General features: G+C 46.8%; 2 protein-coding genes across 3 annotated transcripts; one reads left to right on the forward strand and one right to left on the reverse strand.

Annotated features, from left to right (window-relative positions):
* The first annotated feature begins 8,329 nt into the window (after positions 1–8,329).
* On the forward strand, positions 8,330–50,948 carry CCDC63 (coiled-coil domain containing 63). Of its 2 annotated transcripts, none has more exons than XM_047698172.1 (12): positions 8,330–8,444; positions 11,721–11,815; positions 12,213–12,382; positions 15,153–15,342; positions 19,043–19,162; positions 22,798–22,979; positions 24,022–24,203; positions 25,867–26,087; positions 31,425–31,499; positions 34,943–35,135; positions 38,152–38,355; positions 50,724–50,948. In XM_047698172.1, the coding sequence occupies exons 2-12, from the start codon at positions 11,807–11,809 to the stop codon at positions 50,936–50,938; spliced, it is 1,761 nt and encodes a 586-aa protein (XP_047554128.1). In that variant the 5' UTR covers positions 8,330–8,444; positions 11,721–11,806; the 3' UTR covers positions 50,939–50,948. The 2 variants fall into 2 exon arrangements, with proteins under 2 accessions (XP_047554128.1, XP_047554129.1); XM_047698173.1 differs by lacking the exon at positions 50,724–50,948 and adding an exon at positions 40,494–40,697.
* On the reverse strand, positions 41,278–49,492 carry MYL2 (myosin light chain 2). The gene is made up of 7 exons (XM_047698174.1): positions 49,422–49,492; positions 47,875–47,964; positions 45,684–45,759; positions 44,484–44,588; positions 43,782–43,860; positions 43,645–43,693; positions 41,278–41,613 (listed from the first exon to the last, which is right to left on the reverse strand). Exons 1-7 carry the CDS (start codon positions 49,422–49,424, stop codon positions 41,515–41,517), a joined length of 501 nt encoding a protein of 166 aa, XP_047554130.1. The 5' UTR covers positions 49,425–49,492; the 3' UTR covers positions 41,278–41,514.
* Positions 50,949–70,953: the final 20,005 nt, after the last annotated feature.

Here is a 70,953-nt window from a genome sequence, read left to right on the forward strand (position 1 = left end):
TTCGGGGTGGGCAGCTGAGGGGCTGGGCATGAGGGGTAAAGAGATGCGTGTTTAACTACAGCCCTACATCAAGTGGCCTCTGTGTTCAAGCCATAGACGTTCCCAGAAGGCAAAAAACACACCCTCCCCAAACTCCCTGCTGTTATCAATCAGCCAACAGCTCAGGAGCAGGTGTGCCTGAGTGAATTTTGGGGTCATGGCAGGTAATCCAGTCTGGCTAGGCTGAAGCAGGTGACCTGACTGTCGGCCTGATCCTGAGCCACCAAATAAGGGGATTAATCTAAACCTCTCAGAGCAGAGGACGATTTTCGAGAAATCCTGGGACCCAGAAAACGGAAGTTGGACATAGTGGCCTGAGGCTTGCTTACTGGGGTCATTTAGGAAAACTGCCATTGTGGTTGAGACACTTCAGGGTGTGGGGGGGCGCAGGAAAAAAGCTCGGAGGGGTCTGGGAGGAACAGAAATAGAAAATTGCTGGGGGGGCTGCTGCTGGAGTGAGCTGGGAGTTCATGCATTTCTCAAGGGGTCAGTTATGACCAATGCTAGCTGATTGTCACTGAATAGAGCCAGATAGGCTGGATTTGGGTCCTGCCTCCACTTCTTCTTCGCTGTGTGACCTTGGGCAGGCCACTTACCCTCCCTGGACCCCAGTTTCCTCATCTGTAAAACTGAATAATAATGGTACCCACCTCATAGAGGTGTTTGAATGAATGTTTGCAAATGCCCAGCACAGTGTCAGGCTTGTAGAGAAAAGCACTACATATCAATGTAAATATGTCAATTCCAAAGGCTTTAGGAACTGTGTTAGGATTTCAAAGACCAAAAGATGCTTCTGGTACTCTTGTCACTTAGGAAATTCCAAGGGTTTTAGGAGTTCTGTGTCAGAAACTGGGGCCAGAGACCAATACAGTTGACTGCACTGCCCCCCCCACACAGTCAAAAATCCCCGTATAACTTTTAACTTCCCCAAAACTTAACTCCTAATTGTCTACTGTAGGGCAGAAGCCTTGCTGATAATATAGTTGATTAATACAATTTCATATATTATATATATTAGATGCTATAGTCTTATAATAAAGTAAGCTAGAGGGAAAAATGTTAAAAATCATAAGGAAGTAAAAGTACATTTATAGCACTGTACTGTGATTTATTGAAAAAAACCCACATATATGTGGACCCATGCAGCTCGCACTCGTGTGGTCCAAGGGTCCACTGTGTGTTGTGTATATTTTCTATGATTTCACAGGGGGCCACATAGGGAAGCCACCAGGGTCAGGCAGGAGGTAGAGAGAGTGTGGGGAAAACACAGGCAAGAGCCGTTATTGTGATTTCTGCAGGAAGGATTGGGCAAGCCAGGGTCAGCAAGCTGGGAAGGATGAAGACTGGATCAGTTGAATAATTACAGCAGGCCCAGGGGTGCAGGCTCTGTCCCTCCCTGGCCCTGGGGTAATTAGGGCAGGGGGATAACAGCTGTTAGCTAAGAGCTTGATAAGCCAGGCTTTGCGACTGGCTGGTTTGCATGTGAAAGGTGCGCTGGCGGGTGGGTTGTTGGCTCTCTCTGGAAGGAGCTAACCTTGGGAGAGGCAGTCCTTTCCTCTTGGAGCGCCTACAAGCATCAGTTCACTCCATCTCTGTAACCGATCTGCTGTACCAGTTGGAGTGACTTCGGCCATTAGCACCAGAAGAACTGATTGAGAGAGGCTCAAGAAATAAGATGCTTAATTCAGTGCGACATAACAAGAGGGCTTGAGGTGGAAGATTCCAGCTTTAGCTTGTCAACTCAACAGTATCATCCAGGACACACACCGTTTCTCTCCTTTGCCTTTTTTCCTGCCCAGCATGTTGGTGATGTCTCTCTCCCTGTAGTCCCAAGAAGGAAAGAGGTTTCAGGGACGGTTGCCATGGAACCATGCCAGAACTTCGCAGTGGAAAACAATGCAATTATTTCTTGCACTCAGCGGGTGGAGGTGACTACAGCGGGACAGTGTTTCTGTCCCACGTGGTGTAGGGACAGGATGGCAGTGGGGCCATCCACTGAACTGTCTTCAGCTGGCAGCTGGGCTAGGCTGGAAGGACCAAGGAGGCTTTGTTCACGTGTCTAGGGCTTGGATGCTCCTCGGGGTGGTTTCGTGTCCCATGGCTAGCTTGGGCTTCCGCATAACATGGTGGTCTTGGAGTGATCAGATGCCCCTCCCAGTGGCTGGCTTCCAGGGCAAAAGGGTGTGTGTGTGTGGGGGGGGGGGGTTGTGTGTGCCAGGGCTTTCTTAAGGCCTCACTTCTAGTGCATTCTTTAGGTCAAAGCCAGTCACAAGGCCAGCTCCAATTCCAGGGGAGTTTTTGGAGTTGGTCACCTGCCACTCCCAGTAAAAGTAGGAAAAAGAAAGGAAAGTAGAGAGGGGATTTGGTGAGACAACTGGTGGTATTGGCCTCACGCAAGCTTCAGTGTCCCATGAAGAAGAGGCCGGACAGAGCTGGTCTTTTGTTAGAGCAACGGGGTGGCATGGCGAATATTCATACTTCTTGGAGCACCAGGCTAACATAAGGCACCCAGAGTCTTCTCTTTCCCTCTCTCTCTTTCCCTAGCTCAGCGTGCTCTACCTGTCCCTAATCTCCCCTGGGTGGGGGAGCAGGGCCATGAGGGGGAAGAGGATGGTTACACATATGGGGATGGGGGAGGGCTCAGTTATTTAAAAAAGATGGAAGGATTTGGCACCGCTCCTGGTGCCAAATTGAAATCAATGCTGGCTTCACTCCCAGGCTGGTTCCCATCCCCTCCAGAGGGCAGACTCTCTGCAGCACTGAGTCTGGGAAGGTCACTTGCTTGTCACAGGAGGTGGGGGGGGAGGGGCCATGACCCTCAGAGCCCCAGTAGAGAACTAACTCCCACTCAAGTGGATCAAGGGACTTTAAAGAAGAGACTTCTTTCAGAGTGTGGACAGGGTTAGGGGCAAGGGAAGGGAGGTCGATGCACAGAGAGTGGCGACACAGGGAAGTCATTACTACCCTTAATAAAGGCTTAAGAAATATGACTGATGCTTAATTCAGTCTGACCTAACAGAAGTCTTGAGGTGGAAGCCCCAGCTTTGGTGTATCAACTCAACAGTTGACAGGAGGACAGGAAGGGACCAGAGTGATGGAAGCCCAGAGAGGGCTGGGGCTGTGGGGATAGCCATCCAGACAGCAGCAGAGACATGGTGCTCAAACAAAGGAGTCTGAAAGAGATGCCCCACCTCCCTCTCCCGCAGCCTGCTGATCTCCTGTGGGTCCCTCCCATTGGCTACACCCTCCTGAAAGGAAGACAAGGGAGCCCGTGGGTGATGTGGACTCAGGGCAGGCAGAGAAGGGTAGAGAAAGAACGGGTAGGGTGGGCAAATGATACAGGGGTGTCATGCGCATGCCCAAGAGAGGTGGTTATATTTGCAATTATTTTTCAATATTCCAGAATGTCCCATTAATAGATGTGCCACAATGTAAAAAATTAAAAAAAAAAAAACCCTCTCTCGTTCATCTCTGAAAGAAAACTTTTTGATTGAAGTACAATATATGTATAGAAGAGATACCTATCAGAAATGCAGGTTGAGGGGCGCCTGGGTGGCTCAGTGGGTTAAGGCCTCTGCTTTCAGCTCAGGTCATGATCCCAGTGTCCTGGGATTGAGCATTGGGCTCTCTGCTCAGCAGGGAGCCTGCTTCCTCCTGTCTCTCTGCCTGCCTCCTGCCTACCTCTGATCTCTGTCTGTCAAATAAATAAAATCTTAAAAAAAAAAAATGCAGTTTGATGAGTTATCACCAGTGAGCTTATTCATGTAACCAGGTCAAGAAATAGAACATTTGGGGATACCCAGGTGGCTCAGTGGGTTAAGCCACTGCCTTCGGCTCAGGTCATGATCCCAGGGTCCTGGGATTGAGTCCCACATCGGGTTCCTTGCTCAGCAGGGAACCTGCTTCTCTCTCTGCCTGCCACTTTGCCAGCTTGTGTTCTCTCTCTATCTGACAAATAAATAAAATCTTAGAAAAAAAAAAAAAGAAATAGAACATTTGAAGTCCCCCGACTGCCTGTCAGTATGTCTGCTTTAACTCCCTTCCAGTAGATAACCTGTTTTCTGACTTCTAATTGTACAGGTGCACTCCCCAATTTTGTATTTTATATAAAGGACATCCTTCAGCATGAGCTCCTTGGAGTCTGGCTTCTTTCACTCTACATATTTTTTTGTTGTTGTTGCTTTTAACTTATTTCCACTTGTCCCTGCAGAGATATTATTACAAGGGGCATCTTTGTGTCTATGGTTTGTTTGTTTGTTTGTTTTTTGTCTGTGACTTTTTTTTAAAAGATTTATTTATTTGGGAAAGAGAGAGAGAGAGAACACAAGCAGGGGGAGAGGCAGAGGGGAGGGAGAAAAGAAGACTCCCTGCTGAGCGGGGTACCTATTGCTGGGGTCAGTCCTGGGACCTTGAGATCAGGCCCTGAGCCAAAATTAAGAGCCAGATACTCAAACAACGGAGTCACTGAGGGGCCCCTTTGATTTATTTTCTTAGGAAGAACCCCCAGATTTAGGTTTCCTGGGTTGAAAGGTATAAACATTTTTAGAGCTCCTGCTGTGGGAGGCCACATTACTTTCTGAAGGATGTGCGGTTCTCATCACTCCCTATGTTAGAAGCCTACCACTGAGATTACAGTCAATGTTTTGGGCTTTAGTGAAAGGAAGGGCAAGATGGAGTCAGTTTTGAATCCTGCTGGGGAGGATTCTGAAGCTGTAAATATGAATTAGGGACACCCAAGCAATATGTACTTTTTCCAAAATTATTTGTTATTTTGTTTAAAAAAAAAAACATTCTGGGGCACCTGAGTGGCTCAGTGGGTTAAGCCTCTGCCTTTGGCTCAGGTCATGGTCCCGGGGTCCTGGGATCGAGCCCCGTATTGGGCTCTCTGCTCAGCAGGGAGCCTGTTTCCTCCTTTCTCACTGCCTGCCTCTCTGCCTACTTGTGATCTCTCTCTGTCAAATAAATAAATAAAATCTTTAAAAAACAAAAAACATTCTGGCAGAAGTCAGAATCCCATCAGACTGCCTGACCCTTATCTTATGGATTACTACTGTTTTTATTTTGAACCCATAGATGGAGTGAAATATTTAGCAATCTTTTTAGGCTTTCAAGTTTGCAGTTCGACCCTGGCAGTCTCAAGAAATTAAGGCTCAGAAAGGTCAACTGACTAAGGGCACACAGCAAATCAGTGGCAGAGCCAGGACTAGAACCTGGATTTCTGAACAATTTGTCCAATGTTCTCTCCCCTATAACACTGTGCCCTCCCTGCCTGTCCTCCCATTTATGAGATTACTTTCATGGTTCTTAGAAAGAGGTTATTGTGTTCTCTCATCATCGTTCCCAGACCCCATGTGATTGGGCCGACAGTGGACATTAAATCTAGACTGGGCCAACTGGATTCTCTTTCCTCAGTTGAGATTAAAACATCAATGTGTTTTTGTTGTTATTTTATTTGGGTTTTTTTTTGTTTGTTTTGTTTTTTAAAGATTTTGTTTTATTTGTTTGACAGAGATCACAAGTAGGCAGAGAAGCAGGCAGAGAGAGAGGGAGAAGCAGTCTCCCTGCTGACCAGAGAGCCCGATGCGGGGCTTGATCCCAGGACCCTGAGATGTGGGACTTGATCCCAGGACCCTGAGATCATGACCTGAGCTGAAGGCAGAGGCTTAACCCTCTTAGCCACCCAGGCGCCTCTGTTTTATTTTGTTTTTAAACTGGGTTCCAAAGTGGGAACTCAAAAGAAGCAAGCTGGCAGGAAAAGAGAGCAAAGAAAATAGTCTTCAAAAATAAGAGATCAGGGACACCTGACTGGCTCAGTCAGCAGAGCATGGAACCCTTGATCCTCAGGGTTGTAAGTTCAAGTACCACATCGGAGATAAAGTTTACTTTAAAAAAATAAAAATAAAAACAAGAGGTCAGGTTGAGAGACCAGATAGTTTGAAAGACAGAGTTGGAGAGGTGGAGAGAAGAACTGATTTGGTTTCTGATAGCTTTCTAGTTCTTAGTTCTTGTTCTTCATAGGAATGTGTTTCCAGTTTACACACGATAACCTTGGTATTCATATAATTTAGCATGATTTTGGCTGCAGTAAGAAAATTTACAGATTCTTGTAACAGGAAGTACAGAGCCACATGGATTTCAGGCATGGTATAATCAGAGTTCCTGCTATATTGCTCTGCAACTCTTTCTAGGCCCTTTTCCTCCATCATGTGTTGGCTTTGATCTCACACTGGCTTATCTCATGGTTACAAGACGGACCATCAACAGCAGGGGCAACACGCCTCCTGTTCCCATCCATGCAGCTAGAAAAAGCATTTCCCCTCCAACCCCAGACTATAAATACTTCCTTTCTGTCTGATTAGGTCACTGTCAGTTATGTACCTATTCTTGATGCTTTGCAGTCTCCAGGAGAATGCTATGCCATGATTGGCTTGCATTTGTGTTCCTGGTCCAATCATTGGCGAGGAGGATGGAAAGGATTGGCTAAGAGTAATTAATTGAGATCTACCCTGGAGATACACATACAAATCAATTTCCGTCGGCTGAATGGGAGAGGGCTGGTTACCTGAACAAATTGGGATCTGCTAGGAAGGAAGAAGGGGGAACAGATGCTGGAGAAGGAAAAAAAAATAATAATTCTGAACTATTTTGAGTGGATGTCTGATCCTTGTAGCCAAAAAGTCATTTGGACAATCAGCTTCCTGGTCTGTGGCCAATTGCCTTTGCCCAGCTCCTCCGTAGCCTGATTCTAATTTCCTCCTCCATTCTGTGGACTCTGTTATCGCCAACATTTCTCACCGCTGGCTCATAGCTTTGGCAAGCTGGCATCTCACTCTGCTCCAAGCCCCGCTGATGGAGCTGAAGATCCTTTAGCAGAATCAGTTCTGGCAGGTTCTAATTTAAAAAGCCTCACACTTCTCTGCATGGGCGCTGCTGAGATCTGCATCCATAAAGGCAGGGAGAGTAAATTCTTCAGAGGAGAGCCTATTTTTAACAAGTCCTGGACCTAATTGAACTTAATCGTTTTTCAGTCACTGACACTTGAAATGTGTGAGTCACTAGGCTATGTATGGAGCTGAGGGCTATGGTGGCCCTTTAAATATCAAAGAGATGGTAGCTATCAGCTTCCAGAAGAGCTGCTAGGGTCTGGGGCTATGGCTTCACTCAGGGTTGCTCCTGAGACAGACAGCCCTGCATTCCCATCCTGGCTTATCCATTTACTGCAACAGTCACTATTTCTTCAAGCCTGCTTCCTCATCTGTAAAATAAGGATGGGAACACTTGCCCCAAAACATTTCATGTGAGTCATCAAGGCCTGACAGGAGGCTGCCCAAAATCATTCTACTTGGCATGAATATTCACATGTTTCCTTGAAGAAACATTAATGTGCCTGGTTATGACATGTTGCCCAAACCCCATACATGATATACCATTACACTAACTTTCCTCATGGTTACAACGTGGCTGCCAGCAACATCAGGGACAACATGTTTCCTTGCGTACCACATTAACTTTCTGAAACCAAAAATACGGTAAGTTCTAAAACACATCTTGTCTCGAGAGTTTAGAGATAAGACAATGGAGATCTTAGTGTGACTGAGCTACAGTTATTCCAGGGCCTAATGGTAAGGTGAAAATCACATTGAATCATGATCACCCTAGAAAACCAGTACCCCCATCATTTGCCTTGAGCAATGTGGCTGCTTCTTGAAGTTAGCCCAGAAAGAAGTGGTCAGTTGGTGTTTTGGGGCCATTTGTATGGAAAATGTTTACCTTTAAACTCCATTTGGCCTGTGAAAAACGCTCATGCCAGGAGTCACGGGTGACCTGGGTCAGACTAGGGTTCCCTGCGTCATACTCACAGAGTGTGGGTGTGGGTCCTCCTGAAGAAAATGATGGGCAATGTCCCCGCTGCTGGTGAAGTTCGTTTTGTCTTAAATTGTTTCTCTCTTGTTTTGCAGAGCAGGAAGAAATGGGTCCGTTTTGATGCGTGTGGAGTGTGTACCCATCGCAGCTGCTACGGTAAGCTGTGGGCTGTGAGAAACGGCATGAGGAGAGTGTGAATGCAAGTGCCAGCGATGAAGGAGCCCCTGAGATGGTGACTGCGTGGCGGTGGGAGTGGCTGTTACTGACTGTCGTGAAGGTAGCTACTCTGGAAAGGGGTCGCTGGGAGGTGTGTCAGTCCTCCACCCTCCACCTTCTCGCCATTCGCTTGGGTTCTCTTCCAGAGCCTTCCAGGGAAGAACGCCTGTCTGTGCGGGTCACAAAGGCGCCAGTTCCAGGGCTCCGAGAACTCCCAGACGCGGGGCTGGGGGTGGGTGCAGCGGAGCCGCGCAGTGAGCATTGGTCTCGGTGCCCTCGGAACTGCCCCCCGCCATCTGACACGCAGCTGGGGCTGGCGGCCCCGGGTAAGTTTCACCGCTTGCTGCCCCACAGCTCCCCCTGCTGGTGGCGGCCCCTAGCCCATTTCCTTTAAGCTTTCCTTTAAGCTTCCCTTTTCCCTAAAGCTGGAAAATATCATAAGCTCCCTCAATTAAACATAAATAAACTACAATGTGTAAAATAACTTCAAGAAAGTTCAACAGACTTCCATTTCACCCTATAAAGATCCCATTTAAAAAAACTGTATTTCTGTACCACTACTTGGCTAATGCCCCAAGTACATCTTTAACTTACCACCAGGTTGGGCAGCCTTGGTTCAGGTTTTATAGGCTCCTCTCTCAGACCTGGCATTTTATGACCCATGTAGTCATGGGTCTGGCTTTTCCTTTAGTGACAGATTGTAAAAATTCAGCAGCAGAGGAGGAGGCTGCCTCCCCTGCCCCAGCTAATTAAATGTTAGTTGGGAAAGGTGATCTCTTCATTCATTCAAACACTATTTGCTAAGAGCTTATCCTGTGCCCCAGACTATAGATGCTGTAGTGGCTGGACTGAGGCCCAGGGAAGCGGAGGGCATGTGCTTGAGGGCAGGCTTTGAGCTTCCTCTCTGGAATGGCAAAGTCAAATTCCTGCTAGCTCCGGGCAGTTTCAGGGAATGTGGGAATCGGAGAGAGGAGTTAGGTAGGCACTAGGGAGCAGTGAAGTCTGCAGCCAGGAGAGTGAGTACACTACCCACATTCACATTTTAAAACACTGATTGCTAAACAGGATGGAAAAAAGGTTGAACCCACCCAGAGGCCTCAAGTTTGAGACCCTGGAATGAGAGAGTGGTGAGCCAGGGGCTGGAATACTGGTGGGGCTCTGAAGGCTCAGCTGTGAGAATGGGGGTGAAGCTCTCTGTAGGGAACACAGTGGGCCCAGCCCAGTGGGCACAGACAGAGAAAGACCTATGTTGGTGTCTGGAAGCTAGGGAGAGCCCAGGGGGAGCCTGGCTCTGGGTGTGTGGAGTGGGTATCAGCAAAAAGGTGGGAAGTTGATGGTGCCTCCAGGTCCCCGGGAAAAACACACAACACAACTAAATAACTCAAGGGCAAGGTAAACTGATACTTGACAGTCCTGATTCACAAACAAGGTACATTCATCAAACACCTGTTATGTGCTAGGCACTGTGCTAAAGAGCTTTATAAACATTAGTTTATGCTGAGAGTTCTGTATGAGTATCCCCATTCAAAAGATGAGGAGACTGAGGCTCGGAGAGGTAGAATCATACTGTCATTGATTGTCATGTTTACTTGAGTCCTGCTTTTAGAAAGGTGTATCACGGATACACTTAGGTCCAGAAGAGCCCTTGAACATAGAAAAGCTCCTGGGCAATATGAAATTAGAACTGCATAAAACTCATAAATAGAAAGAGGTCCCAAAGCGAGTATCTTTTGCCTAAGCCTTATCAGTCAAGTAAATCCTGCTACGTCCTCTACCCCCACCCTAGATCACACACCACTCTCTGAATACTCCTTTCATCCACTTGCTTCTCATCCTTGGCCCAGGCACTTCTTTCTACCCAGAATTCCTTCCCCACTTTTCCTCTCCTCTTGTTGAACTCCTATTCATCCTTCAAAACCCAAATTAAAATTTATTTCCTTTGTGGAGCCCTTTCCACTGTTTTACCCTAGACAAAATTCATACCACCTTGAAGGCCGACTTACCACTGAATTCCCTAAAATGTTTAGCACATGGTAGGGGTTTAGTCTGTGTGCTAAATGGATCTAAGCACTTTGGGCAGGAGAACTCATTTGGTTACAAGCAATAGAAAACTCCTCTCAGATTGTTTCAAGAGAGTATGTTATTTGTGTAACTGGATATGACCCAGAGGCATCTTTCAGGCTTGGTTAAGTCCAGGGGTTTGGATGATGTCCCCAAGTTTCAATCTCTCACCATTTTCGTCTTCTCCATGTTAGCTTTATTTTCAGGCTCCCTGCAGAGGCAAGAAGGTTGCCAGCCACTCTCTACCTCATTCAATAGTTTCGAGAGCAGCAGGAAACAAAATCCTTCTCTTCTGAATGTTCAAGTTTAAACCCCACTATTCGTTCTGCTGGGATGAGTCTGTGTCAAGTTCCCAGCCCTGAAATGATCACCCTGACGGAGTTGGGTGGGTGGGGATTATGCAGATAAGCTAGGGATCTGGCATTCTGATTGGCCCTTCCAGAGTCACATATTCCAATCTGATAGGAAGGGGTGGGGTCAGTCCCAGGTTCAAAAAATGACTGCGAGTGAAGGTGAGGGTGGTTTCCCAGAACAAATCCAGGTGTTGTTACCAGAAGCTAGAGGAATACCGCACACTCCTCAGCCCTCATAAACAGTTACTATACTGGACCTTCACCTGATGAAACAATTCATACAATACCATTATCATTCCAGCCCGTTTGCTGAGCACTTACTATGTGCCAGGCTCAGTGAGGTACCTTAAGGCTGTCTGGTGTCTGGAAGTCTGGTGTCTGGAAGCTAGGGAGAGCCTAGCTCTCTAGTGAGGTGCCTTCTAGAAATTCTCTTATTTTCCAGAGGAGGAAATGAGGTCCAGAGAACGGAAATGACTTGCCCAAGGTTAGTAAGTGGAGGAGGAGGAATTTTTGCCGAGATCTGATGATTGACACAACTAATACTTTAACCCACTGGACTGCAGGACCCCTCAGTGGGTGGTAAAGCTTGAAGTTTCTGCTTTAGAAATCTAGCCCTTCAAGTCTGGGTGTCGGGGTGCCGTGGATCTCACAGCCCTCCGGGTCTTGTAGGGTTAACATTGTCTTCCCCTCCTCTGAATACATGGCCCAGATGAAGTTCAAGTTATAACTTGATAAAAGTGCCTCTTGGTACCTCTGGATCCTGCTTTAAAAGGCAGGTGTCTGTATGTGTGCATTCTATCCTTAGCTGAAGCTGATGCTGGACTAATTGCATGGACTAACTCATCAGAGGTCACATTGCCCTGATGCCATTTGCCCCCTCTTCTTCTGGAACACAGGGAGCAGGAGGGTAACCAATATGCCAGAACCATCTGCCTGGCTCCTAATAATAAATTGTGAGAGGAACGGGTTTCAGGCAAGCATTGCTTATTTAAAAAAAAGAGAGAAGAAGAAGAAGAAGAAGAAGGCTCTTCTCACACCCGGGCAGCCATCTGCCATGTCCTCCACATGTGCCAAAGTAGTGGGAGGAGGAAAGGACTGCAGGGGGTGGGGACGGGATAAGGTGCCACTGGGTCCCACACTGCTAGCCGTGTGGCTCACACATTGTCTTCCTTTTGCCGATGTGGACAGGACATTGCAGAGACAGAGAGAGAGGAGCACTCACTGGCTTTGACCTCCCCGGTGTCTAAGCATAGCGAAAGCACAAGTCCTTCAAAATGCCAATGGTAGGTATCAGCTCCTGTGTATGGAGCGCTTCCTGTGGGTCAGGCACTGTGATAGCCACTAAATACACATATTAGCTCATCTAATCCTGAAAACAAATCTATATGCACCCATTTTATAGACGAGAAACTGGAGGCTCAGAGACGTTAAGTGATTCACCCAAGGTCACACAGCAAGGCCTCCTCTTCAGTATGCAATAATGAGACCCAGCCTCCTCTCTACCCTGGCAACCCAGAGCAGGTTTTCTGTGTAACAGATAAGCAGTTGACATCACCCAAGGGTGATCTTCCACCTCTAGTTCTGCCCCCAGATGCCCTCCTGCCCTCTGCCCTTGAGCTGACATGTAGGCTTCTCTGATCACCTAACCCGTTGCTCAATGCCTCTCCCCATCTCACCCAGCCAAAGAAGCACAGGAGAAAAAGCTCCGAAACCATCCCGGAACCTTCGGAGAAGGTCAAAGAGCAGCTGGCTGAGGCTGAGCTTCGGAAGCTGAAGCAGCAGTTCAGGAAGATGGTGGAAAGTCGGAAGTCCTTTAACTTCCGTTCCCAGCAGAAGATCTCGAACCAGCGGTAAGTGATGTTCAGAGTTTCATACTGAGTGAACTTGGAGAAAACTTTGGATTTGGTTTCATGCAGTTTGCCTTCTCATGTCGCCTCTGGGCGGGGACCCGATTCTGAAGCCCTCCTGGGTACCTAGGTGGGACAGCTTCAGTGGCAGGGGGGATTTATTCTCAGAAGCCAGCCTGGGCTCCCAAGGGGGAGCAGGACGCCCATGTCTCAGGGAAGGACCCAAATGAAAACTTCCGGTTCCTGTTTCTTTCTACATGTGGGTTTTGTTCTTCCCCGTCTTCATCTCAGCGTTGGCTGGTGGGGGATGGCTGCGCCAACTCCTGAGCTACCCAGGACCACACCCAGAGGCCACAGCTGTGGTGACTCAATTCCAGGTGTCTACTCCTGGCCCAATCAGCTGTGGCCAGTGGGCGGGGACTGGGCCTTAGCATACAAAAATGGCTCTTGAGGTTTGCTACCAGGGTTCTAGCAACTGGAGTGGGGGGGATAGCAGAGAGGAGGAAATCACCAGGCTGCGGCTATCCCGAAAGATGTTTCCTGCTGTGCGTCGTTATGGAATCTGCAAGATCAAATATTTGAAATTGGGTTGTCCTAGAAATTATGATGTGGATAGCTTTTTTAGACAATAGAAAAGCGTTCCCTGAGGTTGAATAAACAAATATCCTCAGATTCCCTTCAAAGGAATGTAATTCCTTAGCTACAGCCATAACGTTTATACAGACAGAAACTTCCCATTATTAGAAAGAAAATTATTAGAAACAAATCTTGGATGTTGTGTGAAGTTCAGAGGGTAGGGGAAGTGGGGTGGTTCAGATTTTCAGTAGATTTAATTCACACAGAGCTAGTCCATAGGGGATCTTCATGTGAATTATAAAAAGGCACCCTTTCTTAAGACACTTTACTGCCATCTGTTGGAAACACTGTCATTACGTAGGGATTTTTTTTCAAGTAAGATGAAGCATCCCTCAGGAAAGTATAATAAGTCAAGGAATCAATGATTGTTTTTCAAGCAGATAGAGCTCCCTTTGGATGGTGCAGTCTACAACCTGCACTTCTGTGCCTGGTAGGCCTGATTCACAGCCTACCCCTGGTGAGCATCAGGAAAAGCCTCCTCTCTGGTGGGTCTCTGACAGTTTTTCTTAAATCTTACCCTTAGTTCTACTTTTACCCCAGTCCATTTGATCTGGTTTCACTGTGATGGACCTGAAAGGGAGGGGGTGGAAAAGTAGAGATCTTAGATTCTTCCAGTGCAACACCTGTAAACAGGCCAGGACTCAGAAGAGCTCAGTGAGGTGCCTAGATTGCAGTATTTAAGGAGGTGCTTTTTTCTCAGTGCTCATCCTGCACCTGTACCCCCCAAGAGTGAAGGCTTCCTTAAATTTAGGGGCACCTCACCCCCCAGTCCCAGCCCTGCTGATGAGACAGACAAACTTTCCTTTTGCTTTTATTGTGCCCTCCGAACTCCCAACTCTGGTGGACTCTCCTGCTCTTTTTTTCTCTTCACCTTAACAAAGACCCCCTCCCAAGAAGACCTTAAGACGGGGAGAAAGGTCCCAGCTGGTTTAGAAGACAAGCAGCTCTAGAATTAGGGGTACGTTTCCACATGTGGCTATGTACATTTGTAGTTGATGAAAGAAGATTAAAAATTCAGTTCTTCACTTGCACTAGCCACATTTCAAGTTCACTAGCCACATTTCAAGTGCCCAACAGCACTTGATGGTGCCTGGTGGATGCTGTTGGACAGTAGATAGAGAACATTCCTGTCATTGTAGAAATTCTACTGAACATCAGCACCTGGGTGGCAGTTAAGCGTCTGCCTTTGGCTCAGGTCATGATTTCAGGGGATCCAGCCCAGAATCGGTCTCCCTGTTCAGCGGGGAGCCTGGTTCTCCTTCTTCTGTGCTGGCTCGCTCTCTCTCTCCCTCTTTCTTGCTCTTGCTCTCTCTCAAATACATAAAATCTTTTTTAAAATGTGCATATGCCTGACTTGAGGATCTTGTTACAAAGCAGATTCTGGTTCAATAGGTCCTGGGTTGGGGCCTGAACTTCTGCATTTTTCCAAGCTTCCAAAGGACATCGAGGCAGCTAGGCTGTAGACCACACTGTCTGCTGTGTCAGGTGCCCAGACTTTGCCAGAAACTTGGCCTCAGCGCCATTTCCCATTGTTCATTTGCCATCGCCCGAGCCTTTTTTCATTCAAAAACCCCTGTTTGTCCACAGTCCTACCCCTGTCCTCTCCAGAGGAGGGAGAGGGAGAGGAGGAGACTCGTGTCAGCCAATTTCATAAATCATTAGCACCCTGCATAGAGAAACTGGGGGAGGTTGGAGGTTACCGCGCACCTCTGTGTTGATGCAAAATTGAAAATGCCTGCCTGATGCGCTTGGCTCTTATTACCAGAGATAATTGGTTGTGAAGTCTAGAAAGAAAGTCAGCAAAATCAGACAGATGCCTGTGAGCTGCTGGCAAAAGAGAGAACACCCCCCCCACCCCCGTAGGTAATGGGTTTTGACAGGCACAGCTGCAAATTGTTCCCTAGGAAGAAAAGGCCCCTAGCGAGGGGGCGGAGCTTTGGGGTTGCCGGGCGGCCAGAGCTCTAGACCCGGACCTGAGACCTGCAGTAAGCCCCCTGCCACCCTCCAGGGAGGAAGGTGACTTGTCTACCTCTGCTTGCAGCGCTAAGGAGCCTGGAGCCGCAGAGCGAGGTGAACTCCAGGGCGCAGGGTGTGAACTCTGGGCCGCAGGGTTAATGACGTGCTGCTTTCCCAACAGCAAGGAAATCAAGGCTCTGCAGGAAGAGCAGGATGAGATCACTCTGCTTTTGGGTCTCATCAAGTCTTCAAAGAACTTGGATCTGAATGAGAAAAACTACATGGAGCTGTGTTTCCTGCTGCAGACCAAGGATGACTATGAGGCCCTGATTAAATCAATGAAAGTGTTGTTGGCAGAACTGGATGAGAAGGTGTGGTCTTTCCCTTGGAGGGTTAACTGGAGCCTGGGGAGGAGGGGGGTGGGATGGGGGGGGAGTACCCATGATGCCTTTGGCCAGATCTCACGCCCCATGTTCTAAAAGTGACCGAGCTTCCTCCTCAGCCTTGTGACCTCTACTCTCCCAGTCCATTCCTCCACTATGTTTTCCAGCACCTTCCCTCTCCACTCAGAGTAAATTCCCAACCCTACTGTGCCGATCAGGAGAGGTTAGGTTATGCAGCAATTAACACCCCTACCCTCAACTCAGTGGTTTAAAACAATAGAGGGTTCTTCCCCTTTCATGCTGTGTCTCTCATGGATCGGCTGTGGACTCTTGTATCTTCTCATCTGGGACCAGGTGGATGGGGTATCCACCATCTTGAATATTGCTAAGTGTTGTGACAAAGAGAGTTCTGGAGAGTCTCACACTGGCAATTGAATACAGCATCCTGGGAGTGGCATGTCACTTCTGCCCATGACCCAGAGGCTCAAAATTGTCTATCAAATCGTGTTAATGGTCCTATCCCTTACTATGGCTTGAAAGCTCCTGTGTGTTCTAGCCCCAGCCTGCCCCTCTGTCCTCATCCCATGTCATTCCTTTCTCAACTCATCTCCCTCAGCTGCAGAACACTTGTTTTTTTTTCAAATATGCAAAAACTGTTCTTATCTCAGGGCCTTTGCACATGTTACCCTGATTCCTGCTTCTTGTCCTTTACGGCTCAGCCTAAATGTGACTTTCTCAGGAACGCCTTTTCTGTACCCTTTCTCCTGATTAAAGTGTATCCCCCTTGCATTAGTTAGGTTCCTGGCCAAAAAAAAAAAAAAAAAAAAAAAATAGTATGCTCAGTAAGATACTTTGAGGAGAGTTTTATGAGGCTCTATTTACAAGGGTGTGAGCCCAGAGTAGGGACACTGAAGCCCAGTAGGGTTAGCTGCAGTGGGCAGGGGAGACACTCTGGAACCTGAAGACAGAGAGCAAGCTGGGGCAATAAATACCCCAGCCTCTTTCTTCTCGCCCATGGGCTCCCAGTGCAAGGGAGTCATCATGGGCTCCTTCTGGATCAGCCTCCTGGGGTCCAGAACAGGGTGGGTGGGATAGAGTGGAGAATGAACCTTGTGGGGGCAAACAGAAGATCTCCCCAAACTCCCTTACTACCTCCTCATGACATCCCATGTCACGTCCCTCATAGCCCTTCTCCCAGTGGTAATTAGACTTTAACACAGGAGTCATCTGTCTCTAACCTGTCACCTCCAGGAATGGCAAGGACCATGTCTGTTTTGTTCCTCTCTCTACCCATCCTGCGCCTATCCCATTGCCTGGCACATAGTAGGTCCTCAATAAATATTTACTGACAGAGAATCTGGAACTCTCATTCCATATTTCCTCTGCTTCAAACCCTTCAGTAATTTCCTGTTGTTCTTGAGCTCAGAGCTAAACTCTAATGGTTTGGTTTGTTGGCCCAGCTGCCTTGCATCCCTCCTGCCCCTCCCACCTTCTCTCCTGCCCCACCCTGTGTTCTGTCCACACTGGCCACTTTCATGAGCCCATAGTGCTGTCTCTCATTTGCAGGCCTTTACACCTGCTGTTCCTTCTGCCTGGATTGCCCTTCCCCATCTTCTCTGCTTGGGGAGGTCCTCTTCATCCTTCAGGTCTCAGCCCAAATGCTCTTTCTGCCAGAGGGTTGTCCCTTTGTTTCCTCTCCAGATGCCCCTGCTGTCCGTGTCCAAAATACTTATTTATCTTCCTTTTCCCAGGACTAACTCTGCTTTATAGCTCGTTTCCAGCCCTAGGTTATAAGTTTCTGTGAAGGCAGGAAGCATCATACTGTCTTGATTGCCATCATACCCTTTGTTGTCTGGCAAGCAGGTGTTTAATAATCAGTGATGAATGAAAATATGAATGAAAGAGAGAGGCAATAACAGTGAAGAAAGTGGAAAATTGAAGAAAAGATGGGGATGTGGGTCCTCAGAAACAGTAGGCAAGCTACTTTTTTAAAAGATTATTTATTTGTCAGAGAGAGCGAGCACAAGCAGGGAGAACAGCAGGCAGAGGGAAGCAGGCCTCCTGCTGAGCAAGGAGCCTGAGGCAGGACTTGATCCTAGGACCCTGGGACCAGGACCTGAGCTGAAGACTGATACTTAACTGACTGAGCCACCCAGGCGTCCCAACTATGTTGGGATCCTCAAGAGAATATGGCGCTCACTGACGTGTACAAAAACCCTCTCTGCCGAGTTCCATCTCAGGGTGGGCAGGTCCCAGAACCCCCTGCTGCTGTGCCCACCTCACAATTTCCAGAGCTGCTTCCTTGCTAGCAGTCACTGGAGGCAGGGACCTCCCCGGGCCCTGCCTGGCCTCAAAAAGCGAATAAGCCTGTGCCTTTATGCTGAAGAGAGCACCTCACATAGGTGACATATTCCTGTTGGTGGCCTTGTCTTTGTCTTCCCAAAGACAAATTAGAGGCCTAATTACTCTCAGCGTCACAAAAGCAACATCTGACATAAAGGCACTGAAGGGAATAGGAGGTTGAATTTAATCACAGGAGCCACTGGGACGTGCTGACACACACCTTCCTTTGAAGAGGAGCTGGAGCCTGAGGTCTCTGGGTCATCTCAGGCAGGGGCGGGCATGCCTTCAGGGCAGGCAATGCTGTAGGCCGGGGAGGCTGCCCTCCCATCTATTGAACCTATGACATTGTGTTGAAGGTGCTGGGTGTTGCCTGTGCAGAGCCCAGGAGAGGAGAACCAAGTAGAACAGACTTCCGACTGGCTTGAACCAAAGCCTGGCTGCTAATATCACTCCTAAACAGCCTTTACATGCCTTATGAGATTATGAGTCCCAGTGGTTCCCTTGATGCCTGATCATCTGAGCGGCCATCTTGTTTGATGTACCCGTGAGAACAGATAGGGCTACAAGCAATGTAGTTCTTGACTAGAAGTGGCTGGAAGAATAGAAGTTTGTTTTTCTCACATAATAAGAAGTCTTTCTGGACACAGGTTCATCCCATGGATTTTTTTAGTAGCTCTGTAATGATGGGTTGGTCTTTTTCTCTCTGATCCTCTTGGTCTCAAGATGGCTGCCAAAGCTTAGCTGGTGTGGCTTCTCATATCATCACATTCAGTGATGTGAAGAAGGGGTGAGGGGCAGGTTCTTACACTCTAATGAGGGAAAGAATATTTCGCAAAATCTTTCCAGCTGATTTTCCTTCATTGGCCAGGCCTAGAGTATATATCTACTTCTATGCCAATCACTGGCAAAGGGAAATGAAATTCTTATCGTTGGTTTGGGGTAGACCCAAATTCTTTCCTGCCAGCTATGGCAAGAGTGTATGTCACTTACTTGAAGTCAGAATCAATGATCCTAAGGGCATGGTGTGCGAGGAATGCTTTTGGCCACAGGTGTTATGAAACCCAACCAAAAGAAGCTTGGACCAAAAGGTGAGTGAAATTCATGTGCGCAGGTAAAAGCAAAACCTCTAAATTGCCTCATTTTACCCAAACTGGCTAAGTGTAGTTGAGTTGAACATGCATTCAAGAAAGAAATTAAAATTCTATTTGTAGGAAAAGAAGGAACATTGCAGTTTTTATTTTAGCATGCTTACATTAGTGATCTGTAGAATTTGTACCCATACAGATATTAATTTAACACAGCTGGGGGTTTTCTTTCTCTCTCTCCTTTTTTTTTTTTTTTCCAGATTGTTCAGATGGAAAAAAAAATTGCAAATCAAAAACAAGTCTTCGCAAAGATACAGGAAGCCAATGACCCCCGGAAACTGCAGAAGCAGATCCACATTCTGGAAACCCGTTTGAATCTTGTATGTAAGGTGTTCTCTGCAGCTTTGCAAACAGCTCTGCCTTCCCTTGCTCAGAGTAGAGAATGTCGTCTGTGGAGCCATTAGCAGAACCTACCCATCCTGTTGGTTGAGTCAGGAGAGGGTGAACTAATGGCGTTCATACAAGCCAGAGAGCCTTTTTAGACTCATCACCCACTCTGTTCCACCCACTCTGTTCCACCCACCCTGTTCTACCCACTCGGCCCATTGTTACCCAAGGTGCCTTTCTCCTTCTTGCTCTCCGCGCTTTATGCACCATGCTGTTGCCCCCACGTCCTCTATTCTAATCCCCCACCTCTCCTGGGATGACTATTTTTAGTGCCTTGACTTAAAAACTTGCTCATTTTTAAAAAGCAGCTCAAATATTACCCTTCAGCAAGAGAATTAGTGAGACTTTCTTCCCCCATTGCAATCTGCTCATGCATCTATTAGACCTAGTGCTTTTTGGTTGTTGTTGATATTGTCTCTAGGAAATATTCAGCATAGACATGCATAACTTGGTAAAGAGAAAAGTGATGTTTCCTGATCACTTCAATTTATAGTGACTTTTTGCATTAAGCAGGGTTCTCTGAATTATGAACTGGCTTACACAAAAAAGAAAATGGATTGGCCGTAGAGCAGAAAAATTTAGGGGCAAAAGTGGGGCCTTCAGGCATAGCTGGATCCAGGTGCTCCAAACATGTCTTGAGGATACTTTCTCTGTCCATATCTCCTTTGGGTGGAGATGACTTCATTCTTGGGCAGCCCCCAATGTGAACAAACACCAGCAGAAAAGGACCATCTCTTTCCTAAGAGTTCAATCACAAGTTCCAGGGAGGGTTCGCATTGAGCCATCTTGGATCAAGTGTCCATCCCTCAGCCAATCACTGTGCTCAGAAGAATACATGGACTTGAGTCACATGACTACCCTTGGATCACTCCCCCACCCCCCAAGTCAAGAGAGGATAGCCCTATCCAACAATGTGGACTGAAAGCTGAGAAGAAGTGGTAAAAAAGCAAAAAGAAAGGAAGAAAGAATGCTGAGCACATACAAACACGTTCCAGTCTGACTAGTGAAATAACAGTTCCCACAATATAATCCAGGAGAGAGGGCAAGTGAATTGATTTGGAGGGAAGCTGGTCAGTGCCTCACTATACAAAGCGCTTAGCTTCCCCCAAACTCTGACCACCAGGCTTTAACCAGGGATGGCTGAAGTTAATTGGATCTGATTTCTGTCTCCCAGTTACCTGGAAGTGGACTGAACGCAGGCAGTGTCTTTTTAATATCCATGCCCAGTGATTTGCACCCATGCCTCAGAGGGCCTAGGATGTGTGTTAAAAAGTAGATTCCTGGTTTTGAGTCAGAATCTGTAATTCTCTAGATTCACTGGTTTTGAATCAGAACCTGTAAGGCTTAGACCCAGGCATCTGCACTATTAACAACCTTAGTGAAACTGGAAGGTCCCCTTGGTTAAGAACCATTAATGCCCAGTACAGCGTGAGGCTTAGAGTAGGTACTTAGCAAACATCTATTGATGGAATGAATGAATGAATGAATAAATGCATGCATGATTTTTTTTCTTTTTGCATGCATGATTTAATGATCACTTGTCTACAGAGGTGTGCTTTTTTGTAATAGATCTATTTAGAGTTTCTGTTTCTTCCTGAGTCAATTAAGCAGTTTGTTTCTTTCTAGGAATTTGTCCATTTCATCACAGTTATCCTAATTTGTTGTTTTACAGTTGTTCTTAGTACATTGCCTTATAATTCTTTTTATTTCTGCAAGGTCTATAGTAATGTCCCTTCTTTCATTTCTGAGAGGAGTGCTTCTCCTTTACTTCTCAGACGGGTCCCCTTTACCCCCTTCCCTGACCATGTCTGGCTGTGCCTTTTGGTAGATTAGGTAGCCATCTCTAAAAGTTATTTCAGGGTCCCAGAATACCGCAGGACTTAAAGCCTCCTCCACTTACTCAGTGGAGTCTGAGAGCCCTCCCATTTTTATCCCACAATCAGAGGATAGGTAGCATGTCAACAGTCCCAGAGTAATATTCACACTAAAGTCTGAAGGACTCATGACCAATATCTTCTTAATGATAAGTAGAAGACAGAGAAAGAATAAGAATGATTCTGTTCCTGGATTCCCTTCCATTGTGTGGTGGCCACAGAAACATGCTACAGAGAAACACAGGGCCAGGACTAGGGCTAGGCAAGTAAAGAGCCCAGGATGCAAAATTTGAGGCACTCACTCTTAGGCTCATGGAAATGCAGGGCTGACACTGGGAGAGTGAGTATCTTCTTAAATTTTGCATTCTGGTGGCACACCTCGCCTTCCCCCTTCTTGCAGAAACCCAAAGTTTCTCAGAACATGCTTTGGAAAACTCTGATCGAAGCTACTTTATATCCATTAGGAATATTTTCTGCCGTTGTTTCTTTTCAATGTCTACGTGAGCACTTTGCATAAAAAACTTTTTTTAAGATAAATTTAATAAGATGTACAGAAAAGTGGAGGGAATAAAATAACGAACACCCACATGCCTATCACTTAGATTTAATAATCAGTAACATTTTACTATATTTGTTTCACCCTTCTTTCCCCTGAAGTATTTTAAGGTAAATTATAGACATCATGCTATTTCACCCCTAAATACTTCTGTTTGCATCCCTAAAGATCAAGCATTTTCTTTCATAGCCATGAAACCATATCACACCTTAAAAAATTAATGCTATTTCCTTAATATTGCCCACATTAATCTCCAGCTGGCCCCAAAATGTCTTTTAAAGTTGGAGCCAATCAAGTTTCACGTGATCATTAGGTCTCTTAAATTTATCTAGTTGACAGCAGTGGTTCCCAAGCAGAGATGATTTTGCCCCTAAAGGGACATTGTATCCAAAGAGACATTTTTGCTTGTCACAGCTGGATTGGGGGCCGTGCTGCTGGCATTCAGTGGGTAGAACATAGAGATTGCTTCTTTAACACTCCAAGCACAGGATAACTCCCAACCACAAAGAATCATCCGGCCCCAAATGGTGCTCTACGGCTCTTCCCAGCCATCAACCGGTTGAAGAGTCTGGGTCAGCTGTGATATAGAAAGTTCTACCTTCTGGATTCGGCTGATTTTTTCCTCGTGTCATTTACCTTTTCCCCTCTCCCCTACCATTGCTAAAAACTAGAAGTTAGGTATAAAAGTCATCAAGAAATTTTAAAATCTAGGGAGTTGGGGAGGGGGGAGCAAGAAACTTGCCTAAGACCACTTAACCATGGCGCCCGGGTGGCTCAGTGTAGGTTAAGCCTTTGCCTTCGGCTCAGGTCATGATCTCAGGGTCTTGGGATTAAGCCCCGCATCGGGCTCTCTACGGGAAGTGGGGAACCTGCTTCCCCCTCTCTCTCTACCTGCCTCTCTGCCTGCTTGTGATCTCTGTCTGTCAAATAAATAAATAAAATCTTAAAAAAGAAAAAAAAAAAGACCACTTAGCCATTTGGGGGCCAACTTCAGCCTCTCACCCAGCGCTCCAGCCTCTGTGCTCTGGACCTCCGGTGGGAGGTGGTGGGGAGACCTTCCTACCCTTTGGCTGCCTTCTGGAAGCCTGTCTCGTGCCCCAGGAGGGAGCTCAGTTTTGAAGCACAGCCCTGCCCACAGGTCACCGTGCACTTTGACAAGATGCTGACCACCAATGCCAAGCTCCGGAAGGAGATCGAGGACCTGCGGTACGAGAAGGCTGCTTATGACAACGTGTACCAGCACCTCCAGCGACGCTTGCTGATGCAGAAGAAAACCATGAATATGGCTATTGAGCAGTCTGCCCAGGCCTATGAGCAGAGGTGGGCTGGGGGGAGACCTTAGGGGCAGAGATGCCTCTTAGCCCGCTGCTGAGCACCTCTGATCCTGGGCTTGTGTCTTGAGGGATATTATGTCTTCATCGTAACTCTGAGCACTGACTGTGTGCCAGGCACAGTGCTTGATGCTCTGGGGATCAGTCAGCCCTCACAGCCGCCCCGGGGGCTATAGCCATCTTTTATTACAGACCAGGATATGAAGGTTTTGAGCTGCCAAAATACTTAACCTGAGAGCTAGGTAAACAGTGGAGGGTTGAGATTCAAACCTTTCTTCTGGGCCTTCTCCTCCAGATGCCCTTGCCTTGAGTCCTGGGTTATCTCCTGGCCTCATACTTGTAGGGGTGAGAGGAATATTAGTTGGGCTGTGAAGAGCATAGGTTTTGGAGTTGGAGAGATCGGGTTTGAATTCTGGTTCTGTCACTACTATATTATTGTAGGACACTTTGGGGGTTAGTGAGGATTAAATAGTATATGTATATAAGGATTGGCTGGACCACAGTAATTGACAAGTGCTGATAATGATGAGGTGGTGATGGTTGTGGTTGTGGTGGTGGTAATGGTGGTTGTGATGATCATGGTGGTCATGGTGGTGGAGGTTATGGTCGTGGTAGCGATGGTTGTGGTGGTGGTGTTGGTGATGGTGGTGATGATGGTCTTGGGGTGGTGATGGTGATGTTGGTGGCAATGATGGTGGCGGTGATGGTCCTTGCGGTGGTGATAATGGTGACGGTGGCAGTGATGGTGGTGGTAGTGATAGTCGTGGTGGTGGTGGTGGTGATAATGGTCATGGTGGCGGTGGTGGTCATAGTGGTGGTGGTGATGATGATGACAGAAAGATCATTTCCTGGTTATGGTCTAGGAGCTGGCAGCTCCAGTCACTCAGGTAAGGAGGGCTGTTACTCCGACCCCAGATCCTCCATGAGTAAAAGAAGTGATGGTCATCAGCAGCAATTCCCTCCAGTCTGGTAGGGAGAAGGGAGGGGAAAGGGAGCCTCTGGACACTCAGACCCTGCCCCACCTCGCTCAGGCTGGAAGCCATGGCTCGGATGGCCGCCATGAAGGACCGCCAGCAGAAGGACATTTCTCAGTATAATCTGGAGATCCGAGAGCTGGAGCGCATCTATGCCCATGAGACCAAGCTCAAGTCTTTCTTGCTTATCAAGCTGAATGACCGTCTGGAGTTTGAGGAGCAAGCCAAAAAGGAAGAAGGTATACTCTCCAGGCATTCTTTGTCGCTCTCTCTCAACTGAGGGGGCCCAAGTCCTTCTGAGTAGCGTTGTCAAATTTAGCGAATAACATTATGTCTAGTTAAATCTAAATTTTAGAAAAACAGTGAATACATTTTTAAAATTAAGTAAAAAGTTATTTGTTGCTTATCTACAATTAAGGCATAATTATACTTGAACAAAATGTACGGTTTGTCTGAAATTCAAATTTAACTGGGTGTCCTGTATTTTATCCGCCAACCCTAACCCACAGGCTGTGTCCTTACTCTGAGGCTCCCCTTCCATTGTCTGGGGGAACAGACATGGGTGTTGGGTCCCCAGCTTTGGTGATCGGCTAGGAGGATTCACAAGAGTCAGCATGCAGTGACATGCATGGCTATGCGGTAGGGACCCAAAGTGCATGCAAGCAAAGAGGAAAGCCACATAGGGCAAAGTCTGGAGGAAATCAGGCACAAGCTTCCAGAATCTTCTCCCAGGGCAATCACATAGGACATGCTTAATTGCTCCAGCATCCCCCTGTGACATTTATGAAGAGGTATCTACTAGGGGAGCTCATTAGAGCCTCCATCCCTAAGATCTCACTGTGGGCTGGCCATGTAGGGGTCCTCTCTCTTGTGTGCCCCAGTTCAGCCTCCTGGAAGGAAAGCACATGTTCAGCATAAACCATACACACCACAGTGAGGCACTCCTAGCATTGAGGGAATGTCTGATAACCATCCACGGAACCATTTACCATTTAAGTGCCCAGATACGGCCAGGGGCCAACCTTGCAAGTAGAGCCCTTTCTGAGGCCAACAGTCTCACGGCTGTTGTTTTTACTCTCTCCTGAACAGACTGAAAAGTCTGAGCTCTTCAGAGAGCCCCCCCACCACATCCCGTGGAAACTGTATTTGTGTTTTGTTCTTTTAGCATCTCCTGTCTCCTCCTGCTTTTTCATTTGGGACTGTGGCGTTGTAGAAAGTGTGTTTCCGAGAAAACCCACCTCTCACTCTCTAAATAACAATAACAACAGGTAAAGGAGTCGCAGGCCAGATGTGCCTAGGAAGATCTAGAAAGATCTTTGTGATGGCCCTTTGGAGGCTAAATCAGAGACAAGACTGAGTTCAGGAAAGGTGGGGCTGTGGCAGTCATTAGGCGGGAGAGAACAGAGCTTGGAAAACTTTCTTGGCTTTAGTTCCTTAAATTTGCCAAGGTCTGAGCCTACCAACAGGATTTCTTTAACCTTCACCCTGCTCAGATGTCACCTCCTTTGAGAGGCCTTGCCGCGCCACACAGCTCCCCCATCACAGCCCCTGATACTGCTCTTTTGTGACCAGAGCAACAGCATGGTGATGTGGTGATGTGTTTCTTCTGTTTACATGGGTATCTCCTTTTCTTTCTTCTTTTTGTCTGATTCCTCCACTACATGCTCCAGGGGACAGGGATTTTGTGTCTGCAGAGCCCAGCACAATGTCTGCACATAGTAGATGCTCAGTAAAACATCTGTGACATGACTAAGGAGTAAAGAAAGTGCTTGCCCCCTCTCCTGGAAAAGTCTAGCCTCCTCCCCAGGGCACAGTGACAATATTACGGAGCACATCTCCCTGCCCAGCACTGCTCTGAGAGATTTCCCTTCAGATTCACGGTTGCTGGCTTCTCCTTTCTAGCTCTCAAGAGAAAGAAGCACAGGAGGAAGACCAAGGGTGAGAGTTTTGAGAGCTATGAGGTGGCCCACCTCAGGCTGCTCAAGCTGACCGAGGACGGGAACCTGAATCAGCTCGTTGAGGACTTTCTGGCCAAGGAGGAGAAGAACTTCGCCAGGTTCACATACGTCACAGAGCTCAACAATGACATGGAGATGATGCACAAGAAGACCCAGAGAATCCAGGTCAGGCGGCTCTTCTTTCCTAGGCCTGGGACCCGCACATCCTCACCCCAGCCTTTCTCAAAGCAGCTTCCTCGAAACACTCCTCGAGATGCCCTATAAAGAGGGCCTCGAGGTCTAGTCGGTTTGAAAAACACTATATTCCTCCAGGGATCCTCCTTACCTTTTAACCTTTCTGAAATTGATATTTGTCTTCCAGTTGATGCAAACACACAATGTAGTCCTGCCCCCACACCCCCAATAGTGACACTTGTAATCTGTGGCATGTTCTATAATCCAGGGTTCCCTAAACTATAGCCATGGCTGGATACAGCCTGTGGTCGGTTTTTGTACAGGCTATGAGCTAAGAATGGTTTTTACATTTTTACAGAGTTAAAAGGAGAAATAAAAAGAGGATATACACAGGAGAGATCATATGTGGCCTGCAATGCCTAAAATATCTACTATCTGGCCCTTTGCCTTAAGAGTTTGCTGAACCCTGTTAATCAACAGCTTCACAGAATTGAGGAGAGATGGTCAATCCATCTTGAAAAGAACTTGAGCTACTATACTATGCTACTATACTTGAGCATAGTAAAGGCTCTGACAAGTCCTGCAGTAAAGAAACCTATTTACCTTTGTTGAGACCATAATTTCCCAAACTTTACTGGCTCCTTGGGCTGCTTACTCTCCAGAACACACATAAACAGCCTTTGGAACTGTCTGTATAGCATAGAATCTAAACTCCTTAGTGTGACACTTGGGGCCCTTCAAAATTTGGCTTCAAACTGCCTTAGCAGGTTCACCTCCTCTCAGGACCCCAAAGGCGCCCTCCATGGCTGCTAGTCTCCGCTGCCCTGTGTGCTTCCCTCTTCTGAGGCTTTCCTTGTGCCATTTCCTCCCCCACTCCTGCTTTTCTTCTGATGAAATACTGCTCATTAGTCCTGACCCACACAAATGTCACCACCACTGGGAATTCATAATTCCTCCCATTGGGGGTCCCCGTGCTGTTTGTATGGTGAAGGGAGCCTTTTGCAATGTCACTGTCTCCTGAATATGGAGCAGGTGCACTGGTCATATACAGATAGCTAGTAGCCTGAATATAGGTGAAGACAATTTACTAGTGGTGAATTAATTTTTATGAGGATTAGGACAAACATAGCTTGTAACCTTGTGATTTAATGGGCATTATTATTTAGGATGATAAGTAGTAATAACAGTAAAATAATGATGAACATAATAAAATGAACACAATTTGATTGAAAGAAAACTATTAATAGATAATAATAGATTGGGATAGGTAATAATCATACAGGTGGCATGCGAACATGATGAGAATGAAGGTGGTGGTACCAGTGTGGTCATGGGAAACAGAGGGCATGCCCCAAATGGGTACATCAAGGCAGGATTTTTTAAAGAGGGACTATTTCAAAGGTTTAAGGAAATCACAAATGGAAAGTGCAGGACCGGCGAGAAAGGGCTCTAGAATAGGTGAGAGGAAGGAGCTGTTTCTGGAATCAGGAATGAGGTATGTGGAGGAGGGTGTCTCTGTGTCTATCCTGGAGGGTTTGTGGCCATGCTAGTGATCTGCAAAGGTCAGAGGACAGTGGGGAGGGGGCAAGTATCCCCAACCTCTTTCCACCCACTAATCTCCAGCTGGAGCCTCCCAGTGGCTGGGTGCAACCCAAGCCAGGGGACAAGGGAGCCCAGAGCCATAGCCCCTGGGTCTGCAGCAGAGGGTGAGGAAGCGAGGCAGGTGGATTTGGGGGGAAAAGGAGAATGTTCAGCTCAGTGTGTGTAGAGGAGGCAGGGCTGGGGGAGATGAGCTTGAACGGCCCTATGTCTCCCTTCTGGAAGGTGATCTTCTAGGGGACAAACGTCCCCTAGTTGTGCCTTCTAGGCACAAATGTGTATTCCCTCTGCTTTCCCAATGCCCAGGATAGCCCTGCACACAGCGGAGAGGCACCAGGAGATAGCTCCAAAACAGCAACTGACCTTGACCTTGCCACTCACCATGAGGATAGTACCCTTTTCTCCTTCAGCCACTCAGATTCTGTCAGGACCAGTGTGTCTGATGACAGATGGCCACTCCTGCCCTGTCCCAGCCTCAGTCTCCACATCTATAGAATGATCTCTTTGTACTAGAGCAGTACTTTCCAAACTTCTATAAAATAAATAAATAAATAAAAATAAATAAAGCTACAGAACATTTTCATCTAAACCCAGGTTGTGAGGAAACATGGTATAGAAAACAGGTAACATGGAGCAGTTTGGGATGAAGGGGTTGGGGTGCGGGAGGGGTGGCTGGAGGGGTTGCCTAGACCCTTACCTTCCTGTCTTCTTGTGGCACCTCTGCTCAAACTAGGGCTCGGATAGGAAAAATATATAAACCCCAAACAACTAGGATTCTACCAACCGACTTCACCCCTTCTGGAGAGATCACCAGGGTCAGAGGTTGTAACTGGTTGAACCCCACTCTCATTCTTCTTTTGCTTGGTCTCCCCTACCCCCCAAATTTAAAAATTATTAGTTACCAACATTTAAAAATCCGGATATTCCACATGAAAACCTGGATTTCTGGTTTCTCTTGGAAAATCGGATCTACAACTCCAGCTCCGCAGCCCGCCTGAAAGCTGAAGGCCGCCGGCTCACATCCACCTACACCAGCTGGATCCCATCTGCTCTTGTGTCTGAGGCCCGCTGCCCTGAGGGCCTTTGAACCTTCTGCCTCCGGTGTAGGCGCTTCGCCACTGCCCTCAGGTGGCCATCCGCAGTATTGCATGGAAAGTCTAAGGGCGCAGAGATTTGAAGGATGAAAGGATGGATGATGGGTCCATTTGGGACCTGGGAAGTGGGCAGGACACTGATTCACATTTTCTGGGAGACAGCGTCTTACTAGTCCCAGTGGGATGACAAAGACAGACCATAGGAGAGAGATGTGAGAACGCTAGTCAGAAACTGATTCAATCAAGAAATGGTTACTAAACAAAATTGACCTTGATCTTTCCCATTCACCATGATAGTACCCCCTCTCTAAGCTACACAGCCTGTGTCTGGCCTTAACACGAGTGTGTCTGATGAAGGACAGACAAGTCCATGATCTCCCTGGGCTTCAGGCTCCTCATTTGTAGAATGATGTTTGGACCAGAACAGTAGCTTCTGAGTTTTCTTTGAAGTTATAGAACTGTGGCTTTTGGGACTTAATGGACTACCTGCTGAACAGTTCCTGAAAATGCTTGTTTTTAATGAAAATGTTTTATGTTTTAAAAATCTTAGATGGATATGTTCATTATAGAAAATTTGGAAAATACCTAAGGATTGTATTTTTTAAATCATCCATTATCCCATTCCCTAGAGATAATCATTGTTGACATTTTGATCTATTTCCTTCTTACTTCTTTTTTTTGCGGGGGGTGATGCTTTTAAAACTTAACATAGTGATTATATATAGTATAAAGAGAATTACATATTCTTTTAAAAAAGATTTTATTGATTTATCTGAGAGATTGAGTGAGAGAGAGAGCACAAACCAGGGGGGAGAGACCGAGAGAGAGGGAGAAGCACACTCCCCACTGAGCAAGGAGCCCAATGTGGGGCTCAATCTCAAGGCCCTTGGATTATGACCTGAGACAAAGGCAGGTGCTTAACTGACCGAACCACCCAGGTGCCCTGAGATTTACATATTATGATTGCAAAAAATATTCTTTTGGTTTTGTTTTACGGAGCACCCACTATGTGCCAGGCACTATTCTAGACACTGATTATGGCACAGTGAACAAAATGACAGGAAGTTCTGCCCTCCAGCAGTTTCTGTTCTGACAGAGAGAAACAAACAATAAGTGGCAAGCCTAATAAATACATAAATTATAGAGTGCATTAGAAATTGGAAATGATGTGGATAAAGAGATAAAGTGTAACAGGTAAAGAGGGGTTCTGGAGTCAAGTGAGGGCATGGGAAGTTGAGAAGCTAAGATTTGAGCAGACTTGTAGGTAAGGGAATAAGCTATGCAGATCCCTGAGGAATGAATGTTCCAGGTAGAAGAAACAGCAAGTGCAAAGGCCCTGAGGCAGAAAGGTGCCCGTTTATAGTACTGGGATCATTCTAGACTGTTCATGCTGTTTTGAATTTTTTTCACTTAAAATTCATCATAGATCTATCCCAACATCTTCTGTGTCCTTTTTAGTGGCTTCTGGAGACCCTGAATGCTCTGTAGTAGAATCATAAGGTACTTCTTAAAAATGCAGATTCCCCAAGTTCTATCCCCTACCTACAAACCCAGATTCCCTAAGAATTGTCTAGGAATCTGCATTTTGAACTATATTTTTATTTAAGACTCATTCCCCTCATGACATGAATGTACCATCATTGATTTAACTGATCCACTATCCGTACATGTTTAGATCGTCTCTAACTGGGGGCCATAATAATAATAACATGACAGCCCTGATCAGCCACTTAGCCCACATGTCCTACTATTTCTATGGGACAGAGTCCTAGAGATGAAATTAACTCAAAAGTAGCCTTTTGCATTTGGACACACTGTTCTAGCCCTAGGGGTTCTCGAATCTGGTCCCTGGATCAAGAGTAGCAGCAGCTCCTGGGAACTTTTGAGAAACACACATTCTTGGGCCACACTCAGACCTATTGGCCCAGAACCTCTGGAAGAGGGGCCCCGCAGTCTGTGTTTTCACAAACCTCCGGATGATTCTGATTTTTGCTAGAGTTGGATAAGCCCTGCCCTGGGGCTGCCTTATATATATTATAATAGCGCTAGCCACATATGGCTATTTATGTTTAAATCCATTTAAATTAAGTAAAATTAAAAATTAGCTCCTCAGTGGCCCTACCTATAAGTGGCCAGTGGCTGCAGGACTGGATGGTGTTGAGAGAACATTGCCACCATTACAGTTCTACTGACCATGCTGTTCTAGACAATTCTCCAAGAAGAATGAACCACCTACCCATGCCGTCATCCTCCTTTTAATTAAGAAATATCAGGGGCATCTGGGTGACTCCGTTGGTTAAGCATTCAGACTCTTGATTTCAGCTCAGGTCATGATCTCAGAGGCCCCGCTCTCAGAGGGCTTTCAGATTGAGCCCCGCATTGCACTGGACTCTGTGCTCAGTGTGGAGTCTGCTTGAGATTCTCTCTTTCTAAAATAAAAATAAATAAATCTTAAAAAGAGACATGAGAAACATGAGAAAGAACCTCCATGGGCATAAGAGGGGCCCATGGGTTTGGGGGCTCCTGGAAACATAATTTAAATCCCCCTCATCTCCTCAAGGCACAGGCTTAGCTGCAGGTGTGGTGGGGAGGAGAGCACCCACTCCTCCTTATGGTCTGGTTCTCTTGTGAGCAGGATGAGATCATCTTCTTGAGATCCCAGCAGAAATCATCCCATGATGACAACCGCTCCATCCTGAGAGAGTTGGAGGTAAGACCAGGGTGGGGAGGGAGGGCCTTGGGAGTCTCTGTTGTCTGTCTGTCTGTCTGTCAGGTGATCTGTCCAGTGGTTCTCGCGAGGAGTACCTTATCTCCCCCATGAAACTCTATGGGCCTGGCTCATGTCTGGACATGTCCTGAGCCTTTGTCTCGAGCCACCTCTGCTATAGATATTGCTGCAGAATTTTGTCCCTAAAGCCTCTTTGTCCATTTTAAAGACTCCCTGACTTCAGGGAGCCTAGCCCAGGCACTTCTGTCTCTAATTTCATCCCAGACTGCAAATCCCAGACAGAGCTCTGCCTCAGTAATTTTTTTCTCTCCCCTTTGTCTTGGCTGTGGCCTGTTTTCAGTCAATAACAATTATTATGAACATTTTTTGAGCAATTACTTCATACAGACACTGGGCTAAGTGCTTTGCCTGTACTATCTCATTTAATCTTCTCAACAGTCCCATGAGGTAGTTGCTATGATCTCTACATTGTACAGATGAAGAAACAGGTTCAGAGAGTTAAAGTCACTTGACCAACATTATGGAGCTGGGATGCTGTATAAGTGCTTTGCACTGCATTTAGTTGCTAATCACAAGAAACCAAAGTAACAATGGCCTAAGCAAGGTAGCATTATTTACTTTGTTAAGAAATAAGTTTGGAGATAGGTCCTTCAGGGAGGGTCATGATGTCATCAGTGACCCAGGCTGCTCCTGTTCGCCATCTTTAGTATGTGGCTTACATTCCCAAGGATGCTTCATGGTTGTACTGTAGCTGCTAAAGATCCAACCATCACATATATGTTCCAGGCAGGAAGAAAGTCAGGAAGGCAAAAAGAAACAAACAACTTTGCTGAAGGTTAGGCAGCTTAAATGTTTCTTTCTGTGAAGACTCAGCCAATGCCTTCTGCGTTTACATCTCACTGACCATCTCTATTGCAGAGGAGGATTGGAAGTAGAGCTTGAGCTGGGCACATTGCCACCCCAAATACAATCAGGAATTTGTTATTAAGGTGTAAGGGGAGAATGGATAGCAAACGTCTGACAAAAATATGAACCCAGAGTGTGTGGCCGCATAGCCCTGCTCTAATGCAGCAGTTCCTGGCCCAGGAACTGAGCTCCAGGGTCATTTTCCTTTCCTTCTCTGTGACCTATTTTGTTCTTTGTTGATATGCACCTGGTTACAGGGATGTCAGTGCCATTCTCTGGTTGACCACCGGGGGGCAGCAAAGCATAAGGCACCCATATTGCGAGTGGCCTCTCCCAGGAACCTGGATACGAGGATTTAAACTTCCAGGCAGAAAAAAAATTTTTTTTTAAACAAACAAACAAAAAACCTTCCAGTCAGGGCCCAAGTCCAAGGAGACCCTCCTCAAGCTGAGCACGTGCTTGGGGGTCCCATGTCCTTGGCTCAGGGCCACCCAGCGTCCAGATGCTTCCTTGGGGTTGGGACTGGTCCTGTTCTGCAACCAGGCCCTGGGAACAAATGCTTGAGTATGACTCTCCAAAAGTCACTTCCTAGTTGTGTGACTTCACCTCTCTTAGCCTCTGTTTTCTTACCTGTAAAATGGAGATAATGACCATCCTCGCTGCAGTGGGCCACGAAGGTAACATCAAGTCACGAGTGCACACGCTAGGCACGCTGTAGGGCAGAGAACCCTAAACGTGGCTTTCATTGTGGTGGTCCTATGAGTCAGTGAAAACCCCAAATCACCATCGCCTTGGTTCAAAACGACTGCTCAAGAGATAAAACCTGAAGGTCACTTTAGGTATCTTTAGTCACCTGACTAAAGGTCAGGTACTTAGGCCACTCAGTAGAAGGAAGCTAAACACAAGGTCGCTTTTCTTCTTCGACCTCAATATTCCTTATCTGGACACTGAAGCAGTTGTGAGGAGGTGCTGAGGTGACATGTGTGACCTGTGACCGTCACCGTCACATCAGGCTGTCCCTTTAACCATGGGATTCCTTAACCCACCTTTAAGAAGGAGAGGGCAGCTCTTGCTGTCCCCGGAGGACCCGCAGCCCTGGGAACTGGGGACAGGAAGCTGCCTGGTGTGGTGATGGTGGAGTGACAGTTCAGATCTTGGCCTCCCTCTCCTGGCCGTGTGCATTGGAGACTCAGTTTCTGCACCTGGAAAATGGGGTGTATGGCTAGGGCTGACACTTTGTGACTGTTATTTGGGGTGAAGCATACGGAGCCATGGGGAATGGTTCCTCACAGGGCCTAGTTCACCTCAGCAAGCCAGGAACTCAGATGGAGAGACAGGAAGGCACCAGAAGCTCTCGCCCCAGAGCAGGGATTCTCAGCCCGGGGCTGCCAATCAGGTTCACTTCGGAGGCTTTAAAATTCCTAAGGCTCAGGCTGCACCCCAGACCAAACCCTCGGAATCTCTGGGGCGGGGGAGTGGGATGTCAGGGCAGCAGGTGTTTTGAAGCTCCCAGGTGATATCAATGAGAAGCCAAGATTGCAAGCCAATGGACTTGTAGGGTTTCTCAAACTTCATCATGCATCAGAGTCACCTGGATGTTCATTAAAACACACGTTGCCAGGCCCGTCCCCAGACCCTCTGAGTCAGGGTCTGGACTGGAGCCCAAGAATTTGCATTTCTAACTAGTTCCCCGGTAAAGTGAATGCTCCTGGTCCTGAGACCCCACTTTGAGAACCACTGGGCTAGCGTGATAATGTTTTAAACTACAAGTGGTAAAATCAGTTTTTTAGATCAAATCATTCAAAAGTAATGAAACAGAACAGAAAATATTAAAACACGCCATAGAGCATTGATTAGTGAAACTTTTACTTTATTTGATTAGATAATACATATAAACACACCCATATGCACATGTACATACATATGTATGTATGTTGCATGCATTGGGCTGTGATGTAAAATGTATTCCTTCCTGGGGGGGTCACAATGTTAAAAAAGTGAATCACCAACTTCTAGAAGATACTGTAATCCTGGGGCACCTGCGTGGCTCAATCAGTTGAGCATCCGTTCTTGGTCTCAGCTCAGGTCTTAATCTCAGGGTTGTGAGTTCAAGCCCCACTTTGGCCTCCATGCTGGGTGTGTAGCTTATTTAAAAAAAAAAAAAAAATGGAAAGACGTAGTAATCCAGTGTACATGTAGATACATGTATATGTAAGTGAAACAAAATGTACATTTAACAGTATTTCTCCTCTTTACCTGAAATGCATACTAGTATTTTCTCTTCCTTTCTCTTCTGTTCTATTTACTTTCTTTCTTTAAAATGCTAATTGAGCATTTATTAATTAAAATGCTTAGTAGATTGATTTTGTACCTCCTGAGTGGTTTGAAATCCTGTAGTTCAGAGACCCCATTTCCAGAGAACCCCAAACTCCCATCTGGACTGAAAGTCCTCATGGGGCCACAGAGTCCAGGGCAGCAGTCTGGCTAATGCGGGCTGGGAATTGGGGGTCTGTCACCAGGAGAAACTGACGAAGACCACGGAGGAGGCAGACATGTATGAAAACAGCTACAAGGAAATCAGCAAGACCTTGGAGTATCTCAAGAACTCGGTGGAGAATCTGTTTAAAAAGATTAATTGTGATGCCACAACCATCCTGGGGCACTTAGGGGAGACAGGGAAAATCACCGACAACAACCTTCCACAGTACTTTGGTGAGTCAAGGTGGGGCCCATTGGACCGTTAGGATCCATTTCCAGAGCTTTCTATGAGCAGGCATGAGGGCTTGTTCTTGGGTGGCAGTGAGCCTGGTAGCGAAGCATGTGGGCCATAATGCCAGCCCGCCTGGGTTCAAATCCTGGTTCTACTCTTACTAGCTCTGTGCCACTGGGCAACTTTTTGAATCTGTGTTTTAATTTTTTCATCTAAAAAAAAAAAATGAGGAGTAAGCCCAATACGCACCTCAATGTTTGTTGGGAAGATTAAATAAAATTTAATTGTAGTAAAACTATATGATCATGTCAGTAGAGACAGAAGAAGCATTTGACAAATTCAGCATCCATTCATGGCCAAGATTCTTGACAAACTAAAACTAGAAGGAAACTGTCTTAACCTTGAAGGGTGTCTACAAAACACCAATAGCTGGGGGCACCTGGGGGGCTCAGGTGGTTAAGTGTCTGCCTTTGACTCAGGGTCATGATTCCAGGGTCCTGGGATCAAGCCCCACATGGGGCTCCCTGCTCAGCGGGGTATCAGCTATCTCCTCTCCCTCTGCCCCTCCTACCCATTTGTGCTCTCTCTTTCTCTTAAGAAAACACAACAACGACAACAAAAAAACCTACAGCTAACCTCACCCTTAAGGGTGGAATTTGAGTGTTTTCCCTCTAAGATCAGGAACAAGGTGAGAATGTCTGCTCTTACCGCTCCTACTCAGTATCATAGTGGTGGTCCTAAGCGATGCAATAAGGCAAGAAAAAGAAATGGAAAGCATACAGGTTGGAAAGGAAGAAATAAAGTGCTCAGAGCAGTGCCTGGGATGTAGCAAATGCCTATGAACTAGAACACACATTTCTAGCCATAGGCCTGAGCTCAGGATGGAAAAGGAGGGAGGCACCTCCACAGATCATGACAATTTGAAATGAATGGCTTACCCTGCTCTTAGAATAAAACCTACGGTTCTTAATACAATCTGTGTTTGGGAGTTTCCCATCATGCCCCCTCCTGCCAGGTTCAGTGACTTGCTAGGAGGCCTCATAAACTCAGCATGTGGTGGTACTCGTGGCTATGATTTGTTAGAGCAAAAGGATAAAAAGCAGCATCAGCAAAAGGAAAAAGGGGCCCGGGGTGAAGTCTGGAGGAAGCCAGGGGCAAGCTTCCAAGGGTCCTCTCCCAGCAGGGTCACACAGAATGTGCTAATCCCCGCAGCACTGTGTTGTGACAATGTAGGTGAAATATTGTCCACCAGGGAAGCTCACTAGAGAGACTGTGCCCATGATGTGGAAAAAAAACCCAGGTGTTTAGCAGAAACATGTTTTGTATACACAGTTTAGGCACATCGAGCTGCTATTATCAATCAGTTAATGATGATAGGAACCTTCCTGAAACCCAAGTTCCCTGATGCCACCCTGGGGCCAACCTGGGAAGCAGGCCCTTCAAAGGACAGCAGTCAGACTGCTGTGTTAACTCTTTCCTGCCCACCGCCTATCAGGGTTTGCACAGCCTGGCCCTTGCTTCCATTTCTCACCTCCCTCATCCTACTCTCTGTCCTTGCTTACCACCTCACGTCACACTCTCCTGCGTATTCTTACAACCCTCTCCTCAACGCATTCCCACCTCAGGGCCTTTGCACACGCTGTTCTTGGTATCCTTGTCTTAGAATTCTCAGATCTCAGTTTAAATGTCCTTTCTCCAGAGATGCCTGGGTGGATCAGTTGGTTAAGCCGCTGCCTTCAGCTCAGGTCATGATCCCAGAGTCCTGAGATCAAGTCCCACATCGGGCTCCTTGCTTAGTGAGAAGCTTGTTTCTCCCTCTCCCATTCTTTCTGCTTATGTTCCCTCTCTCGTTGTGTCTTTCTCTGTCAAATAAATAAATAAAATCTCTTTAAAAAACCACATTATATCCAAATCCAGTGGTTACACAATCTAGATAATGGTCATCTGGATAACAAGGTTCCTTGGTAAATGTGTCTTTCTCTCCATCTTCTTCACACGCACTGAAGCTTATGGGCTTCATCAGGTCAGGGCCTGCATCTTCCCAGTTACTGTTCCTGTCCTTTTGGTTCCCCACACGCCTGGGGAACTTCCAGCACTGTGCCTGGCATGGCAGGTGTCTGATAATCATTTGTTGAGTCGGTGAATGAGTGCACCACTCTGGTGAGTGCACAGGGCTCTGAAACGCAGAGGAGTGTCAGGTCCCCAGAGTAGGCTGCTCAGAGAAACGTTCCTGCAGGGGGCAGAGCCCTGATCCAAGTCTTAAAACACCAGCAGGCATTATTGGGGGAGGGGTGTAGGGAAAGCATTCTGGGCAGAAGGAACAGCGTGAGCAAAGGTTGGGAAGCCTGAGACAGAGAGTGCACGGAGAAAAATCAGTTGTAGGGGCGCCTGGGTGTATCAGTGGGTTAAGCCTCTGCCTCCGGCTCAGGTTATGATCTCAGGGTCCTAGGATTGAGCCCCGCGTCGGGCTCTCTGCTGGGCGGGGAGCCTGCTTCCCCCTCTCCCGTCCTGCCTCTCTGCCTGCTTGTGATCTCTGTCAAATAAATAAATAAAATCTTTTAAAAAAGAGAGAGAAAAATCAGGCGTTTAAGGGGCTGCCCGGGGCTCCCAGTTTTTGGTGTAACCCAGTGCTTCTCAACCTCCTTTCACTATTGCCTCTTTAGGAGTCTTTTTAGACATTCTTTCCCCAGTTGTGGTCCTCAGGCAGTTTTAACACTCTAACACTATATAGTCATTTACGTTCTGTATGTATATCTGTTTTATGTTATAAAGTCAGGTGGGGTTTGTTTGTTTGTTTTGTTTTGTTTGTCTCAAAACAACCAAGTTTTGCTCTCGGGACGAGACTGCCCCCTGGAGGATGCATGGTGTAGCCCATGAGAAACGCCTCGTCCTGTCCCTTCCCTTCCTCTCCAGCAGGGGACGTCACCCCCAATCCCACCACCCCCACCCCACCTCACCACCACCCCCGACCCAGGTCTCTGGGCTGCCATCTTGGTTCTGATCAGTTTTTTTTTCCAGCCATCATTGAAAAGAAGACCAATGACCTGCTGCTGCTGGAGTCCTACAAGCGGATCCTGGAAATGGAAGGGGCAGAAACCGAGACCCAGCCACCCTTCGTCAACCCCTTTTGGGGCGGCTCTGCCCTCCTTAAGCCTGCAGAACCCATCAAGGTCATCCCCCCAGTGTTCGGGGCTGACCCCTTGGGCGAAAGGTTGGATGAAGGTGAGTCCTTGTCCTTCCGCGACCTGCGCAGTTTGCTAGGAGACCTGTGCTGGGGAGAGTCTGCAGGGTAGAGCCTCAGTTTCCCTTTAGGAGCCTCATTGGGTTCCACTGTGGCTGTGGTCGTGGACCTGTTTCGCCGAGGGGATGCTTCTCCCTACAGCACAATGAAGATCCCGGACTTTAGTGATCCTGGATATATACATATTTTAAATCACTACTTTGTGACCATTTAAAATGAACCTTAAAATGTCCACAGTCTACAAACTGGCAGCACACAAGAATCCCTGATCCCGTCTTTCACCCTTATCCCATGCCCCTGAGTCTTACTCCTCCTGTGACCAGCCTTGGGCTGCCCCCACCATATCCCCCAACCTCCTGGCTAAAGCGGCTGTGGCTCTCGGCTGGTGACTGGACCCAGACGCCTAAGTGGCCCCAGTGGCCAGGCTTCTTCCCAGGCAGAAGTGCATGATGCTCCCCTCACTGCGGGAAGCAGCCCTTCTTTCTAGAGGTGGAGAGAAAATCAGCCCCATCTGGGTTGGGAGGGCAGGGTGGCCCCAGGTGTGACAAGCCTGAGACCTGGATACACCCATTAGGCCCATAATCTCACCCGTGCAAACTGGTCCTTCAAGAAACATTTACTCAAGTAGGACAATGTTCACTGCAGTCCATCGTCCTACTTGAGTAAGTGTTTCTGGAATTACCGTTCACCCATCCATGCATAGAAATGCTATGCAGACACGGAAAAGAATGCAGCAGGACCCTATAAACTCCCTCTCTTACACAGGGTGTATAAGTTATAGATATAATTGTAATATATATGGATTATAGGAATATATATATATATATGTATATATATATATTCCGTAGTCCTCAACCAGGAGTGATTTACCCCTCAGAGGACTTCTGGCAATGTCCGGAGATATTTTTGTTTGGTGCAGCTGGGAGGTGGGGGGTGCTGTTGGCATCTAGTGTCCAGGAATGCTGGTAAAAGTCCTGCAGTGTACAAGACAGCCCTTGACAGCCCTGAGGTATAATAGGGTGAGAGATGTATATAATGGGAGAGAGAGAGACAGAGAGAAGGAGGAGGAGGAGGAGGGGGAGTGAGGGAGGGAAGTAGGGAGGGAAGGAGGGAGGTATCTTGATAATACATGTAAAAACAAAGGATTTATATTAAGGCTGACTTACGGTGGGTTCTTGTGATTTACAGAGAACTTTGAAATTCTAATCTGTATTGTTTAATTTTTTTTTTTTTTTACAATGATCTTGAACATCTTTAGTAATCAGAGGAAACAGGATTTAAAAAAAAAAGTTGTCCCACTTCTCTAAGTAGCCCTTCAAGTGTGCGGTGTGTCAGTGATGGGGTGGGGGAGTAGGGGAAGAGTGCCAACACACAGATGTGTGTTCGCACGTGCACACACACACACACCCTCCTGTTTGATTTAGTCGAGGCAACTGAAACTTAGCAGGAGTGAAAGCTGGGTCTGGCATTAGCCACCCTAACACCGCTTCCCTTGAGCCTTTGAGTTCCTAAGAGGAGGGAGGCAGGACCCTACTGCTTGTAATGCTGCCTTCACAAGGTCAGGAACTTACAGATGATGCCTTCACTTCTGCTCAAGCGAATGTTGATAATCATTGGGTTCTCTTAACACTAGTCTCTATGGCCCATATGTGTGAATTCAAAAGGACACCCCCTCTGAACAGATTGAGAAAAGGGACCCCTTCTGTGTGGACATGGTTTGGCAATTGAGTGGGGGTTGGATTTCAGCCCATCCATTCATTCACTTGTCTCCACCAGATGTCTGTGCAGTCTACATCCTGAACAACTGCACATGGTGGCCCTGTCTCTTTGACATTAAACTAAACTCGCCGTCACATCCTCTTCTGGGAGAAAAACAATTACTGTCTTGCGCATCCCTGTGCCATACATCTTTACTGATGCTTTTCCTCCTCGAACCTCAAGAATGCTCACACTCCACTCCCAGCAGTGTGGAGGGTCCCCAACCAGGCTTGGACGTCCTTGCCTTGGGCGTCCATGAATGGGGCAGAGAGGCACCGTCCCTGGGAGGGAAGCAATCTACACCCACTCCACGCTGGGATTCAGTTCCAAACTCCTCACACAAGTCCTGTCTTTGATGCAGTCGAGCAGCCCCTGGACCACCGCAGCCTTCAGCAGCTCGTGTTCAGCAACTACATCGCAAGAGAGTTTCGAAGCAGGGACTTACATTCAGAGAACGTACCCGAGAAGGGGGATGATCCAAGGCTCAGGAAGAAGTTAACGGGTTGAGACAGACGGGGCGACATTTGTACCTTAACCAGAGAGAATAAATGTTTTCTTCCATAATCCTTGCGCCTCCTCACACTCATTACAAAGAGACTGGACTAGGCTTCTGTGAGCCACCCTGGGATGGGGTAGAGAAATTAGGACAGAAGAGCTGAGACAGAAAGCAAGAGTTGTATGAGGTCACCATGACACCTGAAACTCCCTGAGATTGGGACCAGAACAAACAGCTAGTACTTCTGAAATTAGAAATTAACCTGTGATAGTTAACGGATGTGATTTTTTTGCCAAATGAGCCATATTCTTAGAATGAATGCGAGGCCTCTTTCTCTTCATTTCTCACGGGGCCTGTTTAAGCACATCTATGGGAGAAACATTCCAATGGCATCCTAAAGGAGAGGATGTCATGGAAGCTAGGCTCTGCAGAAAAGGGCTGTGGTCCTCTAGTTAACACTCCAATAAATTGTGGCCCTTAATAGAAATAGTCCTGAGTGGCTGTGGAAGATCTATTTCAAATAAAGAGTTACAAGGATTCAATAATAATGACAGCAGGGGCATCACACACTCATACTCTGCCTTCATGGGAACTAGCAAAGGATCCTCTTTATTCAAGGCACTTCTGTCAGAGAAACACCAGGAACAAATAGACAACATCCTGTTTATTTGAACACAGCTTCGGGATGGATTTCTAGCTGCGGGATGTGTGGCTGCATGGTATCTATAGGCCACTGAGGCTGCAAAGAAGATGGAAATGGGTAACAAGGCAGCCACACAGCTGACAGGCCAGTAGTAGGGACGGCAGCATTACCGGGCAAAGTGAGAGGATGGCAGGGACCACCTCCCCACTGAAGACAAGCCCAGGGTTGGCTGGTGAGCCCCTCTCAGTCCTTCTCTTCCCCATGGGTGATGATGTGCACCAGGTTCTTATAGTCCAAGTTGCCAGTCACATCCGGGGGGAAGGCGGCGAACATCTGGTCAATCTGTAATGAACCAGCAGCACGTACTCAGTGTGACGGGAGGGAAAGCAAGAGGGACCACCATGTGCAGGTCCCCGTGCTGAGCCAGAGGCAGCAGGCCTGGGGTGGTTGTGGGGACACGATGCTCAGCTCCCCCTCCAGGAAGGCCTTGTTACCCCACTGCTGCAGAGAGCTGTCAGCCCCAAGGTCATGGCCTTCCTGGGGCAGCCCACAGCCAACTGATCAGGGTGGGATCCAACTTGGGGGCCTCTCTCCATGGCTCCCTGGGAGGTGGGGTGCAGCCAAGACACTCTTTGGGCCTGAGCTGGGGGTCAGCAGCTCCCTCCGTGCCTCCCTCCTCCCTTGCCCTTCCTTGCTTTTCTGCAGGTGCTGACACCACGGGCTGTCCTGCGGGGATGTTCCTGGGAACCCAGTCCAAAACAGGTAAAGCAGGGATGACAAATGCATGTACACAAAGGGGCTGAGCAGGTTGTGTAAGGGAGCAAGGGGGCCTGGTGGGGACTGTGGCTAAAAGCAGTCATACAACCCATCCAGGCAGAGCCAGCCAAATGCGGCCAAATTTGGAGGTCAGACTTTTTGAGGGAATCTGACTCTTGGAGGGAAACGAGAAATCTAGATTTTTTTTTTCAACATGCAATTTCCACATTTAAAAAGTATTGACTAGTTATTTTTAAAAAAATACCTCTCAGCCGGGGTGCCTGGGTGGCTCAGTGGGTTAAGCCTCTGCCTTCGGCTCAGGTCATGGTCTCAGGGTCCTGGGATCGAGCCCCCCATCGCATCAGGCTCTCTGCTCAGCAGGAGGCCTGCTTCCCCACCCTGTCTCTGCCTGCCTCAATGCCTACTTGTGATCTCACTCTCTCTGTCAAATAAATAAATAAAATCTTAAAAAAAAATACCTCTCAGCCAATACTAGCTAACACTTACACTGTCCTTGTCATATACTTCAACACTTTATACATCTTAACTGGTTTAATCCTCACAGTGTACTACCAGGAAAGTTTTATTATCCTCCCCACTTTATAGATGAGGGAACTGAGGCACAGGGAGGTTAAAGAGCTTGACCCAAGTCACCAAGCTGGTAGGAGGTGAAGGCAGGCTCTTTTAAGTGCTTGAGTTTTAGGGGGAAACCTAAATACAATGTTTAGTGAAATGTGAAAACTGATGGCTTCAAGCCTGAGAAGGGGCTATTTTAAATACTTCATTAATAATATCAACAGGGCTGGAGCACCTGGGTGGCTCAGTGGGTTAAAGCCTCTGCCTTCAGCTCGGGTCATGATCCCGGGGTCCTGGGATCGAGTCCCGCGTCGGGCTCTCTGCTCAGCGGGGAGCCTGCTTCCCCCTCTCTCTGCCTGCCTCTCTGCCTGCTTGTGATTTCCGTCTGTCAAATAAATAAATAAACTCATAAAAAAATAATATCAACAGGGCCGTTGATATTATTAACAGGACTTTGGGCGAATTAGCAAAAGTGCCCCTTCTTCCAGGCATATTACTGCCTCCTACCAGAAAAAGTCATATATACGGCTTAAAATATCTATCTATATAGATATCTATCTATCTATCTATATATATATTACAATGGGACACTTTACTGCCATCTGCTGGAACACAATTGAAACCAGCAGATAACTCAGCAGTGTATTTTACGAGCACAACAGCCAGAAGAATTGCACAGTGCGGAACCTACATGACAGTATGTGGCACCAAATGACCCTCACTCCATCAGGAAATTGGTGCTCAAACCAGGGCTCCGAGCACTGTGAAGAAGGTGGACCTAAAGTCAGACAGACCTAGGTTTGAATCTAGGCCCCCGCGTTTAGCACTGGTGGTGTCCTTTCAGGCAAGTGACTAACTTCCCTGGGCCTCAGTTTCCCCATCTTTAAAGGGACAATACTACTAGTCCCTACTTCATAGGGTGGTTAAGAGAATGAAATGAGGTAGGGGGCCCAGAAGCAGGGTCTCTGTCAGTGTGGGGTCAGGGGTGTTTAGGAAAGAGGGTCACTCAGGAGCTAAGGTGATTGTCCAAGATGCCATTACCTCCTCTTTGGAAAATCTCTCTGCCTGTGTGGTCAGCATCTCCCGAACGCTACCAAGAGAGAACAGCAGGTGTTGGCACCAGGTGTGTCTGTGGGAAGCAGGGAACCCCCATGTCCTCCCCTACACATCCCACTCACTAATCAGCCTTGAGCACTCCTTTGCCTTCAGGGTCAAACACTTTGAATGCGTTGAGGATGGTCTCCTCGGGGTCTGCCCCTGAAAGAGAGAACAGGGTTGAACATGCCATGGGTGGCCGGGGACCCACGGTACCCCAGGAGGCAGGGCCCAGCTCCCTCCAAAGATGGAGGGGCCAAACCCAGGCTGTTTTGCTTGGAGGAAAGGCCCTGCCTTCCTCTGAGTGCTGAACCTTGGTAATCGGAAAGAGTGGGCTGGGAATCCAGTCACTTCTGAGCAAACCCGTGCTGAAACGTGAATCTAGATTTAGAAAGACTGCGATCTGAATCTTAACTCCAGCATTTGCTAGCTGTGTGCCCATAAGCAAGTGGCTTTCCATCTCTGAGCCTTAGACCAGGGATAAGAAGAGAACCTACCTCCTAGAGGCTAAACAAGGGAATGCATCCAACGTGCGTGGCATGACATCTGGCTCAGGGTACGCCTTGGAGCAATGGGAACCGCTGCTTTTATTTTTTCTCCCCCCAGGGTTACTCTGCCTTCATCTCCTGCCAACCCTTGTCTGCCCTCCTGGTGCCCTTCATGCCCAAAGATGAAGGTATACACACACACACACACACACACACACACACACACAACACACACACGCGCACAAATGCAGACACACATACACGAATATACATATATGGACTTACACATGAACTTACCCTTAAGTTTCTCCCCAAACATTGTTAGGAACACAGTAAAGTTAATTGGACCTGGAGCTTCCTTGAGCATTTCATCAATTTCCTCATTTTTCACGTTCATACGCCCTACAGCAGGAAACACACAGTCAGGGCCCCCCAGGCTGGGTCAGAAATAACTCTGAGGACCCTGGCATCTGCCCTCGTAATTATACTGGAGGGAATCTAGAATAGGGACAATCAGAGATGGAGTGGGCACGATCAGATTCACTGGAAAAGATGTTCTCCACAGTGTCATTTATAATAGCCAGACAGCTGGAAACATCCCAAACACCCAATGGGGGGAGGGGCTAGCTATTTTTATAATAGTGTCTTCAGAACCCAGGACATTTTAAACAGATATTTTAACTTTTTACTTAAATGGGAAATGCTCATATTATAAATTATCCCTCTCAGTTGGAGGTGAGAGAGACAGATCAGAATCACCTGAGGGAACTTTTTCTGATTATAACTGCTGTAACCCACACAGCCTTGGAGATTCCGATATTAGCATCGGCCACAAGCCCATATAGCGCCTTTGTGCAAATTTTAAAAGCCACTCCTTCTTAAGATAATTTATGTTTTAAATATAAAAATCTGCAGTGGCTGCAGACATGAATAGTAATCTGTAGAATAGTGTAATGCATAGCCTGCACAGCTGTTCATGGTCGCCCTGAGTTCTGGGAGTGGGAGTGGAGAGGGGTGAGTGGTTGCAGGTTGGACACATATATTTTGAAAAAGCTCCATATACTCATGCTCACACTGTTGAGATGTTAAAGAGGTGAATCCAAAATAGAATGATTCTAATCTTAAAACAACCACAACAAAAAACCCACAAAAAACCAGATGTACCTAGAAAAGACTTAGAGGCTGAAATGTGACAGTGGAATGTTTTCCTAATAGTTTTCTTATTTATACTTTTCTGAATTTTGCAAATTTTCTCTAGCGAGCTGGCATTGCATTCAAAATCACAAAAAAACACATTTTAAAAGAAAAATGAAAAATATGTCAAGACACTTAAAGCCTCAACACTGCTGTCTTCTGAAGCTTGTCTTAAAGGCCAGCCATGATTGAGCTGTTTCTTTGAAAAATGACAAGCTCTTGACCTTTACAGTGGTCCTCCCTTCTACCTTTCGGGAGGGTGGGACAAGGAGACCCTCCTGCAGGCCTGGCAGGGGCACATACCAAGAGCAGCAAAGGTGTCCCTCAAATCATTCTTGTCGATGAAGCCATCCCTGTTCTGGTCCATGATGGTGAAGGCCTGTGGAAGGGGTAGGTTGGTTGGTCAGCCCAGGAGAAGTTGAATGGAGGAGCCTAAGAGATTGGGCTATGGACTGGGGGAAAGGAGATTCTGGGATTCAGGGAGCATGAAGGCCATGAGATCGAGAATAAAAAATTGGAAACTGCCTGGCCGTTCCTTAAAATGTTAGGCATAGAGTTACCATAGGATCAGTAATTCCAGGGCTAGGTGTTTACCCAAGAGAACTGAAAACATCTGTCCCCATGGAAACCTGTGCCTGAATGTCCTAGCAGCTTTATTTACAATAGCCCCAACCTGGAAACCGCCCACGTGACCACCAACTGATAGATGGGCCCACCGTGGTCCAGCCCCGTGATGGACTCCTCCTGAGTGAGAAGAAGGAAGGAGAGCCTGACACCTGCTGGAACACGGGACACAGAGGAGGCCTGGCTCAGGACACTGAGTGAGAGAAGCCACGGCAAAAGGCCATGTGCTGTATGATCCATTTCCACGAAATGCCCAGAACAGGCAAATTCATGGGGACAGAAAATAGATGGGCGGTGGCCAGAGGCTGGGGGAGGGGGGCAAGGGGAGTGACTGCTAATGGGTACGTGGTTTCTTTCTGGGGTGAGGAAAATGTTTGGAAGTCACAGCTCTGCGACTTCAGTAAATAACCACCAAATTGTGCTGGTAGCATACAAAGGTGAATTTGGGATTGTGTGAATTACATCTCCACGAAATTGTTATTTAAAAAATCAAGTTAATACCCAGGTCCCCTCCCCGACCCCGACCCCTACCATCAGAGCCCAGTTATCTATAAAATGGGGCTGGTAATCTTTCCCAGGGAGCGCCCATGAACACTCCCAAGAGCCTTTTAAATGCCCAGGTCAATTTACAAATGACTTATCATTTGCATGGTTTTTTGAGTTCTTTGCAGCTGTTTCTGAAAGTATTTGCACCTCCTCCCCACGCCCCCCAGCAGCTGATCTCATTCCAGAGATTGGGACAGGGTGAGGGGGAAGGGGCATGGTGTCTTCTCCCTGCAAGGTGACAGTTTCAAGTTCAGATATGAATATTTCATCCTGGGAATTCTTTCCCTGGGGGCCTATGGGACACAACATTCCTGTGATCTGAACATTAGTGAGGACAAAAGAGTACAAGTGTTCATGTCCCACTTGGAGCCCCAAATTGTTTCCCTTTTGATACAGAACCCACCTGGCTCTGCTGTGTATTTTCCTCTAAAGGCCCAGGTGGGAGTGTGGATGACTCAGTGTGAGCCATCACGACTGCTGGAAAATTAATTCAGAGTCTATCCTTCTAAGCCTGCGGGCAGTGGCTTAATTTGGCCTAATTGGTACTTAGGTTTACTTAATAAGGCTCATTCCCATAGAATGCGATGGCGTTTCCACCTGGCTAGTGTTCAACAATGGGGGACTATATAATTTAAAATCCAAGAGATACTCTTTATCATCTCTCAGTTTGGCAGAAATAATATTTTAGGCTATTAATACCCAATGTTGATGGAGGTATAGGGGGAAAAAGGCACTTTCTCCTTTTGAAAAGGCTGATGGGGGCAGGGATTAGTACAGCATTTCTGGAGGGCCGTTGGGTCTGGTTTTTAGTTCCTTGACCCAGTGGTTCTGCTTTTAGGAATTTACCCCAAGGAAACAAGCAAAGATGTGTTATTCATAATCGTAAAACAGTCTAAACAAAGGTAACCTGCAACCGTAGGGAGTGGTTTCAATAAATGATAGAAAATGTTGATGAGGAATTGCCCAAAAGAAAAATAGCGAAATAGTTTAAAAGTATATACGCATAATACAAAAATGACAATATCAGAATGTTAACTGATTATGTCTGAGTGGTGGAATTGTAGGTCGTTTTTATGTTCTTCTTTGTGCTTTTCTGAATCCCCCCCCCACCCCCCTGGCCAATATTTTCAACAAGAAACGTGCTTTGCTTTGATGATCGAAAAAAAATATTAACAATAATTTCTTTAAATAGTCCACGCACATGTTGAGGCGGGATCTGGCGTTGTTTGGAGGATTAAAAACATCTAGCCCAGAGGTTCCTGCCTGGAGCGTTCTAACAGGTGGGAATCTCCCTCTGGGCGGATTTTTCAACAGCTGCACCCACCTCCTTAAATTCCTGGATCTGGGTCTGTTCGAACATGGAGAACACGTTGGAATTGGCGCCTTCTGCTCTCTTCTTGGCTTTCTTCGGTGCCTGGAGGGGGTTGCAGGGGAGCATCAGTGAAAGGAGTCAGAAGCTGGGGAGTTAGAGAACTAGGTCAGGGGGTCCTATCTCTGAGCGGGCCTCAGCTGCTCATCTGTGAAATGGGGGTATGAGGCCCACACTCATCTCGAAACGGCGATATCGGAGGGATCAGAGGATACGGAATAATGTGTCCCCAAGTACGCCGGTTCTGGTGGAGCTGTAAGCCTTGCAGAACCTCCTTTGCAAACTAGGGGAGGTGGGGATGCGTCTCGGTCTCCAGTCTCCGGGGAAGGAGGCAACACTTTCGGACCAGCCCCAGCAGGATCCAGCCGCCTTTGTTTCCGTGCATGTCACAAAATTTCCCTAACGCACAGAAGGAGGATTGATTGGAGGGGGGGGAAACGTCATGCTCGCTGAACCATGAGGGACACCCTTATGAAATGACACTTTTTCAGAGTGTTAAAACCCACGGGTCCTCCCTCCCCCATTCTCCTTTGATCCGGGTAGCAGTGAAATCTCCAAATCTCCGCTCTAAATGCTCTGCCCTTGTGTAGGCACACAGTGCAGAGAAGAGCGGAGTTAACTTTTGTCCCTACCCTGCCCCATGTGAAATAGAGCAAATGCTTGAACACCATCCATACGTGATTTAATTTAATCCCCCAGTCAACTAGATGAGGTTTTTTGGTAAAGATTTTATTTATTTGAGAGAGAGAGACTGAGAGGGGAAGAGAGGGAGAAACAGGCTCCCCACTGAGCAGGGAGTCCTACTCGGACCTTGATCCCTGGACCCCTGGGATCATGACCTGAGCCGAAGGCAGACGCTTAACTGACTGAGCCACCCAGGCGCCCCGCTACTACTACCATAGCCATTTTACTGGAGAGTCAGCCTGGGCTCAGAGAGGTTGGGTCACTTGCCCAAGGTCACACAGTCACAGAAAGGCAGAGCGCAGTTGCACTCTGGAGTCTGTGCTCCTAACCATTCCCCCAGGCTGGCCCTGATTTGGCGGCTTCCTGCTTTGGGAGGGGGGACACCTAACCAATAACCCAGGGAGACAGGTTTTAAATTTGCAAGTTCAAAAGGTGAAAACAAAAAGATTCTTTTCCCCAGCTGCCTGAACAAGAGAAAAGAATTACAATTTGATCCTTAAAAGCGTTCAATCCCATTTTGCAAGCCCGGGGAGTTATTGATTCCTCCAGAGGTCAGTAGACAAGCCATAAAAAAGCCAACTCTCTTATTTTGTTTTTGCGAGTCCCTGGGAGCTGCTGTTATTTGTGGCTTATTGGGGCATTGATTGGGGTTCCTCTGTGCGCACATACCAAGCACTGCTTTTTTTACCAGGGTCTGGGGCCCTCAAAAGCCACCTTTTGCCCCCTCCCCTCTTGTCCTCTGCTCACAGGTGCTGTTTCCTAACCCCCCCACCCCCCCACCCCCCACTGCATCACCCCTCAGAGCCCTCACTACTCACCATGTTGGAAAGGACACTGCACTGCTTCCCAAGAAGAATCCCTCGGGCTGCCTAGCTCTCCTCAGCTGGGGAACAATAAATACTCCCTCTCCATGTTTAAAAATAACCCCATGACCACTTTTGGCAGTAATAGGTGAGGCGGACACCACCTAAGGCCCCCCCAGCCCATGCCGTTCTTCTGAAGTAAGGGGAGCTCACTCTCCACCCAGTGACACATGAGACCCAAAAAGGCACTCAAGGTTAAAGAGACAGGAGGCTGGGTCACAGGGAAAGATGCTGCATGCTCTCGGCAATACTTGGGCGGCAGGCATTTGTGCTTGTCAATTTTGAGAAAGAAAACTGCAGAGAGGAGACTGCTACAATTCTCTGATGTGATCAGGGTCCCACCCCAGGGCCTTTGTACCTGCACTTCCCTCTGCCCGGAGTGTTTTCCCATCAGACCTCTGCGAGACTCTGTCCCTCACCTCCCTCAGATCTTCGCTCAGGTATTCCCTCTTTAGTGAGACCTCCCCATCACCCTGTTTAAAATAGCCACTCACCCTCTGCCTTCCTGAACCCCTTCTCTGCTTTGTTTTTCTGCAGAACACTTATCCCTTCCTGACATACTATGGAATTCACTTATTTATTTTGTTCAGTGTCAGTGAACAGTCAGGTCAGGAGAGCAGGGTCCTTTTCAGTTTTCCCAACTACTCCCTCCCTGGCTCTTAGCTCATGATAGGCGCACAGCAGTGCTCAACGAATACTTGTTGATTGAGGAAATAACATCTTTCACTTACCGAGCGCTTGCTCTGTGCCAGGAACCATGCACACATGTCTCATGCTCATAGTTCATTTTCCAGACACGCTGTGGGTAGAGACCACCTTATCCTTTGTGTCCCCAGCTTTCATCCCCCCCACTGTGTGCCAGGCCCCGTGCTAGTGAGGGGGAGACTGCTGCCCAGTGACCAACTCCCTGCCGTGGTGACACTGTGAGTAAGGAGTAGATGGACAGAGATACTAAGACATGCATAACCCAGATAATTTCAGGTAGTAACTCATCCTACATAGGAATGAGATAGATGTGAAAGTAACACGCAGGAGCTGCCTCCCGTTGGCTCCAGGGTCCTCTCTGAGCAGAGACTGGAAGAGAAAGCTCCTAGCAGTGGGGACAGCAAAAGCCTCGGAGCAGAAGGTGAATTGATTGGCTTCTTTGAGGAGCAGAAGGACCTGTGTGGCTGGAGCTGAGGGAGTGAGGGAGTCCGGGGTACCAGGTGAAGCCAGCAAGGCAGGCGGGCTGATCACAGGCTTGGGATTTCATTCCAGATGCAAGGAGAGCCCTAAGGGAGTTCAGAGCAGGAGACCCTTTGTCTAACCTGTCCTGGGGGCTGCCAGTGCCCCGGGACATACTGATTTGGGAACAAGGCCAACAAGCACCACCGTGGAAGGAGAGACCCTATCAAGCAAATGAATCTACAGATAGCTTCTCAGTTGCTCTGATGTTCTGGAACCTTCCATGGGTGATGACGGGAGAAAACTGACAAGACCCTTGGCTCCCAGGAATGAACAAACTAGTTAAAAAAGGAGTAAGGCAGACTCTGCCCTTCTGGCCTGAGTGGCGGGGGGGGGGGGGGGGGGGGGGCTGTTAGAATGTCTCCAACCTGAGAAGGTTTGAAGCAGGAAGAGTGGAGCGATGTAGCCCACAGGGTGGGAAAGCAGACACAATGCATTTGAACCTGAGCTCTGTGTGACCTTAGGCAAGTGACTTCACCTCTCTCAGTGCATAAAGTGGGAATGATAAAAAGACCTCCCTTATGAGGCTTCAGGCAGGGTGAAGAGATGAGGCCCAGGCAGTCATCACTCACCACCCCTCTCAGCTGAAAACAAAATTCAGTTTTGAGGGCACGAACCCAGGAACCATTTATTGCCGTGACAAAAAAAAATGTAAATTCTCTTTTTCCTCTTTCCAGTCACACGCGCGTCAGAATTACCCAGGAGCATCTTCCGCATCTTCCGACAGAATCTTTGATAACAGAAGGTATGTTTTTCTGTGCGTGTGCAGGTGTGTGTACACGTATCCATGTGCATACACATGCAGCACATACACACGCACACACACCCGCACGCACGCTCCCACACCCATGTCTGTGCACATAGCTCAGTCAAGAAGAGCTTTTCTGTCCAAGATTCTCTGACAACCCCAGAATAAATGTTTCCTTAGCTAATAGGCATACCATGGATTTTCGTTAACACCCTTGTGTGAGCAGTCAGGGGCGATAAACGGCCAAGCAACATGGTTGTTGCAGCCGCCGTGGCTGTGCAGAATGTGGTGGGGGGTGGGGGGACCCTGGTTCAGGGGTTCGGATGGGCTCAGGCCCTCCAGAGGTAGGTGGGTGTGTCAGTGTGCCCCCAAAGGGCACCCACACAGCTAGTCCTCAGTGGACATGTTTTATTCAGCTGGATCTTTGGGAGGCGTTCCTGGGGGAGAGTTCTGGTTCAGTAGCTAGAGAGGCAGGGTCTCAAATAGGGCTGTAAACTTCCTGGGACCTCAGTTTCCTCCTCAGGAAAATGGAGACCATACTAGTGCACACCCCATGAGGCTACTGGGGGGTGAGTGAGATTATGTGTGTCAGGTGGATTCTGGGACATGGCGGCCTGAATAGCACAGAGCCCTCGGGCTGCTGCGACTTGGGGCCCATAGGTCGTGTGTCAGGCCTTGGGATCTGTTGAGAGAACTGGAGACCCAAAGGTGCCCCCCCTGCCAGTGGGTTGGTCACCACTGAGGAGTCCCCCCGGAGCCCTGGGACAAAGTCCTAGGAGTGGAGAATCTGGGAAGACTTGGGGTTTGGGTCTATGTAGACTCTCAGACGTTTCAGCATCAACCTCAAGAGTGCGTTGGAGAGGGATGCTTGGGTGGCTCTGTCGGTTATGTGTCTCCCTTCGGCTTAGGTCGCAATCCCAGAACCCTGGGATGGAGTCCCCCATCAGGCTCCTTGCTCATCAGAGAGCCTGCTTCTCCCTCTCTCTGATGCTCCCCATGCTGTGCTTGCTCTCTGACAAATAAGTAAATTAAATCTTTAATAAATAAATAACATCTTTTAAAAAAAAGAGAGAGTGCATTGGAGAGAGTGGGTGGGCTGGAACCTCTCTGTCCTCAAGGCTGAGGCGGCTATATCTTACCTAAGAGCCATAGGCTCACAAGACCCGAGACCCCCTCGAGACCCTCTACCTTTCTACTGCCTGTGGGATTCCTACAGCTGAGAAGCGTTCCCCCATCACGCAAATCCCATGGAGCCAAAGAGAAAAGTAACTAGCCCACCTGAGGTACCCAGAAGCCAAAGAGAAGATGGCCGGGCAAGGTGAATCAGAATAGCAACTTCTAGGAGCACCTGGGTGGTTCAATGGGTTGGGCTTTTGCCTTTGGCTCAGGCCATGATCTCAGGGTCCTGGAATCCAGCCCTACATCAGGCTCTCTGCTCAGCGGGGAGTCTGCTTCCCGCCCCCCACCTCTCTGCCTACTTGTGATCTCTGTCAAATAAACAAATAAAATCTTAAAAAAAAAAAAGATTTCATTTCACAACGTAATCTTAAAAAAAAAAAAAGAATGGCAACTTTTAAAACAATCAGAAAACAAACCCAGTGTGTTGGTTTCCTATTGCTGCTATAAAAATATTATCATAAATTTGGTGACTTCAAACAGCACCAGTTTACTATCTCACCATTCTTGAGGTCAGAAATGGAAACTGGGTTGGCAGGGGTGGAGAATCCTTTCCTTGCCTTTTCCAGAGCCTGCCCACGTCCCTTGGCTCATTTGGGGGCTGCATCCCTCCGTCTCTGACTCCAAACTCTCTGATACTCCTGCCTCTCTCCCGTCTTCTAAGGATCCCCTGTGACTCTACCGGGTCCACCTGGATAATCCAAGATACTTCCCCGATTGCGCCATCCGTAACCACATCGGCAGAAGCCATGTAGGCTAACATAGTCACGGGTTCCAAGGATTAGGATGTGGATGCCTTTGGGGAACTTTAATGCCACCCACATACCACATCTAGAGAAACAGAGCAGCTGGAGAAAAACAGATCAACCGCTGAGTAATATTAATTACAACAATAAAACTTAAGTTAAAATTCATGCAACTATACACCAGAAAAAGATCAATTTTATTGAATGGTAATTTAAAAAAAAATTACCCATTGACAATTTCAAGAGAAGGGGTAGAGGAGAGGGGAAAAAAATGTAAGTAGTGCTTATAGATGGACTCTGTTTTTAAGCAAAAATGATTTTGATCCCCAATTCGAAGGATATTAATTACTTAAATATTTATTGAAGCCTTACTATGTGCCGGGCCCTGTTTCCAGGGCCTGTTATCAGTAAAACTTCATTCAGGTAAGCGGAGACACATATATAATAAGTCTGAGAAGAGTGGGTAGTTACCTTCAACTGTAATATGGCACACTATTCTCCTTTAAAAATGTAGCAGTGTATTAATTTATTATTTTTTTAAATCGAGTATGTGGTTTACTCCCTAAAACTAAAACAAAATAAAACAAAACACCAAGGGAAATTCAAGTGAAACACTATAAAGTGACTTCCTAGAGATTTAAGACCTGATTTCTAAGCTAAAATTTAAGTGGATGAATTGCAAAAATTGGGTGGTCCCTACTTTGATCCAAATACGAGGTTTGAGTTCAGGCCAGCTTGCCTGTGTGATCTTCTGCAGTTTTTCCTGAGTCTCAGTTTCCCCATTTGTAAAATGGGGATGATAACAGCACTCACCTCGTAGGGTTTTCATGAAGTTTGAATCAGATGGGCCATTATGAGCACTCCATAAATGCTAGCTGTTTGACTGGTTTTTAGACCGCCACTTGGGTCCAGGAAGTTTCCAACCTTTTCTCAGGCCTAGGGGCAGGAATCTTTGAAAGGGAGACAGTCTTTTTTCCATTGACCATTTGGAGCCTCGCCATGGAGCACCATGGAGTATCTCAGGGTCCATGTCTCCGTGTGAACTTGGATTTAATGCCTTTGCCTTGTTGACTGTGTTTTCAGTGGGTAGAAGGGAGGCTTGGAATGAGGGAGACAGGTAAGGAATACTGGAATTCCTGGAAGGCTTTGATCCCCACTTTGCTAATCACTGCTACTTTTGGTCTCCTCCTTTTCCTCCTCCTCCTCCTTCTTCTCTTCCTCCTCCTCCTCCTTCTTTTGTAAGGGTTTTATTTTTTATTTATTTGAGATCGAGAGAATGAGCAGGAGGAGGGTCAGAGGGGGAGGCAGAGGGGCAGAGGGAGAGCTGCTGAACAGGGAGTTGAAGCAGGGCTTTCCTGATGTTCTCCTAAAGTAAACATTAACATTTTAAATTTCAGGGCCACCTGGGTGGCTCAGTTGGTTAAGCATCATCTGACTTCAGCTCAGGTCCTGTTCTTGGGGCCCTAGGATGGAGTCCTGCGTCCAGATCCCTGCTCTGCAGGGAGTCTGCTTCTCTCTCTTTCCCTCTGCCCTGCTTGTGTTCTCTCTCTCTCTCTCTCAAATAAATAAATAAATAAAATCTTAAAAATCTTAAAAAATTTTAAATTTCAAAATGATGCACGGTCAAATAGGCAAAATGAATCTACGGAGTTCCTGGGTTTAGTAAAAAAAAAAAAAATATATATATATATATATATATATATATAGAGAGAGAGAGAGAGAGAGAGCAGTTAAATCAGAATTTGAAATAAGCAACGAGTAATTGGGGGGTTTGGGGGGTCCTGGGGATGTTCTGTATCTTGATCTGGTTGCTGGTTCCACAGATGTACTGTGTGTTTGGGAAGATTTGTGGAGTTGGGCTTCTATGTCAATGCCCTTCTCTGTGTCCATGTTACATGTCCACATAAAGTTAAATCAGTGCTATGTGAATGAGTGTATTTTTTAAAAAAGATTTTATTTATTTATTTGACAGACAGAGATCACAAGTAGGCAGAGAGGCAGGCAAAGAGAGAGGAGGAAGCAGGCTCCCTGCTGAGCAGAGAGCCCAATGTGGAGCTCAATTCCAGGACCCTGAGACCATGACCCAAGACCATGACCCTGTGTACATATGTGAATATGAATATAGATATATTCTTGATACAATATAACTGGATGAAATGATATGTGCACTTAAATTTTTGATGGATAGTTCTAAGATTGCTTCCTTCATTCCCCCTCATATAGGTTGTACCACATTTCCTTGCCCACCAAAGATGTATGAGAGTGCCTTTTCCCCCACACACTTGCCATAGTGTATACTCTGCGTAGTGGTTTGCTCATATAATATACATGGGTACATGAGCCACAGAATGGTATCAGTTTTATTTTGGTAAAATAGCAAGCCGAAGGCAGAGGCTTTAACCCACTGAGCCACCCAGGTGCCCTTGAATGAGTGCATTCTTAATATAAAACAATTTGAAGTACCACAGAAATATATCGACTACAAAGCTTCCTTTCTATCACTGTGGCCAAATCCTCCCTGGAGGGAATGAATGTCTTTGTTTGTTTGGTATAAAGTCTTCCAGACTATATGTTTTTGTTTTTTTATAATTTTTTATTTTATTTTAATTCCAGTGTAGTGAACATGCAGTGTTCTGTTAATTTCAGGAGTACAATATAGTGATCTAACAATTCTGTGTTAGATTCAGTGCCCATTGTGATAGATGGGCTCTCAAGCCCCTTCACCTCCCCACCCCTCCCCGGTAACCACCAGTTTGCTCTCTATACATAGTTAAGAGTCTGTCTTTTGGTTTGTCTCTTTTTTCTCCTTTGTTCACTTTTTTTTGTTTGTTTGTTTCTTCAATTCCACATGTGAGTGAAATCATATGGTATTTGCCTTTCTCTGGTCTATTTCGCTATACTCTCTAGATCCATCTGTGCTTTTACAAAGGGCAAGATTTCATTCCTTTTTATGGCTGCATAATATTCCAGTGTAGAGAGGTATATACACACATATGTAAACCACATCTTCCTTATCCATTCATTTGTCAGTCGTCACTTAGGTTGCTTCCATAATCTGGCTCTTGTGAATAATACTGCAATAAAGCTTAGGGGTACATGTATCCCTTCAAATTAATGTTTTGTATTCTTTGGGGAAATTCCCAGCAGTGTAATTGATTGCTAGATCGTAGGGCAGTTCTATTTTTAATTTTTTGAGGACCCTCCATACTGTCTCCTGCAGTGGCCACACCAGTTTGCATTCCCACCAACAGGGCATGAGGGTTCCTTTTCCTCCACATCCTCACCAATACTTATGTTTTCCAGATATATTTTTAATCATTTGCTTTTTTAACCTGAGTTTAACCTGAGTCTCTTAAGTGTCTAGGGCAATGAGCTTTTGCCTATGTCCACGCTGTGTCACCACCCAAGTCAACACAGAACATTCCAGATCCCAGAGCTTTCCCTAGTGCCCATCAACATCCCCCCCAACCGTAACCTTTTTTTTTTTTAAACTCTAGCACTATAGATTCATTCAGCATTGTAGAACTTCATAACATTCCTTCTAGACTTGCTTGAAATAAAATTTCCATTTTAGAATTCACAGAAAAGTTGCCGTGTTCCCATATACCTCCCCTCAGTTTCTCCTAATGTGGGACATTGGTACATGACTATTAACCAAACTCCAGAGTTTCTCTGGATTTCTCTGATTTTTCCACTGTTGTCCTTGTTTCTGTCCCAGGACACCACCTTGCATTTCCTGACCCTTTCTCTCTCTCTCTCATTTGTACATGCAAATAGACATTTGTTCACACTGATATCATGCCACACACATGCGTAACATACAAATACACTTTTTCACACAAATGGTAACACACACACACACACACACACACACGCCACCTGGGCCTTTCCATTCCAGGACACGCCTTGGAGATCTTGAGAGGAATCCTGGCCCTCACCTCACTAATGAGATTGGATGCATATCTTCCCCTCTGTGCCCCACTGAGGGGCTGGCGACAGGGCCGGGTCACGCAGCCAGCCCACTTAGTACGTGCTCTTTAGAACGCCTGCTAAGCGGGGCGCCAAGAACAAAACAAAAACTCCACAAACTTTTTTTGGAAAGGATTAGCTGTATTTTTTAAAAGGTTTAAAACAGTCATTGTGGGGGAAAATCAGAACACCGTGGGATGTTCTTACGCTAGTTTGACCATTACGCACTGTTTTTATCTTTCATTTTATATGAGGCCGTGGGAGTCAGCATCTTTTCTGTTTTTAGGTTTTTCAGAAGTTTTAATCCAGCCCCAGCTGGGGGTATTTTAAAATTAATTTCTTTTGTAGGGTGCTTTCTCCTCTCTAGCTCCTGGATTTCAGATCCAAGCCGTTATGCCCCACCTTGTAAGGTAAACAGGAAAGCCTTATCCATATGGTTGTTTTGTAAAATTCTTTGACAAATCAAATGAGTTCATATATTAATATCAATGAGTTAAAGAGTTAATCTAGTAACACATTAAAATTTAGGACAGAGCCTGGCTCAGAAAAGTGCCAGATACACGCTCACTATGTTACCACTGGAAGTAACTGGCTTAGCGGGTCAACTTGCCTTGGGCGTCATGTGCCTTTAAGGAGGGTGGTGAAGTCAACCATCTCCAGATAGAACAAAGGCATACCAGGCCCTGCCAGCCCCAAGCCTGGTGGCTGATAGACTCTGTCATCAAGTGATAGCACCTATCTCCCTGTGTCAGGGCCCGCAGGCGTCAGCAGGAGCCACCAAGTGGGGAAGGCAGCTTCTCCAGCAAGTCAGACATGGACGGACCAGGCCTCGTGCCCAGTGGAGACAGGTCAGCCACATTAACCAGGACACTCGCTGTGTGCAGAGTGCAGTTTGGGCAAGCGACATCAGTTCAGCCTGCCTCAGTTTCCTCATCTGTGAAATGGGGAAAAAAGTAGTCCTTACTTTCAATGTTCTGAGGAGGTTTGAATGAGTATGAGTATCGTTAGCTGATATTTGGAAAGGGCTAGAACAGTGCTGGGCATATGGGGAGTGTTCAAGAAACTGTCAGCTCTTACTCTTGGCTGTCACCTGGATCCGGGGAGATGGGAGTCAAAGAAATAACATGATCAAATACGAGTTCATTTTTTCTCCCCTTCCTCTCCCAAACCCTTTTTCTATTAACGACTTTACTGCTCTTTTAGGCACCCAGACCAAAATCCTCAGCCAATTTCGTTCTGCCCCACCGGTGACAAAGTCTATCTATTTTGCTTCTAGAATGTCTTTTTTTTTAAGATTTATTTATTTTAGAGAGACTGCGCATGAGTGGTGGGGCTGCGCAGAGGGAGAGAAGCAGACTCCCTGCTGAGCCACTCGGGTGCCCTGCGTGTAGAATGTCTTGCAAATTCACTTCCCCCAGTCCTGTCCCAGGTCTGGACTGTGTTAATAGATCTCTATTGGTTTGAGGCCTGTCCTCTTATGACTTTCTACCCCTATCTTTCACACACCCACCCCAGTCTAAATACTTTCCTCCATGCCTCACTCTGATGATGACCCATACATGTTCCAGAACCCTCAATGGCTCCCCACCACATTGGGAAGAAATCTCCCCTCCTTGGCTCAACAGTGGAGATCTTTTACCACTTGACCCTGCTCTACCAGAATGGTGCAGTGATTGAAAGCTGGGTTCCAGGTCAGCTCCTCTACTTCCTTAACTGTGAGGGCCCTGAACCAATGACTTAACCACCCTAAACCTCAGATTCCTTACTTGCGAAACAGGGGAAACAGTGATGCTGACCTCAGAAGATGGTTTTTGTGATACTAATTGTGATACTAATGATAGCAGCTAACATTTATTATGTGTTTACTCTGTGCTGGGCACTGTTCCAAGTGCCATCCACATGGCAACTCCTGCTGTGTGTGTGAGGGGCTTTACATAATGCTGGGCATAGAGTACACACACGGTGAGTGTGTGTTCCTGTATGCCTACACACGTGCATGTGTATGTGTGGTTATTATGGTTTACCTTTCCAGGCTCATTTACTGTTCCAGCACGCCCCCATCCCACACACACACCTGCTAGGCTCCTCACACAGAGCTCTCGCAGGAAGATGCTCTGTGGCGCCTGGAAAATGTGCTTGTTTTTTGAGTTGTTCCTCCTTCCATGACAGCTTCATGATGGAGAAAGGACACCCTTGAACTGGCTGAGTACATCAGGCATGTGTTGGCTCCTGGAGGGGCTGTAAAATCTGGTGGTGGGTCCTTAGGGATAGACAGTAAAGGATGGGATAGGAGGCCTGAGCAGGCCCCCAGCCACTGCCCCTTGAGCTTGCCAATCTGAGGTCCGCAACGAAACCAGACTCTCACTTATCTAGAGTTTCCTGTGTGACAGGCATTGTGCTCAGTGCTCTACCCATCATCTTAGTTCATATTCAAACAAGGTTTGAGGAAGGTACTGATATTCGACCCATTTTCCAGATGAGGAAACAGAGGCTCAAATAGGAATGGTCAGTCTTCAGGGCCCACTTCAAGTGCCTGCCAGGTTTCAAAAGAGAATGTCAGACCCTACACCTGTGCCTTTCCCCACCCTGATATTCTGATTTTTGGGCTTGGGGATCTGGGCCCCAGCTCTCACCACTCACAGGGAACCCAGAGGTCGGATCTGGCCCCAGGCAGCCAGACAACCCTTTGGTGGCTTTTTCTCTCCTGGTATTTTTAGCTCTTGGTCACCTGCCTTGCCTGTGTGGGGGACAGAAGCACCCAGACAATTCCATTTTTACTGGTGCCCTTCAGATGCCCGCCTCCCCACACCCGCCCGCCCCGAAGGTTCAGCTGTCTTAGTGGCGTGCCTGGCATTCCGGGGGCATTGTTCCTCTCGGTGAGGCCCAGATTCCAGCAGCAGCTGCTGCCCCAGCCTCCCCCCACCAGCTTTTCTGCACCCTCCACGGCCCGCCTGTCAGAGCCCCTTTGCTGAGGCCATGGCATCGTGACAGCCAAACCTGTCACCATGGCCCCACTCTGGAGCTATATAAAGGTTGCACTCCTGGCTCATTTGTCATCCGACCTGAGGTTCTCAGGTGAAGGACCTTCCAGCACGCTTTCAGCTAACACACAGCTTTGCAGGCCTGGGGCCCCTGTCCCTTCCCTGCACGGACATAGGTGTTCATGGGGCTTTGATTCTGGTGAAGGAGCCTCTGCCTCAGCTCTACTGACATTTGGGGCCAGATCATTCTTTAATAAGGGCAGGGAGGCTGTCCTGGGCATTGCAGGACACAAAACAGCATCCCCAACCTGCACCCAATAGAGGCTAGTATGTAACAACACCCCCGCCCCTTGCCCTGCCTTGGAACAACCCACAATGTCTCCAGACACGGCCCGCTGTCCCCCTTTGAGGGGAAATGATCTGGGTCGAGAACCACTGACCTAGAGAATTATTACTATGATGAGAGAGAGGGTTCCCTGACAGTAGAGAGTTTGAGGGTGGTTTAGGGGTACTGAAGTCCACCAATTCCCCCCCTCCTTGGCCCTTCTTCCTGGTGTCTTGTCGTCTAGCCCTAAGGAAGAAGGGAAACTTGGAGTGAGATCTGGGATAGAATGCTCTCTCTGCCACTTGCTAGCTGGATGAGGGATGGCAGGTATTCCTTGTAGAACCTCTCTTTTCTCATCTGTAAAATGGGTTGGGTAAGATTACTGACCCTATGGGGGTGCTGTGAGGCTGCATTGAGATCATGTTGAATAAAAGGCTACTTTGTTTTTGCCTTCCCATTTCCCGTGGTATTCTAGCCTGCCCTTAGATGAAAAGGCAAGACTTTTCTGCTCATGGCTTTTCTGCTCACTCTTAGGTAAAGGATGGCCCTATGGTCATTTAATCCCCAGCAGTCTTCTTCAGTACCTAGAATGTTCAGCCCAAATGGGAGCCCAGCTCAAAACTTCTCCCTTGATTTCATGTCCCTCAGCTCAGGCCTGCAGAGACTGCACAGCTATCCCGATCAAATCTCTGCCACCACCACCTGGTGACTCCAAAAACTTCCCCAAGTGTCTCCTTGCTTTCAGCCTTTGGCCCTCTGCAGACCATTGCCACATGGCAGCCAGAGGGACCTAATCAAAGCTGGTTGTCACCACCCATACTTTTAAATGACTGCCAACGCTCTTAAGATAAAGACTCTTCTATTCGCCTAAACCTTTCTTCCCTTCTCTATCTAGATCAAGGTTTCTCAGTGTCACCATGCATGGCCCTAGAACTTTCTTTCAGGTCTCTGAGGGTACCTACAAAGGAGGAATAGCAAATGCACCAACCCTACCTCATTCAGTGCCCATGGCAGACATCACTAGCCAATCACAGAACCCTCTCTAATTGAGCCAGGATGACCATGCTAAATTGGAGTTGGCAGGGGAGATGAGCTGACATCTTTGACCTCTCCAACATGGTTGGACGTGGGGGATAAAGTGAGGTCATCAGCACTATTGACATTTGGGACTAGCTAATTTTTTGTTGTGGGGAGCTGACTTGTGCAGTGGAAGATGTTGAGGAGCATTCCTGGCCTTTCCCCACTAGATGCTACCCAGTTGTGACAGTCCAGGATGTCTCTAGACATTGCCACATGTCTGCTCATGGCTTTTCTGCTCACTCTGAAATAAAAGAGTGATCAGGCCTTTCCCACAAATGTTCTGGACTCACTCTAGGACTGTCCTCAGTCCCTTTCATATTCAGTTTTTTAAAATTTTATTTTATTTATTTATTTGACAGAGAGAGACACACAGCAAGAGAGGGCACACAAGCAGGGGGAGTGGGAGAGGGAGAAGCAAACTTTCAGCCAAATAGGGAGCCCTATGTGGGGCTCGATCCCAGGACTGTGGGATCATGACCTGAGCCAAAGGCAGGCAAATGCTTGACTGAGCCACCCAAGTACCCCTCATATTCAGTTTTATGGAACAAGTCTATAGGCATACCTATAATGTGCCAGGATGAAGGGCTCTGGAAAGATGAATGAATCCTGGTCTCTGTCCTGGAAGGTTCTAGAGAAAGAGACAGACTAGCAAGCTGATAAGGCAGCATGCAGTGAATGTAGCAACAGGGCATTCAGTCAGTTAACAAATACTTACTGAGGGGCTACTATGTGCCAGGGGCTGTGTTGGGTGCTGGGGGAAAATGATAAACAAGATAGGCACCATCTCTGTCCTGTAGTCCAAGCAAAGAGTCAGATGCTCATCAGATAATCAGACAAATAAATGTGAAATCCAACTGTGCTAAGCGAGGGAGAGAGGGGCCTGGTGCTGGAGACCTTTATCTGGGGAACTGGGTAAGAATGAATAAATTAACTAGACCACCAAAGATGTCAGCTTATCTTCGCAGCTCAACTTAGCATGGCCATCCTGGCTCAGGAAGAGAGAGTGCTGTGATTGATTAGCAATGTCTGCTGTGGGTGCTGGATGAGAAAGTGGTGTCGCATGCCACATGCCACGTATTTGCTATTCCTCCTTTGAGGTATCCTCTGAGGTATCCTCTGAGACCTGAGACCGAAAAAAAAATTCTAGAACTATGCGTGTTGAGGAGAACAGGAGAGAATTTGGGGGTTGGGACACATAATGGAGCCATGTTATTTCCCCGGGAAAAGCCGGACAGAAAAGCTAAGTTTGCCCTGTTCTCTTAGGTGACTTTGGACAAGCAAACAGGAGCCTGAGGGATTAAGGAGGAGTACATGCTAATATTCCTGTATCCCAGCCAGGGTCCGGGGCATTTTACAAGACAAAAATAGACAGGAGAGACGAGAAAGACAAAGAGGGACAGATCACAGAATCTGCTGTGGAATGAAGGTGTGAGGCCAATTAGGGCCTCTGAGGTGAACCATGGTCGTACAAGGGGAACAGGCCCCAGGGAAGGGAAAGGTTCTGCCTGGTACAATGCCCAGAGACTGTCCTCAGGGTGAGTGAGTGACTGTTAATACAAATGGAGAGAACAGGCTGATCTTAATTCTGAACATAGAGCTGGGACCCCTGGATGAGTAAGGGATGTTTTGGGCTACAGGGGACAGAAGACCATTAAAAGCAGCTTAAACCAACAGTTATTTTTCACTTATAACAAGGAGTTTGGGAATAGGGAGTTCCATGGCCATTTGGTACCTGGATGGGATCAGAGATCCTGGTGGTGTTTCTGTGATTCTATTGGCTTTCCCTTAATGCTACCAAGACAGTGGCCACAGATCCAAGTAGCCTGTCTACTTCCGGTCAAGGAGGGAAATAACTTTTTTAGAAGCCCTCCAGGAGAGTCTCCATACATTTCAGCCACCAAAACAAGGTGAGGTGCCCATGTCTAGACCAAGCCTGGCCTACTTTCTTTGAGATCAAAGGCTCTTTGGCCAAATCCTGAATGTAGACAGAGTTCTGTTAGCAAGTAAAAAGGTGGCAAATGGATTTGGGGTAGGCACAGCTCACCCCATCCCCTATAAAACAGCTGAAGTAATTTTTCCCAGAAATATATGGTGGAATATAAGATGTTCTGTAACCCGAAGCTTCTCTAGCCAAAGCGTCTAGTTAAATAAGTTCCTCCATTATAGAAGTTCTCGGGGTGCCTGGGTGGCTCGGTGGGTTAAAGCCTTTGCCTTCGGCTCAGGTCATGATCTCAGGGTCCTGGGATTGAGCCCCGCATGGGACTCTCTGCTCAGCGGGGAGCCTGCTTCCCCATCTCCCTCTGCCTGCCTCTCTGCCTACTTGTGATCTCTCTCTCTCTGTCAAATAAATAAATAAAATCTTAAAAAAAAAATTCTCAGAGCCTTTTTAGAATAACAATATGTACTGAGTACTGACTACTTGTCAGGCACTGTATTAGTTGTCTTATTTCTATTATCTCATTAAATCCTTCATAAGTCTATGGGACAAAGGATGTGGAAATTAAAGAAGCGGGCAAAGCCAGAACATGAACCCAGGATCCCGATTCTAGACCACTCTGCTAAACCGTATCCCACAGAGCAAACATTTACTAAAATGGGCAAATTATTCCTCTCTCAGGAGATGCTTTGCTGAGACTGAAAGCCTGGAAATTTCCTCCACCAAGACTGCTTCTGGCTACTAGGAAAAGAATTCAGATTTAAATATCATGTCCTCATGTGGACCCCACCCAAATCAAAGTCTACCTCTGCTTCTGTTTTTCACAACATCCTGCTCTTCCCTTTCAGACCCCTTACTACAGTGTTAAATTAGATATTGGAATTTATTTATGGGCAAAGCCTCTGTGTCCCCACTAGAATATCAACTTCATGGAGGCTGAGATTTTTCTCGCTGTGTTCCCAGCATCGAGCACCATGTCCCGCCCACAATGACTGCCCCGTACAAATGCCAAGTCAGTGAACAAATCTGGCCATTCCATTTCCTCTTCCGTAACTGGACTTGCACATTCATTTACAAGTCTGGGTAAAAATTGGTTTTGAAATTATTGTTTTGTGGTGTGGGTTGGATAAAAGAATACATGCTAAACGCAAAACCGGGGGAAAACTCTGGACTTGAACTGACTCTAGAGAAACCAGAAGTTTAAAAAAAAAATCACTGGAGGCTTGACTGAAAATTCCGGCTGATTTCCGTCAAGGTCAGGCCAGACCAAATTTTTCAACAGGAGAAATCCATCCACTGTGAGGGATGGACTCGGCCTGAATTAGGACACAGAGCCGAGGGAGTGGGCCCCAATGCCTTCTCAGCCCCTAAAGGCCCCCACAGACTTATCTAGTGGTCCAGAGGAGAACCCAGGGGCCTCCTCCACCTGGTTCCTTTCCAAATTCTCAGGCTTAATTATTTGAAATGCATCTGGGCCATCAGCTGAGCACTGCAGTTCTTCATATTTCCCAGCAGGGAGCGGTGCAACTTTAGGGCTCAGCCCAGCTGGGTCTGTTCACAGGCAAATTCAGGGAGAAGGAGTATGGAAAGATGAGAGGGACATCTTTTCTCCCCCTGTCCCTCGCAGGCCAGCCAGATCCATCTCATTCCACCACTTTTGAAAATCAGAAGGGCGAGGATGAAAGTCTTGTAAAGAAAAACCATTTGCTTGTTTGTCTCTCTTTCATTCATTCATTCATTTATTCACTCATTCCTCCAGTATTTATTGAGCTCCTACTATGCTCCAAGCCCTGCTTTAGACTCTCTGAATCAAGAGGGAACAAAATAGACAAAGATACCTACCCCTCTGGACCTGATTTAGGTAGGAAGAAGTGGGGAGGAGATCAGAGGGACTGAACATAATAAGCGAATTGCGTATTAGGTTAGAAATGCTTATGTTCTTCTGTGGAATAAAAGAAGGAAATATATATAGCACGAGGGAAGTGAGAAAGAGGTGCGTGTGCATGATTTTAAATGAAGTGTTCAGGAAGGGTCCTGGAGAAAATGACATTTGAGCTAAGACTTGGAGGAAGTGGAGGATAGCTGACGGAGAACATTCTAGGCAGAGGGACCTAACGGCGAGGACCAAGGTCATGCTGGCGTAATCTAGTTTACAGTTTTAAGAAGTGCAAAAAGTGATATTTACCTACTGTGAGAAAATCAGATGTTGAAGAAGAAAATTATCATCTGTAATCCCTCTTCTCAGAAATAACTTGTTGGCGTATATTTTTGTGGTCTATTTTTAAGCACACAGTTATACAAATGCCCATATATGTTCTTTTTTTTTTTTTTTAACAAAATGGGGGGGGGCATTTCACTCATATAGTTCGTTTCACAGCCACTTGTCTTTTTACTTATGTAACCAGAAGTTTGTTCTGTGTCAATAAATATTGATCCACCTATCAGCTTTAGAATGTCCCATTTATGGATGCCCCATATTTTATTTATTCATTTTCCCTTGTAATAGCATTTTGACCGTTTTCCATCTTTCTTTACAAAATGGTGATGCAGCCACCATTCCTGTAACATTTTTTCATTGTCCAAGTATCTAATTATTTCCTTAGGAAGCACTTTTACAAAATGCTGGCCCAAAGTTTGTGCACTCTTTGAAAGCTTTTATATGTGAGATCTATGTGTTTGCCACGAAGACATTTGGGACGGCTTCAGGGGGACCCTATGGTGGCCTGAAGATGTGATCCTTGGTATGAAATTGCCTTTTCTGAAGAAAAATAAATATCCTGTAGGAGGGTTTGTCTCCAGGGGCTGGCCATATGGATAATTTTTAATTTTCTTCTTTACACATTTCTATATTAATTTTTTCTATATTGGGCATGGATTGCTTTTTATATTAATTTTTCTCACCAAAGCAATATTTGCTTCTTATAAAAACCAAACACAAGAGAAGTGTGGAAAGTAGAAAGGGAAGGGTCCTATCTCTGCAAAAGTTGCCACAATCGATTATGTGGGTCCAGGGTTGACATGGTCCAGCCCCTGTCCACATTTCTGCTTTTAATGACATATCTCTCTCCCCTGTGCTCACTCTGCTTAGTCACCCTGGCCTTCTTGCTCATCCTCAAGAACACCGGGCTCATTTGGCCTCAGGGCCTTTGCACCAGCTGTCCTTGGGGCCTGGAGCCCTTCTCTCAGATCTTCACTCAGTTGGTACTTTGTCCTCTGTGTGTCTGAGCCCAAAGGACCCCTCCTGAGAGAGAGCCCCTCCCTCTGACCCCCAGAGTAAAGAAGTCTTCCTCTGGCTCGAATCACGTTGTCTTGCTTACTTCCTTCTTAGCACATAGCAATCTGAACAGGTCTTGTCTTACTTATTTGCTTCCTTATTTTCGGTCTCCCCTATTAGACTCGAAGTTCTTTATAGGCAAGGATTTTTGTCTGTCTTGTCTACCACTGTCCGGGGGTTGGCACAAAGAAGGTGCTCATTAAACATTTATGAGTGCTGTTCCCTAAATGGACATACATAAACATGCATATGGTTGAAGACTAAATGAAGAACTCTTACAACTCAACAACAAAGTGATAAATAACCCAATTTAAAAAATGGGCCAAAGACTTGAATAGACGTGGCCGAGAAGCACATGAAAAGATACTCAACATCATTAGTTATTAGGGAAATGCAATCAAAACCATAATGAAATGCCACATTATACCCATCAGGATGGCTGTTAAAAAAAAAAAAGAACCCAGAAAAGAAAGTGTTGACGAGGATGTGGAGAACTTGAAACCCTTGCAAATTGCTAGTGGGAATGTAAAATGGCACAATTGCTGCGGAAGACAGTTTGACATTTCCTCAAAAAGTTAAACAGAATTACTATATGACCCAGCAGTCCCACTCCTAGACGTAGACCCAAAATAATTGAAAACAGGTCCTCGAACAAAATCTTGTTTTGCAAACGTTCATAGGAGCACTATTTGCAATAGCCAAAAGGTGGAAACAACCCAAGGTCCAGCGATTGAGAAATGGACAAACAAAATGTGCTCTACCCAGACAATGGCATATTAGCTTTCAAGAAGAAGGAAGCGCTGACACCTGCTACAGCGTGGGTGAACCTTGAAAACAGGATGCTTCGTGAAAGAAGCCAGACCCAAAAGGTCACATGCTATATAATTCTCTTTATATGAAACACCCAGACTGGGAAAAGCCATAGGGACAGAAAGCAGATTGGTGGTTGCCAGGGGCTGGGGGAGGGGACTGTATAATGGGTATAGGGTTTCCTCTGGGATGATGAAAATGTTTTGGAATTAGAGGCAATGGTTGTACAACATCATGAATGTACTAAATGCGACTGAGTTTTCTACTTTAAGACGGTTAATTTTATATTATGTGAATTTTATCTCACTAAAAAGAATACTGTCATAACAATAATCAATCAAATTAAGATCATGTTACACATTTAAAAAAAATCAAAAGGGCTCATTTAAAACATGTCTTTTGTTCTTGCTTTCTTCACTTAATATATCTTTGATATTGTTCTCTAAGGGGCTACTTTGGTCTTTGTAATGGCTGCAGAGATTTCCATGGTGCAGAAGTCTCGAGTTATTTATTTGATCCCTTGCGAATGGACAGCCGGGAGTTCGGCCGTTACAAACAAAGCTGCATGGAGCGTTTCGTCGAGGGCAGGATCAGACTGAGCGGGGCTGGGCAGGGAGACACACTTCAGCAGCACCCTTCTCTGTGGGCTCTGCACTCCTAGCAGACAGCGTCACTTTAGAGCTTGTTCAGGAAGGAGGGGCAAAAGGAAGAAACAAACCAGAGGAAGGCATGAGATGGGAGCCGGGTGAGGGGCGGGGGTGGGGAGAGAGGAAGGACAGAGCAAAACATGGTCCCAGCGTGGGGGTGGGAGCCCACTCTGTACTCCCTCCTACATGTGAGACTATGGGCAGCACACCTAGCCTTTTGGAGCCTTAGTGTCCCCATCTGTCAGACAGGTGCAATCACAGTCCCCACCTCACGGCATCGTGAAGATTAAGTGAGCAGTTTCTGCAAGTGTATGGTCCAGGGCTGGGCACATAGCAGGTTTTCAGGAAGTAGGAGCTAATATTCGTGCTGGTGTTATTTCTAGCATCGTTGCTATTCTATCTCGATGAGCAGCTAGAGAGAAGTCCAGTATGCCCATTCTACAGATAAAGAAGTTAAAGGAAAAGGCCACCAGCAGGGTCACATAACCCAGAATGCACATGTGGCAAAGAAGAACTCATTCAGAGATGCACCACATTCCCAGATTCCTTCAGCTTCTCCCCCCCCTCCCCCCGCATCCTTCCCCGCCTTGATGAGCTCCCCCAGATGTCCAGGATGGGAACTCCCAGCTTTCCCAGGGAGCCAGCATCCGGTATCCAGAGAACAAAGAAATGGGCTGCTCGGAGAAGGTTGGCATCTGGAGGTGCGGTTTGACCATCTCTGCTCAGGGCAGCTATGTGCCACCAACTTGAGGCACGAAGAAGCAACAGCAAACCGTGAGCACAGCACTGGGAAGGGGCAGTGAATGAGACCGTGGGTGCTCAGGAACCTGACTGCACCGGTCCTGGATGCTGGAAGACTCCAGGAAGGTCCGTAAGTGAGCGAGCTGTGGGGACAGACCTGAGATCAGGGGCTCTCCTTCAAGGACACTCCCAGGCAAGACGACTTTGCCCAAGACAACTTTAGGGTCTGCCAAGACTTCAGCAGATGTTTCAGGATGTGTTTTGAGATCCACAGATGAGAACAGCAGTGGGATTCATAGGAGTGTTTTCAGTTTCCAGCCAGAACCACATCTGTGCTTTTCTGTAGTTGTAAAAAAAAAAAAGAAGAAAGAAAGAAAGTAAGAAAAAAGAAAAAAGGTCTGCCTAAAATTTTCTGATAGAAGTAATATATGCTCATAGCCAAATAAAGGTTAGAAAATGCAGATGAGTCTAGAGAAGAAAAAAAAACTGTCTTGAGCTCCCCCACCCAGAAAAGAGCAGGGGTAACATTTCTTCTAGACTTCTAATGTATTCAGACTCATGCCCTCCCCCGCCCCCGTACTGTACATATTGCTTCTTATTCTGCATTTTTTTACACTTAAAATATGTCATGAACACCTCTGCATGTCAATAAATAGAGCAGAATGTATCCTTTTTAAATGTATCCTTTTGAAAGGTTGCACTGTGATCTGCGGATGTGCCGGCATTTCTTCGCAAGCCCCCTCTGCCTGGACCTCTAGGCTGAGTCAAATTTTTGCCTGATCATAAGCCATTCTCCATCGCTATCCTTGTATCTTATCTGACTACTTCTTTGGAATTAATTCCTAGTAGTGCAATTGTGGGGGTAATGGCACTTTCTAAAGAGATCTGATGCATGGAACCAAACTGCCTTCCAGAAAAGATGCTCATTTACACACCAGCTCTACATTCTCCCACACCCTCACTAAAACCGCTTACTTGAGAGCTTGAATATATTTCCAAAGTGCTTTTTAGCCATCTTGATTTCCTCTTCTCCTCTACGTCCTCATTCTTATTGTATTGCATTGCAGGTTTCTGTCACATCCCACATTTTTAAAAAAAGGTACTGTATTACAGTTATTTTTTTCTTTTTGTAAATACATTGCAAATATTTTTCCAGTTTTCCGTGTCTTTATTTCATTTTTATTGCAGTAAAACATTTGTGTATTAAATGTATCGTTGTAACCATTTTTAGTGTACCATTCAGGGGCCTTAGGCGCATGCAGAGGGCTCAGTGGCCACCACACCCATCCGTCTCCAGAAATTTTTAATCCTCCCAAACTAAATTTTGTACCCACTAAACACCAACTCTCCATTCTTCCCTTCCCTCGGCCCCTGGTAACTTCTACTCTTCTTTCTGCCTCTCTGACTTTGACTATTCCAGAAACCTCAAGTAGGTAGGAGTCATACCGTAATTGTCCCTTGGTGACTGGGTTCTTTTCTTAGCATAATGACTTCACGGCTTATCCATGCTGTAGCATAGGTTAGAGTCTCCTTCCTTTTTTTCTTCTTTTTTTTTAAAAAAAAATTTTATTTATTTATTTTTATTATTATTTTTTTAAGATTTCATCTATTTGTTTGACAGACAGAGATCACAAGCAGGCAGAGCAGCAGGCAGAGAGGTGGGGGGGAAGCAGGCTCCCCGCTGAGCAGAGAGCCCGATGTGGGGCTCGATCGCAGGACCCTGAGACCATGACCTGAGCCAAAGACAGAGGCTTTAACCCACTGAGCCACCCTGGTGCCCCAATCTCCTTCCTTTTTAAGGCTAGATGATATTCCCCTGTATGGCTAGAC

This window comes from Lutra lutra, chromosome 12 (assembly GCF_902655055.1).
Source record: "Lutra lutra chromosome 12, mLutLut1.2, whole genome shotgun sequence".
In the NCBI taxonomy this organism is placed as follows: domain Eukaryota; kingdom Metazoa; phylum Chordata; class Mammalia; order Carnivora; family Mustelidae; genus Lutra; species Lutra lutra.

Bases quoted from the DNA above. Each gene is read 5' to 3' on its own strand.
- CCDC63 (XM_047698172.1), top strand. The intron at 35,136-38,151 runs GTGAGTCAAGGT...TTTTTTTTCCAG, and splicing joins CAACCTTCCACAGTACTTTG to CCATCATTGAAAAGAAGACC. The intron at 38,356-50,723 runs GTGAGTCCTTGT...ATTTCATTCCAG, and splicing joins GGGCGAAAGGTTGGATGAAG to ATGCAAGGAGAGCCCTAAGG.
- MYL2 (XM_047698174.1), bottom strand. The intron at 44,589-45,683 runs GTATGTGCCCCT...TTCCTGCTGTAG, and splicing joins GGACACCTTTGCTGCTCTTG to GGCGTATGAACGTGAAAAAT. The intron at 43,694-43,781 runs GTGAGTGGGATG...CTCTCTTGGTAG, and splicing joins GGAGTGCTCAAGGCTGATTA to CGTTCGGGAGATGCTGACCA.